We start from the raw sequence: 71,603 nt of genomic DNA, 5'->3' as shown, positions 1-71,603 counted from the left end.
CGAACATAGCATAGGTCGACGGCGGGGAGGGGGTCTATGTTGGTGAAGAGGGTGACACTAGGAAGGAGGCCAATGGTGTGAAAGAGGGTGATGGAGGGAGGAGGATGATGGGAGGAGAGGGAGGCAATGGTGGGGTGACGACACAAATAGAATTGAGGTGGAGGGCTGGTGGCTGGACAGTGGTGAGCTTGTGAGAATGGAACAATGGCGACGCCATCGATAGCGCTTCGTGGCGGACTTGTGAGAAGGAAACAATCCAACGTCATGGATAGTGCTTCGACGGGGTTCATGAAAGTTCATGAAAATGGAGATACACAAGTAAGTGTAAAGCCAGTTGGCGATGGCACTGTCATCGTAAATATATTAAGCTCTGTGATTTCGACTTCACGAAGATAAGCTTCGGCAACTTCACCAAATTGTACTATGAGAGGCCTCTGATTCGTGTAGTTGGTGAAGCATGGCGTTGAAGGAGATCCGAACAACCCCTAAACTAAAATTGTGCTCTTGGACATCAACATATCAAACTGAAAAAAGACTGATTGATGCGCCTAAGCAGTCAATGGTTAAATAAAATTTTGTAGGTCTACCACATGATACTATCCATGCATTCCATCTTTAAGAAGTCATTCAAGTAACTTAATCATTTGTTCGATTCGTTTAGCTGCATTGTCACCCGTAGCAACGCACGGGCATATTTACTAGTTTGCTAGTGTGTGTGTGTGTGTGTATATATATATATATATATATATATATATATTCATCACCCAGGATGCAGGTAATCTTACGATCACTTCCTAAATAAATTACGTTTAGAATATAAATAGTTACATGCACATTAATTCAATATGTAAAATTTGGTCTAAAAAAAGTTATAAGATCAGAAAAATCACATTTTATGTATGTTTTACAATATGTTTTTACATTTGTAATTTTATGTAACATAAAATATTTTTTGCGGCGAGTACATATTTTCTTACGTTCTTTTTTTATGTATGAAATAAGACAAAATTTACAAAACGTAAAAATACGGTGCATTGATGTCAAAATAGAGAGGGGGTGAAGAATAACTATTCCTCACCCATGGTGACGAATAGCGCGATATATATATATATATATATATATATATATATATATATATATATATATTATAATAATCCCTCCCTAATAATAAAGCACGGATTGACTTTGTCGGGTTCACCGTCGTCCTCTTTTTTTTCACGTCTTCCGTACGTGGTCTCTCTGGGCGGTTCCTACGAGGTGGTACTATTGCCACGCTCGATTTCCTTGCGTTCGGTCTGTGTCACCAGCTCACGTGATCTCTTCATTGGGCCTTCACCCGGCCCACTAGTGCGTTAAATTAGTCCTTGCTCCAGTCCAATACGACTCGAAGTCCTGACTCCTGTTTTCTTTTCCTTTTTAAGCCCTCCACGACAGCCGGACACAAAAGAGAGGGGAGGGGCCTGATGCTTCTAAGATCGTCGTCTTCGTGCCCGCGGTTGGAGGCCATTACTCGGCGGCATCATCGATGGCACACATCTCGATCGTCGTCGCGCACGACGCGCTCTGCCCGGAGCTCTGTCCTCCCCTAAGGCGAGCGCGGGGTCGGACCTGCTTGTGCTCACGGTGTGCACAAGGACAGGGGAGATCCTGGCATTGGTCGCCGAAGCTGCTGAAGAACGACGAAGGAGGCGGGAGGCGCACTGGAGGTGGGGGCGGACGACGACGGGAACGTGACGGGGCTACTTCTTCGATCGAAGTTGGAATCGCCGGGGCGCAGCAGCGCTACCCGCGAGCGGAGGCAGAGACGAGCGGGAGGTAGAGCACGCTCCCAACTTGAAACGGAGGCTGTGCGCGCTAGACGACGAGCTTCGATGCGCTCCAGCCCTAGGCACCTACGGCGTCAGGATCATCCAAGGCAGACGCGACTCCTTGAGCGGGTGCCCCTCCTGGCATGGCCCTCCATGGCGCACGGACGGAGGCCTCCGGCCAACAACGATCTCAGGATCGACCATCGGCGCCAGGGGCGCTCAGCACTAACCGACGTTCCACAACGAGTGGCAGAGGAGACGACGAAGCGCGCGAGCACGCCAGTATAACGTTGTCCCTAAGCGGGGTAACAACAGTCACTCAACCCAGGAACTGCACGATGCATACAAATCGAGACAATAGTTTAAGTTTGTCGGGTAGTGTACATGCATGATTTGCCTATTATTTTATTTGTACCATCACACCTCCTGTAAATCCTTATTGTTGTTGTATGTATGCCAGCTGCACCTTCATCATCTCCGTACTGGTGATAGAGCACAGTTTTTTTATTGGCGATGTTGCTCGTGTTGGCAAAGGCCAATTAATCTGAGAAAATTGGCAATATAACCGTATAAGGCAGTGTAAGACTTTTGGCAAAATTCCCATCAAGTCTCTGCTCTGCTGAAATTTTTTAGAATTCTGCCATCATGTCTTATTCTTCACTACTTACCTTTAGCTGATTTGCAATTTCCAGGTGGGTATCGGTTGATTCTGACCAGAAGTATCATGCTCGAAGAGATTTAGATGGTGTTGGTGCAAAAGCGTACAAGGTATGAAAGCTATTAAAATTAAATGATATTTTAACCTCAAGCCAATGCCATCTGTATTACACCAACTGTATGAGACCCTGCGGCTCCACATGATAGCATCTTCAACTGTATGCATGTGGATTTAACAACACGACATTTATCTAGAAATGCTAACCGGGAGTGATCGAGTGTGAATGTTTTTCTTTAGATATAATGTAACAAAGATAAAATATACCGTTTCAATCTAACTCATAATAATAAAAACATGAGAAAACGTAATACTTCCTCCGTTCCTAAATATAAGTCTTTGTAGAGATTCCACTACAAACTACATACGGATGTATATAGACATATTTTAGAATGTATATTCACTCATTTTGCTCTGTATGTGGTCCATACTGGAATCTCTAAAAAGACTTATATTTAGGAATGGAAGGAGTATATTTTAGTATGGGTATGTGGATTGCAAATAGGATACTAATCTTTATTTCGAACATATAAATGATTTTAATTACTGCCAATGTCGATATGGTCACATTATTTATTGCAATGAAATTGGATCTGCTATTGTAGATTCGACTTGAGTCTCGACATATGTTAGTCATGTAATTGATTTGCCTGTTCGTAGGTTTTTTAGGTTTTTGAGTTTCTCCTTCGTTGCCACAAAATACATAATTTTTCAGCAAATCAATGTATAGCAACCGTGTATGCTTGAATCCTGTTTTTTTCTTTGAATTTTTAGAGTATGTTACTTCTTATGTTTTTATCGTTTGGGTAAATCACAACCAACATTCACCTATTTTTTTACGACGGGGAGGAGGACAAGAGCAACACGGGTGAGGTAACATGTTGAAATGGAGGACATGTGCCTATGTGTGTGCTCGACTGTCCGGGCAAAGGTGCTGGTCGGCTGCGACGGGATCAACTCCGTGGTGGCCAGATAGCTGGGGCTCACCAAGCCGTCGCACTCCAGGCGCTCCGCCACGCGGGGCCTCGCGCGTTACCCCCGACGGCCATGGCTTCCCGCCCAAGTTCTTGCTGGCCGGCGTGGCCTAGGCACTTGGGCGGCAGAACGGCTCGTGGTGGCACGGCGGCACGATGGTGCATGCGACGCGGCCTTGGCCCATCGCAGTGGTGCCAAGAACGCGATGCTCGCGGCCAGATAGGCCAAGGCGCGTGGGCTGTTCGGGAACGCGGTTGCCGTTGGTGCATGGTGGTGACGGTCAGGAGCGGTGCAGCGACTCCTGCAGCCAGACGTGTGATGCTCGGGACAGCGCACGGGAGGCGGAGGCATGCGAGTGAGAGTCGGCGACGCGCATTGAGGCTCGGCACACCAGCGGCAGCGAGCGGTTGCATCGGGCCGTGATGCGAAGACCAGCATTCCAGCAGTTGCCTGACAGCCCGAGCATGCACTGCTGCAGAGCCAAAGCACGGCGGCGAGTGCAACCTGTTCGGGAACGGCTGCACGCTGGCTAACACTCGAGGCAGCTCCCAAACATTAATATTTCTACATATATTTCACACGTATTCTATTTGTTTCTCTTCACAATTTTTAAATTTCATCGTACATATAGTAATGTATGTATATGCACAGTGCCAATGCATCTGATAACAATGCAAGTCCCTCCCATTGCATGTTGTATTTTTTATATGGATTACATAGTTCTGCAAGTGCACATATATATGCCAACAAAGCTAGCTTATACTGGATTTAATTACTATTGTGCTCAAGCTACAGTATGAAGCTTTAATTAGCACTTAATTACTCTTCTTGCTATGCTTGCAGAGGTAGAGGGATCATGCCTCATATGCAGAGTTACGCCTCATATGCAGAGTTACGTATACTTAAGAATCAGGTGCATTTTCATCATATTTTTGTTTACTTTCTACCGCTTCTTCTCCGAGTGCAAATTTGGTGTATATATGTAGAACAATGACATCTATGCTGATATGTGTATGCAACTCTCCTTATTTTGTTAGTTTCTGCAAGGGTCTGTCACAATTTTGTTTTATTTGTCTGGGGTGATTTATTTCCCACTGCTTGTAATTTGTGGTAGAGAAATTGAGAGGGAGGCCCCACTGTGAGAGTTTGCAGTTTGTGTGTTGATGTTGCTCGCGGTGGTGAATGGAAAGCCGGCCGTGTAGCCGCCTATTGCGTAGTTGTGTGGTTGCTCGCGGTGGTGAATCGGAAGGCCGGCCGTGTAGCCGCCTGTTGCGTACCATGGTGGCAGTGGTCAGCCCTGTGAGGAGGAAAGAGAAGAATGGCATGTAGATCAGTGGGTATTAAGAGTTTCGTGTTGATCACGTGCCCCTCAAGCACAGGCACGCGAAGAAAGACGACAATAAGATTGATCATACGGTTGCGGCTAAAAGTGTAAGTGGTCAGGGGGGAGGGGGGATTGAGGAGAGATGGCATGGAACTGACCAAAGTAAATGGGAGGGAACCGGTGAGTGGGGGAGGGATGCATCGGTGATGGAAGATGGGACTGGTTGCTGAATTGCTAGCTAGGAGAGCAAATCGGCCAGTTGTGGTTCATGAAAATTTGTGTTCGCTCCGTAGAAAAGCACGAGCATAGAATATGTATACCCGTTGCAACGCACGGGCTCTTTCCCTAGTTCATATTAAGCACGATAGCGGTAGTAGCCCGTTGGTAATCACTTGTTCCCCACCTAGGTGGTAGCAAGTTTGATTCTTAGAAGGTCTTGCTTGTTTACAATAAGACATGTTCACAGTTTTTTATGGCTAGATTATTATGTACATATAATATGCTTCCAGGTAACATGTCCTGAATTTTTTATAGGAAGAATATTTAATATAAATAAGCTCACATGCTAATATTTATGATTTTAAGACAAAAATTTGAAATCTATTCATTACTTTCAATAGATTAAATGAATGAATTTGTGGGTACATACTGGAAGTAATTCCAATTTGAGTCATATATGTATCTCAATTAAGGTTCAAGTAATACAGCAAAAAAGTTCAAGACCTATGTAGAAGCTTATGTCAACAAAGATTATTGAGTAAATTAATTGAACTTATGTCTGTAAGCATTGATCCGGTTGAATCGTTGCATCCATGGAGATGTCCATCCAAGCATCGACCTCCTTTTCCTCGGCCACCTCCTCTTGCTCATTGTCTTGGGGCCCTTCCGAATGATGCCAAATGGAGTCGTAGTTGTGCTGGTCAAGTCCCATCATGGCCGACGACTCAAAAGATGCTAAGAATCCGGCTGTGTTCATCTCCGCACTACGACAACAAAACAAAGAAACTACATCACCACCGGCAACCAACAATCACCGATCGGCCGAAATGTTGAAGATGTTTTTTTACCTTGTAGGCATTTCATCGAGCACTTGGCGGCCTCGACCTTTCTTGCTGGTTGCCGCCACTGGATGCGCCGGAGCAGTGCCCGTGGGTGTCGCCGAATATGTTGCACCTGCCGTCGGCATTGGACGGGGCGCCGGCCTTGACTTTTTCTTCTTCTTTCTCGCGGCCTCCTCGGCTAGGGCAAATGTGGCCGTCGTCGGCTTTCGAGCTCTTTTGGCACCGTCGGGAGCGGTGGTTCGGCACCGGAGAGGCGCTCGTAGCGGCCTTTGTCGCGGCTGGAGGCAGAGCTTGAACTCAGTGGACTTTTTTTATTCCCAATCTCTTCTTTGGCGTGGGTGGGGGCGGAGGTGGTTTCCGGCGTTGACAGAGGAGGCGGGATTTTTCCTTAGCCGAGCGAGGCTCGGGTATATTTAGGAAGATTGGGGGTTTTTTAGGCGATGGAGGATAATTTATTCTTCCGTTCGAGATTTAAGGGGTCAGCAAGGTGCGGCGTAAGGCAGGAAAACCGAATTTATTCTCCCTTAACGCCGGATAAGGGATCGATAGAGTTGTCCTTATAGAGGGAGAAAACAGAACGATCCGTATGTATGGGCATGTGCGTCGCTTGCTCCCGAGATAGCAACATCGTCATCGTCCTACCGTACCGGAGGGCAGGCTATCCACGATGAACTCACCATGGCCACCACACCCCGCACGGCGCGATCCCACTCTCACTCTCAAGGATCCACCACTTCCCCCAGTCGCCGTCGTGTTCCTGCCCATTGTCATTTTCGTGTGCCTTAACTCCAACCACCATGTCCCCCCAAAAACAAATGTGTGTGGCGTGGCGTGCACATCTGCTTCAAATTTTACGTGGGCTTATTGACATGGAGAGAGAGAGAGAGAAAGGAAGTGGGACAACTATTTATTTTGGAGAGCTGAAATATAGCCATCAAGGGGACCATGGGCTTGTTTCCTTTTTTCCGTTCATCAGTGGGTGATGCGCAGCTGCAGTGTTGTTGCCTTTGAATACTACTCCCTCCGTCAGACAATGCAGCTTAAAAACCGTCTTACATTGTAGGACGGAGAGAGTACCATTTAGCTAGCTCACTTGCCGCGAGCGAGCAACCGGGCCACGTGCACATTTGCAACCGGAATCTATTGTATATAAAAAAAGTATTTGACGGGCTAACCGGGCTAACCAGAAAAAGGAAATTGCGCTAGAAAATCCCACAGTAACTAGGAAAATCTAGCCTTTAATTTTAAACATCAGAAAACCACAACCGTTAGATCCACTTTAAAATAAAGGAAATTACCCATCAATGCCATCTTCGCTACATTTTAAATAATGAACTAAAAACTTATCCGCTATTATATATAAAAAAGTATTTGACGGGCTAACCGAGCTAAAAGAAAAAAAATAGAATTACACTAGAAAATTTCACAATAATTAGGAACATCTGACCTTTCATTTTAAACATCAGAAAACCACAACCGTTAGATCCACTTTAAAACAAAAGAAATTACCGACCAATGCCATCTTCGCTAGATTTTATGTAGTGAACTGTGAAAAACATATCCTCTCAGATCTATCCACGGATTCACCACAGTGTCCATACAGTAAATGGTTCGCAAGCCATCTATCTCACTTCATATTTAGAGGTCTACTTTTTATACCTATTTTTTGCAAAACGGTGTACACAAGTCGTTTCTAGAAACAATTTTTTTTTTTTGAGAAGAGGAACAATTTGAATTGAAACATGATAATCTCCCCGTTTATAAGTTCCGCGTTTATAAGGGTACAAAGCCGACACGATGCAAGTGAGAACATCCACATCCTTCCCATCACTATCCAATTCAAATATAAAAAATTAATCATTTTAAGAACATAAACCCCTGGACCGTGTGCATGTAGACTATAAAATGGGAGAAGCGCGCGAGCTGCTGCAAGAGCGCTACACATCCGTCTCTTCACTCGACCTCATCTCAGTCAGCAGGAGAAAAATGGGCGCGGTGCTTTCTACGAAGAAAGCGACGAAAATGGGTGTGGACGAGGTGGAGGTGGTGGAGTCGTGCATGGTGGCACCCTGCCAGGAGACGCCCAGGAGAGGCATGTGGCTCTCCCCGCTCGACCTCATGCTGGTCAACAGAGGCCACACCCCCGCCGTCTACTTCTACCCGTACCGCTCCGAGCCCGGTGACTTCTTCGACGTGGCCAGGCTCAAGGCGGCGATGGCCAAGGCACTCGTGGCTTTCTACCCCATGGCCGGCCGCCTCGGCATGGACGGCAACGGCCGGGCAGAGATCGACTGCACCGGCCAGGGCGCGCTCTTCGTCGTCGCTCGCTCGGACCTCACCATCGACGACTTCCGCAGCTTCTTGCCGTCGCCGGAGCTGAGGACGCTCTTTGTTCCCCGCGTCGAAGACCACTCGCCGTCCATCTTGTGCGCTGTCCAGGTGACCTTCTTGAAGTGCGGCGGGGTGGCATTAGGGACGGCGCTGCACCACGTCGCCGTCGACGCCATCAGCGCGTTCCACTTCTTGCAGACGTGGTCTGCCTTCTCCAGGGGCGGCGGCGGGGCGGCGCTAGAGCTCCCGTTCCACGACCGCACCCTCCTCCGCGCGCGCTCCCCACCCTTGGTCCACCCCGACGCCTTCTCGGCCTTCTGCCCCAAGCTGAACCTATCCGTCGAGCCGTCGGAGACCGTCGTCACCCAGGCTTTCGTCGTCTCCAAGGACCAGGTCACCGCTCTCAAGCGTGCCTGCGTCGGCGGCGACGGCGGCCGCGTGAGCACGTTCTGCGCCCTGAGTGCCCACGTGTGGCGGTGCGTCTGCGTCGCCCGCCGGCTGCCACCGGACGCCACCACCCGTCTCACCTTCCCGGCGAGCGTCCGGCGCAGCATGAGGCCGCCGCTCCCGCCTGGCTACTGCGGCAACGGGATCATCTGGCTTGGCGCGGCTGGCAAGGTGCGAGACGTCACCTCCTCGGAGTCGGAGGACCTGGTGTTCGTGGCCGGCCAGATCAGTAGCGCCGTCCGTCGGATGGACGACGAGCTAGTGCGCTCGGCGATAGACTACTTCGAGCTCACCGAGATCGACAGCAAGCCGGCGCCGGGGCGCATGCCAGAGACGGAGCTGCGGGTGATCAGCTGGCTTGGCATGCCGGTGTACGACGTGGACTTCGGGTGGGGGAAGCCGCTGGCAATGCTGCGCGCAGTGTCGGAGCGCGCCGGGTTCGTCTATCTGATGGACAACGGGAAGGAGGACGGCAGCGTGCGCGTTCTCATGTGTACGGAGGCCGCGATCCTCAACGACTTCCAGCACCTACTGTACGCCCGGTTCTAGCTCCAGGCGCCGCCTGACACCAGAGTACGGATTGGGCCTTTTACCCTGTCAAGTTATCAAACACCTCGACTGCCACCATCATGGTATTTTTGGAACTTCTGTTGGGGAGCCACGTCAGTCTTGTATTTTGTCAGTATCTTTTGTTGGCGTGAGAGACTTTCGATCAAGTAATAAAAATTAGAATCAGGTGCATGAAGCTCTCTCCATCATCGATATTCCGGGACGACGGACCAGAACTGTGAGCCAGGGTTGGCGTCCTCCGGAGGCGGGATGGATCACTATAAACACTGATGGATCAGTGTATGCAGATACGACTAGGGGAGGGGCGGGGGTGGCTCGCTCTCACCTCTCTTTCCTAGGAGCATGGTGTAAGCCTTTGCCAGGCGCTTCGGACCCTTTCATCGCCGAGCTACTGGCCTTTTGGGAGGGGGTCATCTTCGCCCAACTCCGAGGTTTCTCACATGTGATCATGGAGGTGGACTGCTCACAGTTGGTCGACCTCTGGAACTCGCGAGGCAATTCTAGATCGGTTGCTTCGCCCATCTTTAGAGAGTTAGCGAACTACATCGTTACTTTTACTTCTTTTTCGGTTCGACATGTTGGTAGAGAACAAAATGTGCCGGCCCATCTTTGTGCTCAGCGTGCCTGTACACTTGATGGGACGGAATGCTGGCTAGGGAGCAGCCCGGATTTTATCCGACCCAGCCTACGGGCAGATTGTAACCGACTACTGTTATTTTGAATAAAGTCCGAACTTCGATAAAAAAAAGTAATAAAAATTAGAATCAGGTTGGACCACCTAGCGACGACTATAAACACTTGAGTGAGCCGAAATCACGCCGCCGTCATCGCTCCTTCTTTGTTGGAGCCGGGCAAACCTTGTTGTCGTGAACAATCGAAAAGCCATCGTGCTAACACCCCATAGGAAAAGCGCACCAGAGCAGCAACCATCGCCGATGAAGAATGTCGTAAATCGGAAGCATCAAATCTATACACCCAAACGAAAAAGAACGAAGACCGGATCCGAGCATATCCAGCGAAGACTAGCACTGACCGAATCCGCAAGTTCTGATGAAGACACACCTCAACACCCCTGGGGATAGAACGTGGGAGATCTAATTCCTACTGAGGGATATCGCCGCCGCCACACAGTTCCAACCAAGGCATTGAGGGAGTCCTGGATTAAGGGGTCCTCGGGCGTCCGGACTATTTAACATGGGCTGGACTAATGGGCTATGAAGATACAAGACAGAATACTTCTTCCCGTGTCCGGATGGGACTCTCCTTTGCGTGGATGGCAAGCTTGGCGTTCGGATATATAGATTCCTTCCTTTGTAAACCGACTCTGTACAACCCTAGGCCCCTCCGGTGTCTATATAAATCGGAGGGTTTAGTCCGTAGAGGCAATCACAATCATACAGGCTAGACATCTAGGGTTTAGCCATTACGATCTCGTGGTAGATCAACTCTTGTAATTCTCATATTCATCAAGATCAATCGAGCAGAAAGTAGGGTATTACCTCCGTCAAGAGGGCCCGAACCTGGGTAAACATCGTGTCCCCCGTCTCCTGTTACCATCGACCTTAGATGCACAGTTCGGGACCCCCTACCTGAGATCCGCCGGTTTTGACACCGACATTGGTGCTTTCATTGAGAGTTCCGCTGTGTCGTCGCCAGGAGGTTCGATGGCTCCGTCCATCATCTACAACAATGCGGTCCTGAAGGAGGTTTTTCTCCCCGGCCAGATCTTCGTATTCGGCGGCTTCGCACTGCGGGCCAACTCGCTTGGCCATCTAGAGCAGATTGACAGCTACGCCCCAGGTCACCAGATTAGTTTTGAAAATCTGGACTATGTCGCTGATATCCGAGGAGACTTGATCTTCCAAGGGTTCACGACCTCAACCTCTGCTCTGGCCTTAGATCCAGAGCGCATCGCCAGGTCCGAAGACGGGATTACTGAGCCTGCCGGACTATCTGCGGCCATTGAGCCCAGCACGGGAGAGCCGAAGGAAGTAGTGTCACTGGCAACCATCATGAAGCCGGACTCTTCTCCAGACACCGGCTCCGAACCCTCGGAGTCAGCATCGTGTGAGCTCGGCCAAGGAGTTTCCTTCCCGCCGTACTCCACGGATTTTCTTCTCCCTGGCCAAACCTTGCCTTTAAGCGAGGCTCCGGACTTGATGTGATCCCTCATCATTACAGAGGAGAGCAATGTCTGAACTACGCCCAGCCCGGACTAGGGGCTGAGAGCGGGGAATTTTACGTCCCACCCACCACCCACTTCATAGCCACTGTCGAGGACTTAACTGACATGCTCGACTACGGCTCCGAAGACATCGACGGTATGGACGACGATGCCGGAGAGGAGCAGGCCGAAAACCCGCCGTTTACCGGACGCTGGACGGCCACCTCTTCGTATGACGTGTACATGGTGGACACACCCAAAGAAGGTAGCGGCGATGATAAAGAAGATCCAGTCGAGGATAAACCTCCTGAGACACAGCCAAAGTGCCGACGTCAGCGGCGCCGCTCTAATCATGCCGTGGAAAACACAGCAATGTCGGCACAGGAGGCAACAACACTCCGGGCGATGCCAAAGACAAAGAAGACCCCGTCGAGCCAAATTTCGAACAGGACAATCGGGAAGATGGGCAAGTTAGCCCTGACGAACAGGCCGTAAACGAAGACTCGGAGGACAGTAATTATCTCCCACTCTCCGAGGACGAGGTGAGCCTCGGTGACGAAGATTTTATCGTACCTGAGGAACCTCTTGAGCAGGAGCGCTTTAAGTGCCGACTAATTGCCACTGCAAGGAGCCTGAGAAAGAAGCAGCAGAAGCTTCAAGCTGATCAAGATCTGCTCAACGATAGATGGACTAATGTCCTGGCAGCCGAGGAATACGGCCTCCAGCGCCCAACCAAAAGTTACCCGAAACGTAAACTGCTACCCCAATTTGATGACGAGGCCCTCGAGCCCGCACCATCAACACGTAATGTGGCTGACCGACCACCTCGTGGCCGAGACAAAACGACAACTCAAGCCGAACACCAGCCCATACTACCTCGCCGTAAAGGTAGAGATATAACAGCTCGGGGATATACATATGACCTGCGGCAAGACCTGGACAGTAGAGCAGGTCAGACCAGATCGATCTACGGATCGAGGGGGCGCGCCCCAACGCGCGACGACGGCTATCTAGCTGCACGTGACAAGCATAATCACGCCCGGGCCGAAAACCGCAGACGGACTCCATCCGAGCTACTCGCGACTTGGCCCGATATAGAAGCGCCGCACACCCCCTCTGCTTCACTGATGAAGTAATGGAGCACGAATTCCCAGAAGGGTTTAAAACCGTGAATATCAAATCGTATGGTGGAACAACAGATCCCACGGTATGGATTGAGGATTTTTCTTCTCCATATTCACATGGCCCGCGGTGATGATCTTCATGCCATCAAATATCTCCCACTAAAATTAAAGGGACCAGCTCGACACTGGCTAAACAGCCTCCCAGAAAACTCTATTGGCAACTGGGAAGATCTGGAAGACGCCTTTCGCGACAACTTCCAAGGTACATATGTCCGGCCTCCGGACGCCCATGACCTCAGTCACATCATCCAGCAGCCCGGAGAGTCAGCCATGAAGCTCTGGACCAGGTTCTTAATTAAAAAGAATCAAATCCTCGACTGTCCGGACGCCGAAGCCCTAGCGACCTTTAAGCATAGCGTCCGAGATGAGTGGCTGGCCCGTCACCTCGGCCAAGAAAAACCAAAGTCTATGGCAGCTCTTACCGCACTAATGACCCGCTTCTGCGCGGGAGAAGATAGCTGGCTGGCTCGACGAAACAATAGCACCAGCGATCCTGGACCTCTGAGGTCAGGGATGGCAATGGCAAGCCTCGACGCAATAAAAACAAGCGTCCAAATCCGGTCAACGGAATAAGCCATTCAAGGGAAACAAAGATGGCCCATCCAGTTTAGACAGGATACTGGATCGGCCCTGTCAAATTCATGGCAGCTCCGACAAACCCGCCAACCATACCAACAGAAATTGTTGGGTTTTCAAACAAGCAGGCAAGCTCAACGCCGAACACAAAGGGAAAGGGCCGCCTAGTGACAACGAAGACGAGGAGACTCGCCAGCCAAACACCGGGGGACAAAAGCAATTTCCCCCCGAAGTAAAAATAGTAAACATGATATCTGTGACGCATATCCCTATGAGGGAGCGCAAGCGCATACCACGAGACGACTAGGCCATAAAGTCGGTCGTACCAAAATTTAACCCATGGGCAGCATGTCCGATCACTTTTGATCGCAATGACCACCCAACAGGTATCCGTCGCAAAGGTTCGGCAGCTTTGGTCCTCGACCCAATCATTGATGGATTCCATCTCACACGAGTCCTTCTGGACGGCGGCAGTAGCCTTAATTTGCTCTATCAAGACATTGTTCGCAAAATGGGCATTGATCCCTCAAGGATCAAGCCCACCACAACTACCTTCAAAGGTATAATACATGGTGAAGAAGCTCACTGTACGGGCTCAATCACACTGGAAGTCGTCTTCGGTTCACCGGACAACTTCCAAAGCGAAGCCTTGATCTTCGATATTGTTCCGTTCTGCAGTGGATACCATGCACTGCTTGGGCGGACCGCGTTCGCTCGTTTCAATGCGGTCCTACACTACGCCTATCTAAAGCTTATCATGCCCGGTCCACGCGGCATCATAACGATCAATGGAAACACGGAACACCCCCTCCGTTCCGAGGAGTACACCACGGCCATCACAGCCGAAGTACAAAGCGGACTCGTTAAACCGCATACCTCATCGGCCATTAAGCCACCGGCCTCTACTACACAAGACCGGTCAATTTTAGAGCTGGATTAGCAGTTCCGCCTCCGTCGTTCGCCGCATATGCCCGCGAAGTTCACATCGCACACGCATAATTACGCACTTAAAATACCTTGGTCGTCGACGGAGGCACAATGCGGACAGGCCTACAGCACGGTTTGTCCTCCTACAGCTTTTCTCCCTTCTTTTTAAACTATTTTTTATCTTTTGTCACAAATGAATCAAAACCTGTTCATCCTATGGACCTGCAAGGACTCTTTTGGAGCCCAGTTTCGTCCAAGCAACCAAAGATTGCTCCTTTTAAGGAATCCTCTTCGCTAAGGCAAAGGCAGCGCAGAAGTGCGACACGAGGTCCAAAAGATTTTTTGTAGACCAAACACTCTATTTAAAACCTGGATATAGCATTTCTCCTCAGCCTTCGACCCCTGGCATGTAAAATGACCTGGGTAGAGGTGTTATAATCTGTAAGATTGCGCTCAAAGTATCAATCACATTCCAATGGACATAATCCGTCTTCAGTACTTACTTTTCCTCATAGAACTGTATTGTACCTTTTCGGTGGTTTCACATACACACCTCGGCACTAATCGCCAGGGGCTCAATACGGCAACATATTAAATTGCCAACAAGTCCGAACAGCTCTACAGCATACTTCGGCTTCACGAGTTTTGGCATTATATGCATCAGCTCCGAATCATGTCTTTGGTCAATAGTTGGGTTGCCCGGCTCCTGTGCTTACTGCCTTACGTTCCGCTCTATCGGCTAGGGTAGTAAAGGGAGAACTACTGCGATTGTGTTTCCGGTTCACCTGGTTAAACACCTCAGTAGAGAAAGCCGAAAACTGACTGTCATGATGTGGCGAGAGCTGGTCAACCACTCGGCGACTTATTAAAATCTTTTGCGATTTCTTTCGTATAACACGAAGGACCATTTTTCGGTCACCTACGTAGCGCAGCCTTATTCAGATAACCGCGTACATACAAGGGGCTATATCATAGACCCACCGTCAAACTCCTATGGCCAAGTGAAGGTGTTAAAGCCCTATAGTCCGGTTGCCTAGTTCGCCGCACTGACACCTCCTTCACGGACCACGACGTTGGGTCAAGTGTAGTCAGTTGCTATTCCAAACACCCCCGCATTATATGCGAGGGGGGCTGAAGCCGACGACTGGCAAACCTTCAGATTATAAAAAAACGGCCGCACAGGAGGAAATGCCTTTCAGGCAAAAGGCATAAATATAACACAGCCTTAATATATCATAATATTGTTATCACAATTCTGATACATTCACTCGAACATTATATCCTTCGAGCATTGACCCTCTATCAAGCGGGCGCCCTCTAGGACATCTTCAAAATAATGCTCTGGTGTGCGATGGTCCTTACCTTCGGGTGGACTGTTTGCTGCAACATCGGCGGCCTTCATTTTTGCCCAGTACGTCTTGACACGGGCAAAGGCCACCGTGCACCTTCAATGCACGCCGACCGCTTAACGGCGTCGATATGCGGCACCGCATCAACAAGTCGCTGCACCAAACCGAAATAACTGTTCGGAATTGGCCCAGTTGGCCACAGCCATACCACGACTGCCTTCATGGCAGCTCCGGACACCTTGTGGAGCTCGGCCCACTGGGCCATTTTGTTCGTTCAGCAACGATGGGCGCTTTGGCACGTTGAACTGTGACCAGAAAAGCTTCTCCACTGCACGACCGTCTTGCGCTTGGTAAAACTGCACCGCATCGGCGACACTCTTCGGCAGGTCCAAGAATGGGTCTGGAGAACTCCACAATTGATTAAGCAGAGCATACTTCGAGTCGCCGAATTTAGTCTGAAATATAAAGGGCTTACCAGCCGCTATCTCCCCAGCTTGCTGGATCTCCTCCCGAGCCGCTCTAGACTCGGACCGTGCCTCTCGCGCCTCTTGTAAAGCCTTGTTGAGTTCGCCTGCCTTGGCTTTGTTATCCTTCTCGAGTGATTCGCATTGGCTAGTGGCATCCTTCAGCTCTCGCGCCATGGTAGATATTCTCTCCTCGCACTGGCACCGAGCGGCTTGTTCGGTCTTTAACTTAGCAGCTGCCTTCTTGACAGCCGCATTGCTCACTCTGGCTTGCTCCTTGGCCCGGGCAAGTTCAGCCCGAAGGGTCTCAACCGCAGCAGCACCATCTGCAATTATGCATGTCCCAGTATATAATTCCCAGCTTCGTGCTCATATTATTATACATGCATAAGCTGACGGCCCCAAAACATACCTTGTGCCTCGTCGAGCCGCCTGTTAATAAGAGTAATGTCCTCATCCGCTCACTCAAGTTTCTGCTTTAAATCTGCAACTTCCGCGGCGTGGGTAGTCGCCATTGACATAACAACCTGTTTTCAAATTAATCATGTCATTTTCTGAGCATATCTTTTTGATCCTCTGATCGCCTCCCTGTGGAAGCCGACCAGAGTCTCAGGGGCTACTATCTATACGCAGGCACATTCTGCATGTAAAGAATGGTTAAAATACTACATTACATACCTCAAAGCCTCTTAGTAGGCCTGTGAAGGCTTCATTCAATCCGCTTCTTGTGGAAAGAATCCTCTCAACTACCATACCCATTAAGGTACGATGTTCCTCTGAGATGGATGCATTCTGCAACATGCCCATTAATGTATCTGGCGCCTCCGGATACCTGGAAACAGCTCCTGGAGTACGAATTCCCTTCGAAGGGATATGTTTACTCGACCCTAGAGTCGTCTTCGGCTGTAAACCGGATAGTCCGGGTCCTTTATTGTTGGTCCCCGTAGGGGCTGCACACCCCGGACCCTTGACGACCGAAGTATCACCTTCGGGTGCTGTCTTCATTGCCCCCGCACCACTTGATGATCGTGGGAGACCCTCCGAGATGACACCTCGAAGTCGTCCGCCTTAAGGGGCGAGGAAGCCTGTGGAGGCGTCTCGCTTTCCATCATCTCCGGAAGCAGGTCACGCGAGGAGGAGGACTGTTGAGGAAGACTGCGGGCCGGACTGCAAAGATATATTTAAGATGTTACCCTTGTGATATGAAAAGAACGGGATATGTCTAGAATACCCTTGTTCACTTACGATTCAGCGAAAGGCTTGTCCTTACGGAGGAACTGTGTGGCAACGTTGTCTTCCGAACCCGAACCGTCTGACAGGGACATTTTCCCTCTCTTGGGAGCCTCCACCTTCAAATCTTCAGAGGCGGTCCTTTTCTTCCCATGGGGAGAAGGGATATCAGCTTCTTCTTCCCCTTCGTCTTCAGAAGAGGGAGTTCCGGTCTCCCCGGACATAGCGTCCGGTGTACCTTTAGAGTGGAAGCCACCTTTGGCCTTTTTGCTCTCCTCTTTGCCCTCCTTTGCCGGCACTTGATACGGCGCCGGGGCCAGCATCCTTGTCAACACAGGATCAGCTGAGTCTTCGGGAAGTGGAGCCGAACACCTAATTCGCTCCACCTTCTTTATCCATCCCTGGTCAAAGACAGGTTTCTCAGTATATTGATACAGGATAATCAACCAAGCTGTGTTCAGGAGTCGAGTGCTTACCGAGGTATCCGGATGGTTGCATTCGAGGCCGATGTCCTCGGTTGTATCCGGCCACTGCTTCCCCTCTATGCGTTGTGCCGAAGAAGTGCTGAAGGGTCCGTGGTCCTTCCGGGTTGAACTCCCACATACGGAGAGGCCGTCGCTGGCATGGCAGGACCCGGCGGACTAGCATTACCTGGATCACGTTGATGAGGCCGGTGTCCTTTTCAAGGAGGCTCCAGACACGGCTTTGTAGCGTCTGCACTTCATCAATTGATCCCCAGTCCAGCCCCTTATTAATCCATGATGCGAGTCGTAATGGAGGGCCAGATCAGAACGCAGGTGTAGCTGCCCACTTGGTGCCGCGGGGTTCAGTGATGTAAAACCACTCCCGCTGCCATAGGTTGGAAGTTTCCGTGGAGGAGCCCTTTGGCCAAAGAGTATTGGCGAGCTTGCTCACCATAGCACCGCCACACTCCGCTTGCTCCCCATCGACTACCTTCGGCTTCACATTAAAGGTCTTGAGCTATAAGCCGAAGTGTGGGGGAATGCGGAGAAAGGCCTCGCACATGACAATGAACGCCGAGATGTGAAGAAAGGAGTCCGGAGCTAGATCATGAAAATCTAGCACGTAATAGAATATGAGGCCACGAACGAAGGGGTGGAGAGCGAACCCTAGCCCCCGGAGGAAGTGAGAGATGAATATGACCCTCTCGCCGGATCTGGGTGTAGGAATAACCTGCCCCTTAGCAGGGAGCCTGTGGAGGATTTCCACGGTCAGGGACCTTGCCGCCCGGAGCTTCGCGATATCCTCCTCTGTGACGAAGGAGGCCACCCACCGGCCTTGAAGGCTGGGTCCGAACATGACTGGCAGGCTTGGAGCGATTAAGTTGAAACCTGGGTGTTGGAGCTCGAGGTTGAAAAAGTTGAGGAAGAGGTAGGCGTAGAAGAGAAAGACGGGTCTGTGCTCCTTTATAACGGCGATGAATATCGAACGCCTGCTCATGGGCCTTAAAACTTGCCTATTCCCAAGGAATCGTGCCAACGGGGCGGTCGGATTACCCACGCCCATATTGATGAGAATCCCACAATAAGGGGACACATCTCTGCTTCGACAAGACGTGCCAATAAAACCGCATCTTGAAACGTGGGGCGGGAGGCTAAAAAAAGGGTTCGAAATAAGGATCGGACAGGGACGTGGTGTCACATTGCAGAAGTTGTCAGTAGATTGGACTCGTGAAATATTATGCTCTCTACGGTTGTGTGTGTTACTTGTTTTGTAGAGCCGGACACGTTTTCGGTGTTCGAAAGCTGCTTTGGAGTATTCAGAGGAGGTACCCGCCTTGCAATGCCGAAGACAATCTGCGCGCCGGACACATCGTCATTGAAGCCTGGTTCAGGGGCTACGGAGGGAGTCCTGGATTAAGGGGTCCTCGAGCGTCCGGACTATGTAACATGGGCCGGACTAATGGGCTATGAAGATACAAGACAGAAGACTTCTTCCCGTGTCCGGATGGGACTCTCCTTTGCGTGGATGGCAAGCTTGGCGTTCGGATACGTAGATTCCTTCCTTTGTAAACCGACTCTGTACAACCCTAGCCCCTCCGGTGTCTATATAAACCGGAGGGTTTAGTCCGTAGAGGCAATCACAATCATACAGGCTAGACATCTAGGGTTTAGCCATTATGGTCTCGTGGTAGATCAACTCTTGTAATTCTCATATTCATCAAGATCAATCGAGCAGGAAGTAGGGTATTACCTCCGTCAAGAGGGCCCGAACCTGAGTAAACATCGTGTCCCCTGTCTCCTGTTACCATCGACCTTAGACGCACAGTTCGGGACCCCCTACCCGACATCCGCCGGTTTTGACACCGACAGATTTTGCACGTACAAAGAACTAGAATGAGGTCTCTCCCGCCGGTGGGGGCGCGAGGTCCTCATCACCTTTATGGCCCAAAGGCCATCGGAGATGGGGCAAAACGATGCCGGAGCCGACGAGAGGAAGAGAAAAGCTTGGGATCTTTTCTTGTGGAGGAGGATGTATTGTATCAGTATATTAGCAAATGTACCCATGGCCATGGGTCACTCACCAAGTTGCAGTTCCACATATTAGAATTTGTATTTACTTTTTTTGACAACTCTCAAATAACTATGATACTCCCTCCAATCAATATTACTTGTCGGTGGTTTAATATCACTTCAATATAAAACTAGTCATCAACGCGTGCAGCTGCACGGGGTAACGACTTGAGTCCAAAAACTTGGTGTTTTACTTTGTAAAAAGAATAAACGTTGGATAGCATTCATAATTTCTAATTATAAGTGTACTTTTCGAGACCACCTAGCAACGACTACAAGCAGTTGAGTGAGTCAGAGACGTGTCGCCGTCATCGCTCCTCCCTCGTCGGAGCCCGGCAAACCTTGTTGTTGTAAACAGTTGGAAAGTCATCATGCTAAGGCCCCATAAGACCAGCGCATCAGAGCAGCAACCATCACCTATGAAGAAACTAGTAGATCGGAAGCATCAAATCTATAAACACCCAAACGAAGACGAACGTAGACCGGATTCAAGCAGATCCACCGAAGACCAGCACCGACCGAATCCCACAAGTTCCGACGGAGAAACGCCTCCACACGCCCTCTGACGACGCTAGACGCACCATTAGGACGAGGATAGAATGTGGAAAACATTTATTCCTACTGAGGGTCATCGCTGCTGCCACACAGCCCCAATGAAGACATTGAACGTAAAGGGAACTAGAACGGGTCCCTTCCACCGGTGGGGGCCCAAGGTTGTCCACACCTCCATGGCCCAAAGGCCATCTGAGATGGGGCAGACCGCCGGCAGCGCCGACTGAAGGAAGAGGAAGGCTTGGGATCTTTTCTTATGGAGGAGGAGATATTGTCTCAGTATATTAGCAAATGTTCCCATGACCATGGGTCAGTCACCAAGCTGTAGTTGCACATATTAGAATTTGTATTTAAATTATTTTTACAACTATTAAATAAAGTATGATACTCCCTCCGATTCATATTACTTGTCACTGATTTACTTTAGTATTAAATTATACTAAACCGGCGACAAGTAATATAGATCGGAGGGAGTACAACTTACCTTAGATACGCTTAACTTTATCCTTTCATAACCATTATATACGTATATTGCTTTAGATCTAAGATCCAATTTTTTATAAAGTAACTCGGACAGCTAAGAATTATAATAAAAATAAAATAATTGGAGACATCTTTTGTGTGGTATCAATTTTTGCAAGATGAAATACCGGGAGAGGGGCTGCAATTCCGACTAGAGTAGCGCTACTACTACTCGTTCATCTGCATGAATTTGATTACTGGTAAAGGATTTTGAAAGCCCTTGAGCGCCATCCAAAAAGATAGGAAGCCATGAGGGATGAACATGCTTAGGGTGGAGATGATTCCCTAGAAGTACAGCTGTCGAAACACAAAAACTTAGCAACCTGAGCGTAACTCCGATGGTTAGGTTATGTGCGGTGAACCAGCCCACCAGGTTCATCTCCAAAATTTTGCACTGGTGCTTGCTTTTTCTGGATTTATTTTAGGCTTCCGGTGATATTCGTTCAGTGGTAAGAGACCTTCGTGTCGACTATCTCGAAGGTGCTCAAAGGGATAGAGTGTGCCTGCGTGCACTCATAAAAATGGGTGTATGTGAGTGTATGTGAGCATCCACGATTGTACTAGTTATAAAAAAGAAACACAAAACTTCACCATAATGTTATGGAATGATTCCAACACCACAGAAAATCAGACAAACAAAAGTAACATGACACAATCTCTACTTTTAGGGGGACTTCGTAAGTTTCATTCGTTCGTTAACTCCCTCCACCCCTAGCGCGACCCCCTGCACCTCCACGGATTTTCCCCCAAAGAACCCTATCTTTCGTTTTTGCTTTTCTCTCTGGTCTACCCACGCATCAAGACCGAGGAAAACCAGGCCGACTCTCTCGCTTCTCCTCCTCCCGTATCGACGCACGATCTGCACGATCGTTTAGGGCAACAAACACATGCGCTGCCGCCACCAGCCCTGTCCTCCTCTCCTCCGGTCCACCTCTACCAATAATCCCATGTACTACATGCTCCTCATGTCCTTTTCAGCCAAGTCCCCTCGGCGTGGTCTATCTCAGCCATGACGGCGATGCCCATCGAGAAATAGCAGCCGCCAGAATCACTGGCCGGCGCACAGCACGGTGATAGCTCAGCGTGTTTGGCAGAGGGCTGCAAAGCACTAGCGGCTGGCCATTGTGGGCGGGGAGAAACCGGCGCTACCATTAGACTGTTGGGTTTGCCCAAGGAGAAAGAAGAACACACACAAGTCTGGAGGTTGAAGAAGATACGCACAGAGACTCTTGGCACACACACCTTTGCCTTTTCTCTATTTCTTCTCTACTCAAATGAACTCAGTACATGTGTTTAAGTACCAGACCTACACAACACACACGCAGCCACTAACCCCACTACGTTGCATGCAGACGCGACGGCCAAGCCTTCCTGCATGTACAGGCAGCTTACCCACAACGGCACACCTGACGCACGCCTCAACTGATTGCATCCGCCTCTAGCTCCACGTTGATCTGCCACTGGACTCGGCCGCTCTGACTACACGGAGCTGCATGTTGCTAACAACCACATCCATGCAAACTACACGACGTGCATGTTACTGATCAGCTGATGCTAACTCAACTAACTAACTAGACACTATTAGCTTGCATGTGTACTCGTCTCCACACTTCTACGAGCACGCTCACTGCCGCAGCCTCAAGCCTTCAACTTAACTACATGCATGAACGAACTAATGCGACGAAATAAACATGGTGACACCCAGACAACAAGGTTAACTCTAACATAGACCCTCCGCAGCCAGCTGCGCCGGCGGCGCTTCCATCAAGATCATCGATGAGAAAGAAGGGATGATGTCCGGCAGGGAAAATGAAGCTGATGTTCCGTATGCTATATGCGAAGCCGGGTGCACATGGTTTCTTACCTGGTGGACAGGGCGATGACAGTCAACAGCGAGAAGCTCCTCCGGGACATTTTTCTCAAGAGCATCCCTAATCCATTTAAACCTAATCCTTTTCGGGGTAAACGGCCCAAGGACTAAAATTGCGACAAGAGACCCTTGGTTACATACTAAGGCATAGAGGAGACGAGGTACGCCTGCTCCTATCGGCCATGGCGGAGCGCCAGTTGTGGCAGACAGCCCTCGTGTCCATGTAGTAGTTGACGTCAGTTGTGTCCAGCAGGCAGTAGCTGATGCGGCGGATGAGGTCCGGCAGGAGCGACGACAAGTCAGCCATTGCGGTTGCGGTGCGGAATACTCTATTGATCACTATTGTTGCTGTGACCGAGCATTGGACAGGGGAATGAGGGCGTGGGCAGACGATGGATGCAACTCGCAGAGCAGAGCGCGGCCAGTTTCCACGGTGTTATGCACAAATTCGTTTTGAGATGCATCCACCAAGAATCAAGCGGTGTTAGGTCTCCCTAGTGTTGAAAACAACGACATGAGACTAGCCACAACGAGGATTAACTTCGAGTAGTAACATGCATATGTTACTACCTATATAGTGGGAAGTAACATATGTGTGGTGTTATGAAACACTTCATTTATTAGCTTGTAGACTCATCTTGTCTTGCTATGTGTGATGTTACCTATAGAATGAGTAACTAGCTATGTTATTCAAACCATCTCCTCATTAAATCATTGTCACATAAGCAAATTTGCTAAGTTGGACCCATGTTACTACTGAAGTTACTCCCCACCGTGGCTATGATGAAAACTTAGTTAAACAAAATAATGTCATTATGGAAAATTCATTGTGAGTCTTATAGTGTATGGGCCCATTATACCAAGTTCGCACAAGGGCCTACCAAATGCCACGGCCGGCCCTGGCTTAGCCCATACATATGTGCTCATCCGATGGCTTGCATGGACCCTTGGTGATTCATCCACCCGCATGTAATGTCATAGTAAAAATGTGAATCAATTCACTCTCCCAGTGTCGCGTGTTCTGTTGTGCTTCTACTGGACGCGCTAAGAGCAAGTACAATAAGCTTATATAAGCGGGCTATAAGAGTCAAAATATTATATTTCTGCTCACATGAAGGTGAGAGAAGAGGAGAGAGAAGAGGAGCCGGCTATGGAATAAGAGGCAGCTGCAACATGTGCTCCTAGGCACTATGTGAGAGTGGGACGTGGCCCATGCATTAATAAAGTAGCCCATCATTACATCTAATTATTGTATGTGCCGGCTATAACCTTGGCTATAGATGACATGACAACATCATATAGCCATCAGCTGGTTGTACTATTAACCATGCTCTAAATGCTCTTAGCCTCTGACTTCAGCGGTATGTGTCAGCCTCCTCCCAGCATGCATGTGAGAAACGACACTATCACCGCATTGCAAAGGCGGGTGGGCGGCGGAGTTACTTGTAATGGTTTTTCAGTACTAGCGTTGCCTCGACAAGCTCTAGATTTTCTCGTTCCGCTAGAAGCCTCATGCTCGTCCCCCCCTATGCGTGGATCAACACATCGGTGTATCGACAAGCTATACAAAAGAAATTGGTGCAAGTATCTTATCAATCGCATCACACAGTAGTACCGAGAGATTGTTATTTGGGCGCGTGAAAAGCATACCAGAGTACCAGACAACACATACAAAAATTGAAAATGAAAATCACTAGGGTTGTAGTGAGATTTGTTTTTTTTACTTTGATAAAGGCAGTAAAATAAGAACCAAGGATACAGTGATATTTTTAATTTATTGGATATAGGCAGTACAATAAGATATTTCTTACACATCCCTTCCCAATTAAAACATTATATGCTTTTGATATATAGCATGCACAAGCGAAAATGGCCGACAATATTGCAATGTGGCTTGCGGTCATACATTAATGCAGTTGTTTCAAATGCTCGTTTCAGCTCCAACAATTTGCCACACGGGAACATATATGCATCAAAACTAAGTAATATCTAAATGGAAGAAGGTAATGCCATTATGCAATTCACCAACAAATCAATTCCAGTTTGTGAAGAGCCTCCTTTCTTAATGCACTGGGTTGCTTTGTCTTTGAGATTGTTTGCCCTTCGCCTCATCTCTCCACCTTCTTTGTGGCAAAACAACTTTTTAACACTCCTCTGGATATTGTCCCTGTCCATCTTGCCCTCTAACACAAACCCTATCTTCCACACCTCCTGGACATACCTGGCATTTATCATCTGGTCGCCGAAATGTGGTCTACATATCATTGGAACACCCTCACTTATGCTCTCCAATGTTGAGTTCCAGCCATTATGGGTCCAAAATCCACCAACCGCCTGGTGCCCAAGAACTTCTTGTTGTGGGGCCCAGCTCACCACCATTCCCCTACCTCGTGCCTCTTCCTCAAAGCCGTCGGGCAGGGCTATCTTCCCTGAACCCTGAACCGAGTCAGGCCGAATCACCCAAAGAAATGGCATGCGGCTGTTGGCCAAGCCCCATGCAGTCTCCAATAGCTCTTCCTGATCCATGGATGCCAAGCTCCCGAAGCTCACGAACAGGACAGATCCTACTTCTTGCTTGTCCAACCAATCCAAACATGTTCTATCTTGAGCCAACAGGCTGCTCTGGGCACCTAAAGATATCTTGTGAAGCGGACCGATCGCATACACTGGGACGCCCATGCCATCGATGATCTTTTGTAGCTCAGCTTCTTCGAGGTCGCTGAAGGTGTTAATGATGACACCTGAAGAACACATTGATGATTCCACAATGCGTTCTATTAAGGTGGACATCGTTTCATGTGGAATTGTGGCTGAAAAGACCATGTCTTGCTGCCGGAGCGGGTGAAGACCATCCAGTTGCATATTCAGTTGCAAATGATCTGAAATTTTGGTAAGTAAATGATCAACCATCGAGTGGCGTATGTGTGGATGCACGTGTATTATTAAGAAACTAAGCAACTTAAATATGTGAGTCCAGTTTCTAATGAATGTTTGTTCATGTTTTGGTAGGTGAACGTGATTGTGGTTGAGCATGGTTGTGTGCATATGTGGATGTGACTAGTAATGCATGTTTTGTATATTCTTATTTATATATTCACAGGATCCTACAACCATTGTTTTAACTCTATTGGCTACAACCACTGTTTTAACTCTCCTCCCGCGTTGGCCCCTCGCGGGCGACACGAGAGGCGCTAACCTTAGCTGCCAGCCACTTCTTCTTCTCCCCTCCTTCCCCTCTGTCGCGGTCAGGGGATAGCAGCGGGTAAAGATTGTGCATTTGATGGCAGCGGCGGAGGGCTACTCCTCCTTCCGTAGTTGAATGGCGGCGAGGGCGCTCAATCCGCGGGGTGTGGCCTCTGACTCAGTCCATGGCGGCTCCGCGGCTCCCGGTAGCGGTGCTCGTGGTGTTGCAGGTGGAGATCGGCCAGAGGATGGGGTTGGGGCTAGGCATGGTCGGTGGCGGCGACAACGTCCGACCCGGATCCCGGGACAGCGGCCTTGGTTGTTGGCGGCAGGTGAAGCTCAGGAAGCCCACGGCAGATGGGATTGTGGTGCCCCTGTCCAAGGTGAAACTGCACCGAGTCTGGTGGTTTGGCTTCGGATCGGATCGGATCAGTGACGGGGAAGATCAGGAGCAGGATCTTTCCCGGCAGCTCTTGCGGTTTGGCGAGGTGGGGTGGCGGCCCTATTAGAGTTAACCTTGTTATTTAGTTTTTCATCATATTTTGTTTCATGTATGTAGTCGTGTCCAGCTACTAGGTTGCGGCTGTGTACTCACGTGGAGATGAGTTAATGTGTGTACACACAAGTTAGTAGTGGAATTAGGAGATTAGATAGCGTTGCATGCATGAGTTTGTTAGCCGGCCAAGTCATGTGGCCGTTGTGGAGAGATTGCTCCGGTGCTGTACGCGCGCATGCATGTAGCTAGATTAGTTAGTGCAGAGGTCAGTTGATTAGTGGATCAAGTCGTGGGTAGGGATGGCAATGGGTAGGGTATGGGCGGGTACAACCCTTTTCTGCCCAAACCCATACCCACAAAAACTTCCTATACACACCCATTTCAAGACCCATGGGCACAAATTGACACCCATACCCATACCCATCGGGTATCCCATACCCAATGGGTATCCGATGGGTACAGTATATAGCATTTACATGTTGAGAAATTATAGAAATGAGTTTAAAATTCAAGTGATGATTGGCGATCAGTTTAGCATCGACGTTGCCTCCTGCGATGGGCCTATTAGAGGTGGAAAGGGAGTACGATAAGTGGTTGGTAGAAGGCCGACACAAAGAGAGGCGGCCATGGGAACTAGGGTATATTGCTCTGAGTGTTGGGCAAGAGTCTGTTGCTGATTAGTCAAGATTTCATTATTTCGATGAGTCACATAGGCTGGAGGAGGAGTGGTGATCTATAAGTTGCGGTCCTATGACTATGGCTGGTTTATGTAATAAGGGATTGAGGGTTTGGCCATAGAAGTTATTTTTTTCTGGGTATCCACTGGGTTACCCATGGGCACAATTTCTTACCCATGCCCTACCCATATATTTTGCGGGTATGGATACCCATACCCATGGGTATCAAATCTTGCCAAGTCTTACCCATGCCCACTATTTTAGGGTAGGGTACCCGCCGGTACCCATACCCATGGGCAAAACTGCCATCCCTAGTCATGGGGTGCATGGCATGAGAACCGGGCAGGTTGTTGCCTTGGCTACGTGTGAATCTATTGTATTGGGTATTTCAGTTAGACTGATGAATGACAAAAGGTAACCGGTTGGGCACAGAAACAATGTAGCCAGTGTGATACACCATGGAGAAAATGCTTCATGACAAAGCCATGTCTTTTTCTCCCTGGTGCCTGTGTGCGTGTGTGTTTCTTTGAGTTCTTCCATGGTGAGTGTGTCCTTGAGAGAAACCTTGAGCTAAGAGAGTTGTGTGAGGAAGAAGAGTGGCGCTGCAACGAGGCGGCGCCAACAGGCCCACCTCCCAGGCTCCAGTGGTGGTGCACTCCGGTAGTGGCCGATGTGCCAGGACTCACGCGGTGGAGTGCTGCTGTGTGTGGTCGCTGGATCTGGGCAGCTAGATATGGGGCTTTGAAAGTGGTCTGGCCAATGCACAAGATGTCAGATGGATTCTCGTGGGACAAAATTGTGGTGCAAACCTTGTCTTTGGCCGATGGTCGGAGCCGGTGATGGTGACGCCCCAGGTGCTGTTTGCTTCCTGAAGGCATCATCCAGGTGAAGCTCACACCTCCTTTTGCTAACTCTGGAGATGATGGCGGCGCTCACGTGTCGTTCCCCCATTAGGGCCATCACTCTTCGAGGGGTTCAACGGCGGGTCTCGGCGGCATGGGGCAGCGGGGTCTCGGCGATGGTCGCATGTTGATAGACGTGCGCAGGGTGGTGGTGTTGTCTGGCGTCGTGGCAGCATCGACGGCAGTTGGGCTTGGCAAGGCATATGCATTGATCTCTCTAAAGATGGGATGGCGGAAAATGGCGGTGTCGGATTCTTCAGTGTGCGCATGTGGTGTGTGTCGAGGGCCTGCTACACCGGTTGGTGCTCTCCGCTCATGGCAGCCTGGGGTGGCCACCTAATTAGATGGTGTGCGTGGATGTGCCAGCGCACTCCATGAACCTTGTAGGTGTAGCGAGTGAGGTCGCTAGGAAGGCGGCTTTGGGTTGATCCATGTATCTACTTTGTCGGACCCTGTTGAATAATTAATAAAGATGGATGTGTGCATCGCTCGATGCAGAGGCTGAGGGTAATCCTCCTTTTCGAAAAAGAACAAAAAACATGAAGCTGCTTTTACTTGGATTTCCTTGCTTCCATCTTAATGCTAGTGATTCCCAGTATGCTCTTACCTCGAGTCCTCCAAAATATCAGTTGTGATAATGCTTTGGAGGTTGCTTTTAAATACATTTATGGTGGACTCCATGTGCCATCTATTTTTTTGTTTTGTGATCCATTCCCGGGCCTTGCTTCTTATGGATTTGTTATATTCCCTTTTCTATTGGTCGCTGATGTTTTTGTTTAGCGTGCTTCCCTCTAAATTTTTTGCATCGATCCTATGGTATGCTTCTTGCTTGTAGCTATTTGTTTACTATAGTAGGACTTCAGTGGTCTGTGTACTTAAAAACTCCCGCAACTATTTGCACTATCAATTCCTTGCCCTGTTGCTATGTTTCCCTGATAGATTCCTTTCATTTGGCCCCACCCAGTACTGCATTGATCTGTCCATGGCTTTCTGGGCTTAGTGGCCGGAACTGACATTAGTAATTTATGTACATTTTTGTAATGTTTGTCTCACTTGCTTTTTTCTGTTATCATACGAAAATGTATGCTTTTCACCCCAAAATGTATCCTAGCTGAGCAATAACCCCCTCAAGTGATATTTGGTCTAATTTGCGCCTTCCAAATCCTGGTTGAACGTGCCTTTTGATGGTTCTCAAGCTAATGCCGCATAGATTTGGTGCCCACCACGTGTGGGGTCCAGTTTGGGTGGAAGTTGCAATACCTTCATGTGTTATTTATTTTCATGTGCAATTTGGTTGTTCATTTATGTTACCATAATAATTTGATATAATTTATTGTTTATGTATAAGGCTTTAAATGCAATTAGCTTTTTTGTATGAAGAAATATTTTAGGTACTCTAGGGTAAAAGAAATCCTAGAAGTGTTTTCTTTGGTTTGTTATGTATAAGGCTTGTTTGGGTGTGTGTCATGTTGTAGGGGTAGGAAAAATGGTGACGCATATAGGTTGTTATCTGGGCAACTTAATGGGAACAAAAGCCATGTTCTCAACAAGAAACCCCTGCTTTTCTCTTGTCATGGTTCAGATTAAAAGTTCAATGACAATGCCGATGCATCACATTCCCCAAATAGCTACCCCCACCCCGCTTTGGAACAAATAGCTATCACATTCGACGGAGTTCTAAACGAAAGACAGCCATCTGTTCAGCAGATAATCCCTAGATTTTGATGACACTAAAAGTGTACAGTTGTGGCCACTAATATTTTTCATGCAAATATGGTCTTATAAAAATTTAAATGATAGTGTCATGATATAAACCTATGGAAATAACAACACTAATTTTCGCTAATCTACATATTTCTAAACTTAAGCATTTATGTCTTGTACGAAAATTTGTCTGCTCTTTATCCACAGGTCATCACTAGAGATATCATAGTTGGATTTCTCAATTGCAGTAGTGTTTTCTTAGAATGAAAACATAATATTCAAATAAGCATATAAAGAAGTTATGCGCCTATATCATGTCATTTCATTTTTTTTCCTATTCATATTGGTTATTCTCTTTTAATCACCGCTGCTTATCTGCTTGTCAATGGCTAGTTACAAATCAAAGAAAAAAAACACCTCATATGCTTCTTTTATTTTCCAGAGAACCATCAACGAAGAACAAAATATAAATACTGATTGCGTCCATATAATCCTTATATTCTATTCGTCCACCTAAATTAATGTTGGTGGTACTGCAATTACGTTGTTCCATTAGTTCAATGTCATGCATGTAGATGATGATGAGCATGCATACTTATCTTCCTATATATTCATATGTCACCTCTCCATCTAATGGAATGTGTTGTCTTTGTTCACACTCATCTAAATTGCTAGATATTTTATCTCAGCCAGCCAAAGCATATAACTTGTGTTTTCGTTATTCTCCCGTCCATGTTCTTTGCATAGACTTATGTTGTTACATTGAAAATTCCCTCCATCAGTAGGTATTAAATGTTATGAATGGAATCACAATCGACCGATCTCACATCTCCTCACATAAGTAAGATTGAATTGAAAGTGTGAGACTATATCCAACCATCAATCTCTAATCTCTCTAATACTACTATGCATGCTGATTGTGGTCAGCGATGCACATAGTGGTGTCAACTGTTAACTTTTTGTCTATTAGCTAGATTGATACTTTGGGGGGGGGGGGGGACTCCCTTTTCGTAGAGCGCTGGAAAATATGAGCAGTTTGTAAGGAAAATTGAATATCTTTTTGCTTTCATTTTTTGCCAAAATATGAATGTTACCTTGTTTTCCATCACTAGTTGCATACGGTCTCAATCACTAGTTTTACTGTAGTTCATTGTGTGCCTTAGTATATCATAATGTTAGATTGAGTGCCAAACTGGCAATGGGCATCAAGCTGATGCATATATATGGTACTCCCTCCATGGGAATGTATCCGGTGCACCCCCACTTGTGGTGCTACCGGTGCACCGGATGCTATAGAATGTTTGGGGGGACTCCCTTTTCGCAGAGCGCTGGAAAATATGAGCAGTTTGTAAGGAAAATTGAATATCGTCTTGCTTTCATTTTTTGCCAAAATATGAATGTTACCTTGTTTTCCATCACTAGTTTCATACGGTCTCAATCACTAGTTTTACTGTAGTTCATTGTGTGCCTTAGTATATCATAACGTTAGATTGAGTGCCAAACTGGCAATGGGCATCAAGCTGATGCATATATATGGTACTCCCTCCATGGGAATGTATCCAGTGCACCCCCACTTGTGGTGCTACCGGTGCACCGGATACTATAAAATGTTTTATAAAATCTGAAAAAAATTCTAGCACGTTAACGCACCATCAACGTATGATGTCACAAAAATTCGTACAAAAAATTAAAATATTTTTTGAGCTACAAAAATGATAAATTTGGCATCAGTGTGATAATGGGCCAAATCTAAAGCCCAAGTCATGTTATGTACTATTTAGTGTTCAAATTTTCATTTTTGTTTTTTGAGTTATATTTCGAATTTTAACTTGAACTTTTGTGACAACCCATATTGATGTTGTATGAGTATGCTAATTTTTTTTCAGAATTTTTTAAACATTTTAAAAGCATAATGTGAGTCCGGTGCACCGGTAGCACCACAAGCTCCGGTGCACCAGATATTGTCCCCTCCCTCCATCCCCTAATATAAAACGTTATTATATCCAATATGCTCTTATAGGTTCACATATCGGATGTAATTGCATCTTATATTATGGGACAGAGGGAGTACTTGGTAAATTTGGCAGCTGAAACCTAATATTACGAATTTTTTAATTATCATTGGTTCTTCTCAAGTTTTATTAGTTTCTTTCAAGTTCTAGAGTGCATCATTTTCTTTCACCATGTTTCAGAATTCAAAATTTTGAATTTGTCAAAATATATTTATGAGCGATCTTGTTTCAAAGTCCTTGTCATAAGAAACACAAAAGGAAGCCGAATTAGACTTTTAGTTTAAAAGATGTAATACATTAAAAAATGAAAATCGAATTAAAAAGCACGGGAGGGTGAATAGAATAGTGTGGTTGGTGGAGCATGCAATCCTTGGCAAAAATATGCATGCACGGGATAAAGATGATTCAGCGGCTGACAAATGACGAAGCAATATGATCAAGACTAAGCATGCATGCACCGGAATCTCCAAGAGGGATGACCCGTGCATGGTTGAATTGTTTTCTCGTCTGTTAGGTTGATGTAGTTAGGTACCTTGTGGCGGGAGGACCCCCTTATCGCAGAGCGCCGGGAAGGCCATGTAAGCCAAGAGGCAGGCGGCGGCACCCGTGCGCAGCACCAGCGTCGGCACGCCGAGACGGTGGGCGACCACCTGCATCCCCCGGAGGTTGGAGTCTACCACCAGGCATGGCGGCGCTCCCTCCTCCTCGAGGAGCAACTCGCGGAGGCTGTCCTCGAAAGGCGTCTCGAGACGCTCGTTGATGCGAAGCAGCGCCTCGGCGAAGTTGCCGTGGCTGCCGGTGGGGACGAGGTCCGCGATCGGCACAGAGGCGCCGACGGTGACGAAGCGGTAGCCCACGGGGCGGCGCGTGGGGTCTGGGGCGTTGAAGGCGGAGTGCAAGACGGTGACACGGAGGCCCCGGGCGTGCAGCACGGCGGCGAGCTGCAGCATCGGGTTGATGTGGCCCTGGAACGGCAGCGGAAACAACAGCACGCGCCGGGCGCCACCGCTCGCTGGAGCCTTGTTCGCCGCGCTGGCCATGGCCTCCGTTAGCGAGTAGGAGGAGTACGTGCCTGATTACCGATGGAAATATGGGTCCGTGTGCTGTTGGTTTTTATAGAGGAAAGGCAATCATTGGAGATTTATGAGCGCGCTGAATGGGTTAGAGCGTGAGGCGATGGATGGACACCAGGGGTCCGAATGTGGGGTTTGCTTGAGAAAATGCGTTATTATGCTTAGCTTTCGATCGGTTTTCAATTTATACCGATGTACGTCCACATTCCTCGTGTGCGCAACGTGTGGAATGGCAGCCTGCTACTCGTATAATGGAGGATGGTGATTGATGAAGACACTAACCGACAGCTTACCAACGATCCCGCTACTGGAAAAATCCACCCATCCAAGAGGTTACGAAAAAAGACCGTCAACCTTATTTATTAGGGTGTCTGCGCCCAGCGGCAGATCCACGATCAGAGAGAGGTTAGGTCCAGGAGAAGATTACAGCCTCTCCGTTGCCGGTTCTCTGAAGCTACTAGGTCCCCCATCCAACGTTACTCCTCCACCCAACTATTTCTTCGCCCCAGTTCAAATCCTGGGTCCTGCCACTCACAGCCAAAACCGCCATACGCCCTGCTCTGCGCCATCGTTGGGCTCTGCTGATGCTATGGTTAAAGAATCTACAGCCGGGCATTTCAAACCCTCGGGCGGCCAGTCAGGTCACTGGCCAGTCATAATTTGTTGACCCAGACAGACGCCTAAAACAGGCCTTAAATGCTCGGGCCGACCGGCATCCCTCATATCCAGCTCAAATATGAGGTGGATACGAGGGCGCCGGGCACGCCCGTCACGTCGGACCCGGCCCATGCTAGCCCACCCGATCCCACATATATTCCTCTACTTCCACTTGTCGGACCAAACCCTATCCACTTCACTTCACTCCCCTCCACTCCTATCCGCCACCTGAGCTCGTCTCCGGCGGTTTCCGGCCATCTCCGGTATGGCAGGCAGCGGATCTGACTCCGACCAGTCTGGAACCGTCGACTCGGGTGTCATCCCGGGCGGGTTGGAGCAGGCAATGGCGGTCCGCATTGCACTCCGACGCTCCCAGGAGGACATGCCCGGCCGACGGACGGATCTGTCCGCCGTGACTCCACAGCGTTGGCTCAACGGGCGCTTGGGTCTTCTGGGGCTGGATCATCGTGGTCCCGGCAGCCGGAACCCCTCTCCTTCTGCATCACCGGTATGGCAGACTATGAGTCCTACCAGGAATGGGCGGCCCACCATGGGAAGGACAGGATAAGTGCCGCCAAGGGCCATATCATGTGGAAATGGCGGCGGTGGAGGCGGCACGGGCGGCCGCAGAGGAGGAAGCCATCCACGCCCGCATTTTGAAGAAACGGCAGCTGCGGAACATGCGCGCCCTCGTCCGAGAGCAGAATCAGGCGGTCCGTGCCATGGCTGGACTGCCATTGAAGGAGGAGATGGCGGACGGTGACGGTGAGGATAGCTCCCGCGACGAGCAGATCTTGCTCGATCCATACAGCGTCCTCGACCGGTACTTCCGCGAGAAGGACGGCAAGGGCGCCGGGAAGGGCAAGGGCAGCCGTGGGTGAACTCCACCATAGGCAAATAAGCCAAATTTTGGTAGTCCGATGGCATGTTTAGTTAGTAGTGAGATGGAGTGACCGGACGTTGTGTGTGCATCGACGTATTTTCTTGAGTTTGTATGGATTTTAGATATGTTAATTGAGGTGTTCGGATGTGGATTACATTATTTGAGGGGTGACCGTCAGTGCCCGGGCGCGTCCGCGAGCGTTTGTGGGGCTGGATTCGCCGATCACGGCTGTAGATGCTCTTACCTCTGCACGTGACTGGCCATGTAGCTCTGCGACCTACCCGAAGCCTCCTTCCACCTCCTTGCTAGCCACCTCCCCCTCTACCTCATTGACGCATGACTCTGGTCAGGATTCGACAAAAAAAAACTATGTTTTCGTTCCCCTAGTGGCCCCGTGATCGACACTTGGACCCTCGCTATTTACTGTCTGCTCCGCCATGTAGGATTTGCGCATCCCATGCCAGTACTGCCAAACGGCGGACTCTTCTCTTTGACTTTTGCCCTGCTGGCCTGCTTCTCTTGCCGATTGGCCCTTCACAATTGTTGCAAGCTACTGGTGAACGGCGCCCGCCCTTGGGCGTGCATGCAACTCTTCTGCATCCTTCACACGCACCTGCCCTCGTGATCCAGGTCAATCCCGTGCCTCATCCTACGCAGAGGTGACCCTTGTTAGATTATTATTATTTTTAGACAAACTTGCCAAGCTTTATTCAGAACCTTGAATGTTTACAGGTACAAAAGACAGCCCACCCGGTTGGCCCAACCAAACGTGGCGACCGAAACCGAGTGTCAAAACAATCTTGGCAAGGTTGTGAGCCTCGAAATTCGAGCTCCTAAACTCATGAACTATGTTACACGAAGGAAAAAAACTAGAACGATCTATAATTTCCTGTATTATAGCTCCATACTCTGTCGCTGATCTCTTCTTTATGTCATCCACCACTATCTTACAGTCTGAGGCAATATGTATTCGGTTGACATAAACGTCCTCCGCCAAAGCTTGTCCTTCTCGTATAGCCAAAGCCTCAAGCGTGGCAGCGTTCGAGACATGCTTGAACTTGATTGCTGAGGCCCCCAGAAACTTTCCCATCTGGTCCCGGCATATAGCAGCCGAAACTCCACAAGTCTCGTCACATGAGACCGCCGCATCTACATTAATTTTTGCATGGCTCTCTGGCGGCGGCTGCCATGTTGCCGGTCGATTCACCGCCACCCTGCTGCTCCCTGCCGGCTGCTTTTGCACTAACTGAATATCGTTGAGAAATTTCATGACAAAGGCATTGGTTGCATAAGGACTTTCATAAATCTCTTCGTGAATCACCCTTCTTATTGCTCGCCATATCGCCCAAAGCGTCACCACCACACGGGTAAATTCATCATGGGACAGAGTATCATGCAACGTGAAGAGCCAGACCCTTGCGTTCATTGACAGAATATCCACCATGGACTCCACCATTTCTTCCGAGCACAAAGACCAGACACTCCTTGCCATAATGCAATCTATGAGGGCATGTTTCCCGCTATCTTGTGAAGAACATAACGCACATACCTTCGTAGTGGACATGTTTCGGTGGTGGAGAAGATCAGCTGTTGGTGTTGTTTCATGACACAGTCTCCACAAAAACACCTTTATTTTTGAAGGAATTTTCATCTTCCAAAGGGATGTCCACACTCCCTCGTCCCCAGAGTCAGTGGTGTGACCCCCAACCGGTTGCAACAAAGCTTCATTCCTGAGCTTCGTTCCGAGCAAAAATTTGTAAACTGACTTTACTGAAAAGATTCCCCTTTCATCTTCTCCCCAGGCCCAAAAGTCAGCCACTCTCCTTGTGCATAACGGTATCTTGAGAATGCTCTCAGCATCTAGAGGTATGAAAACTTCTCTCACCCTTTCATCCCGCCATGAGGCAGAAGATTGATCAATCAGCTCCGAGACCCAAGTTGGCTTATCTTGTACAAGAGATGCTATTGGCCTCATCCCCGACCTTGGTATCCAATTCTGGTCCCAGATATTGGTCTCTTCTCCAGTCCCAATTCTCCTAATAAGGCCTTGTGCCAGAGCTTCTCTGCCATCAATGATCGCTCTCCATATTTGTGATGGGTTGTCTCCTAACTGCGCTTCAAGAAAAGAGGATACTGGATAATATTTTGCTTGTAATATTCTGGAGCTCAAAGCCAATGGATCTTGTAAAATTCTCCAAGCTTGTCTGGCCAGTAGTGACAAGTTAAAAATCTCAATATCTCTAAAGCCCATCCCTCCCAAGTGCTTTGGTTTTGTACAAACGTCCCACGATATCCAGCAAGGTTTTCTCTTCCCCCTTTTGCTACCCCACCAAAACTGTCGAATCAACGAAGTTATACTTTCACAAATACCCCTTGGTAATCTGAAGCAAGACATGGAATATACCGGTATAGCTTGAGCAACTGCTTTTATTAACACTTCCTTACCTCCATAAGATAACAGTTTCTCCATCCAACCTTTGATTTTCTCCCGAACTCTATCCTTCAAATATTTAAAGGTTCCATTCCTAGCATGCCCTACATCCGTCGGCATGCCTAAATATCTATCACTGAGCTGCTCATCATGAACATGAAGGGTGTCCTTTATGTTGTCCCTAACCGCTTGTGGACACCCCTTACTGGAAAAAATTGATGATTTCTCATTGTTGACTCTTTGCCCCGACGCATTGCAGTAGGTCTCCAGAAGGTTTGAAACAACCCCTGCCCCCTCATCACTAGCCTTGAAAAGCAGCAGGCTATCGTCAGCAAAGAGCAAGTGATTGACAACTGGCGCTGTCGGAGCCACCTGAACTCCCACAAAAGCTGATGATTGAGGAACGGATTTCAAGAGGCACGAAAGGCCCTCCGCTGCTAACAAGAAGAGATAGGGGGAGATCGGATCTCCCTGTCTGATACCCCTCGTGGGCCTAAATTGTTGTAACTGCTCTCCGTTAAATAAGACTGAGAAGGACACCGAGGTGACCATGTTCATGACCACCCTAATCCATTGATGGTCAAAGCCCAGCTTGACCATTATAGCTTTGAGATAGTCCCAATCAAGCCTATCGTAGGCTTTCATCATATCCAGCTTCAAGGCACAATGACTATTGCTCCTTGACTTACTCCTCTTCATAAAATGGAGACATTCATACGTTGTGATGGTATTATCTGTGATTATTCTGCCTGGGACAAAGGCCGACTGTTCTTCTGAAATGATATCTGGTAAAATTTGCTTCAATCTGTTCGCTATCACCTTTGACGCAATCTTTACAACACGTTACACAAACTTATTGGTCTGAATTGAGAGAGCAAAGATGGATTTAGTACCTTAGGAATTAAAACCAAAAAAGTATCGTTGATGCACTCCGGGCTTTCTTCTCCTCTGACAATTCTAAGGACAGCCTTTGTCACCTCTTGCCCACAAACCTCCCAGTGCCGTTGATAAAAATGAGCCGGGAACCCGTCCGGGCCTGGGGATTTAGTAGGAAACATCTGAAACAAAGCTATTTTGATCTCCTCCTCAGTGTAATCAGCACATAAGACAGCGTTCATCTCAGCAGAAACCTTACGGGGCACATGATCCAAAACTGCATCCATGTTGGTAACACCCTCGGACGTATATAGGTTTTTATAGAAGTCAGTCACCATCTCCTTCAGTTCCACCGGATCATCCACAGTGATTCCCAAAGAACTCATCAAAGCTTTTATCATATTCTTCTTACGCCTCATGCTTGCTCTCAAATGAAAAAACTTCGTATTTTTGTCTCCAGCCGTCAACCATTCTATACGTGATCTTTGTCTCCACAGAAGTTCCTCCCTATGATAAAGTTCAACCAAACGCTCGTTAATTTTCCTTTCCGAGTGGTCAGGACCCAATCTGGATGGATCATTACGCAGATCTTCTAATTTCTTTTTCAGGGTCTTCATCTCCCGTCTTATGGACCCGAAGGTCCTTCTGTCCCAGCGTTGCAAGCTATTCGATAGGTGTTGCAATTTTTCTTTTAAACCTTCCACCCTATCGCCCGAATCAGATGCAGACCACGAAGACAAGATAGTCTCTTTTAAATTTTCATGTGTCTCCCAGGCTACTTCATAGCGGAAAATTTTGCTCCCCCCTTGCATCAACTCAATCTCTCTGTTCAGCTCCAGATGGATCGGCCCGTGATCCGATGTAGCTGCCGTAATATGTGTTAGTCCCACAGAAGGGAAAAGGGAACACCATTCCGTGGAACCGAGAGCTCGATCAAGTCTAACTCTAGTGAAAGTGCCCCCAGCCACCTTCTTTTCGAAAGTCCAGAAGCGACCCTTGAAGCCAAGATCCACCAGCCCGCAGGTGTCAACCGCATCTCGAAAGCCCTGTATTTGGGCATTGCTACGTTGGCCAACGCCCTCTTGTTCATCTGGCCGTAAAACCTCATTGAAGTCCCCAATGCATAACCATGGGAGAGAGCTTGAGCCTGCTATGTTTTTCAAAGTAGTCCAAGTGTGATGCCTTAGGTGAGTTTGTGCTTCCCCGTAAACCACTGTAAGTCTCCACGGATCAAAACCCGTCTCCCTAATACCACAATCCAAATGATAAACTGAATACCCCAAGATTTCAATATCCAGATTGTTATTCCAAAACAAACCGATACCTCCACTTCTACCTACGCTGCTGACAGCAAATGCTTTATCATAACCAACAGAACTAGCTAAATTCTCCACTCTTGCTTTGTCAATCTGTGTCTCTATTATACAAAGCAAAGTGGGGGCAAACTTCTTCGCGATCTCACGAAGCTCGTGAATTGTCGAGGCATTGCCCACTCCCCGACAATTCCAGCTTATGATACTCATTGCTCCCGGCGGCACTCCCCGGAGGAGCCCGCCGATATACCATTTTTTGCCTTTTCTCCCTCGCCTGCTGCCTTCTCCGCCAAATGATCCCCCTGCTTGGACCTTTTGTTAACTTTCCTTGGTGACACATATACCGGGGGCATTGGAGGAACGCCTAAAGGTGTTTTTCCAGCAACGGCTAAAGTACCCTCACCAACAAAAGTAGGAGGATCCTGGACCCTGGTAACTAGTGGCAGAGCACTATCCACTGAATTTCTTTTGTTGTTGGTTCTGAACGCCATAGCAGCAAGACCTTCAGGATCTGCAGTCCCATCCTGAGTCTCCCAAGCGGGCTCGCGTTCTTCTTGTTCGCTGGATGTGTTTCTTGCTGGGTCCCCTCCTCTTTGGGTTGTATCACGACCCCTGCCTCTCGTTCCACCTCTGCTCCGACCTCCCCTGAAGAAGGGTCTCCCTTCCCTGGGTTGTGAGTACTGAACCTCTCTACGCTTGGCAATCATCCAGCTCCCCCACTTCTTGTCAGTTTCGTTCCACACCCCATTGCCACACTCCTCAAATCCATGTCCCATGAGGCCACAGGCCTTGCAGAAAAAAGGAATTTTTCATATTTCACCACTAGCATACGTCTCCCTTCTCCCTCCACAGACAGAGGAACGAATCTTGTCAAAGGTTTAGCAGTGAGAACACGAACCCTAACCCTGACATAATCGCCCTCGAAGTACAGAGAAGGGCGGAGCTGCACCTCCCTTACCTTGCCAGTTCTTCGAGCCAACTCATCCACAACCTCTGGTTGGCGGTACAGGTCGGGGACTTTATGAATCTGCGCCCATACATACAGGCCGTCCAACACATATTCTTCTGGGTCTGTGACCCCGTCGTAGTCCTCAATGACCACCGCGTAGTTACGGAAAAGCCACGGACCACCATGAACCACTTTCTTCCAATCTCCCAAACAAAACATCTGAAATATGAATCTATTCTCACCCGCTTCTCTGAATTTGGGCGTTTGTGCTAAGCCCCAGACAAACTTCATGGTATCGAAAAAGGACGACGAACTAAACGGCCGATCAGTGTTGACCCTTGCGATCGCCAACCATCTAGATTCCTCTTTGAACCACTGGGCTTTTTTCCTTCCCGATGATTACGTCGTCTAGCTCTTCATCCATAAGCTCCATATTCTTGAGCATCTCCTCTAGATCTTCCTCCTCCGTCCGTCCCGATCGCGACGGTGAGCCAGTCGCCGCCGCCATCGGATGAGGTACCCGCAGAAACCCAAGGTCCCTAGCCGTGCTTGGGTACAGAGGTGAAAATATCCCTGTCGGAAATTGCAAAAACCTCCCGCCGGCAGATGAGATTGCCTGCGGAGGTAACGAAACCCTAAACGAGAGGGTAACTTGGTGGTGGTTGCATCAGGTTGGGCCAGGAATACAAAAAAAACTATGTTTTCGTTCCCCTAGTGGCCCCCGTGATCGACACTTGGACCCTCGCTATTTACTGTCTGCTCCGCCATGTAGGATTTGCGCATCCCATGCCAGTACTGCCAAACGGCGGACTCTTCTCTTTGATTTTTGCCCTGCTGGCCTGCTTCTCTTGCTGATTGGCCCTTCACAGTTGTTGCAAGCTACTGGTGAACGGCGCCCGCCCTTGGGCGTGCATGCAACTCTTCTGCATCCTTCGCACGCGCCTGCCCTCGTGATCCAGGTCAATCCCGTGCCTCATCCTACGCAGAGGTGACCCTTGTTAGATGCCCACGCCCCTGGGATTCTGCTAACGCCCGAGGCCCCGTTGGTCAACTCACCCCTCCATGTCCAGTCAATCTGCCACTGCCCAGCTCTTGTTCACGGAATGTGACAAACGGAGGCCCCGAGGGATCTGCTTCGCTTCCACATCGGCTGTCGCATGGCCAGGACGTCGAGGATAGTTGCATGGGAATCTTATGCACATGCCCTGATTTCTTCCTCATATAGCATGCACAGCCCACCCCATCCCCCTACCCGCTCCTCGAGACCTCCAAAAAACCTGAACCTAATGGCGCGCTGCTACCATTGCTTGGCTCGCGACCATGTGGTGCGCGATTGCCGCGACCCCGTGCGGTACTGGAGGTTCTGCCGATTGGGCTATCTCTCGTGGTCGTGCACTGCTATATTAGACCCCCCCCCCTCCCCACATTCTATGCACACCTCTCCATCCACCTCCATCTCTAACGTTTCAAACTCCCAGTCGTCCCCACCCTCCAACAGACAACCCCTCCTCCAAGGTCCACAGCGTGCACAGAAATGTGTCCAAAGGAGCACAGAGAAAGCAGTTACAGCAGCCAGCCAGCCGTCATCTCCGAAGAAAGGTGGCGGGGCAGGGACGGAGGCCAGGGGCCAGGAGGGGGACGCCATCGTCGATGCACTCGCTGCTCTGGCCGGCGGAAATGCAATCGTCCTACTAGTACGCCGCATCCCAGCTCGACCATCCACGCCAGTTCTCGGCCACTTTCCGGCATGTCTGTGCCATGGACCGGCGACCTGAACGCGTCCCTCCATTTTGCTGACTCGCCATGCATCCCCGCAGCTTGCCGGGTTGTGAACGCTGGACGTGAATTAAGTGAGTGCTCGCCCACTGTTCGCCAGTATGACGCAACCGAGTGCGAAGCTAACTGATGGCGGGGAAATGTTGGACACCATCCATGATGGATTGGGTGATTTTAGTTTTTGGAGGAACACACATGGGCCGGAAGCGCACGAGCTGGTGGTGGTATACACGGGCCGAAGCAGACACAAGAAAACAAAAGCCCTAGTTTGTGAGCAGATAGGAGAAGTAGCCCAAAAAGAGAGAGATAGGCGAGGCGTCGGCCTGAAAAACGGGGAAACCGGCGTAATTTTCGCTTCAGGTGGGTCGAATAGACAAAATCTAGAAAAACACAAGTTCTAACTGGCGCTGAAGGCGCTCTTAACTAGGCCGGCCCATATGATATACGATTTGAATTGTAAACTCTCAAAAATAATGTCCAGAACAAGGGCATCAAACCCGCGATCTCAGGGTACGTATGAAAGAGCGATAACCACTACGCTATCGCACCTGATGTCAACCAATTGATTTTTGTCCTTTTATTTTTTTTCTTCCATTCCTGAGCTCTTTTATACGTTTTTATTCAGTTTTTCTTTTTTCTTTCTTTCTCCTTGTTCTTTTTCCTTCAATGCCTGGATTCTTTTCAAATTCATTAACTTTTTCTTCAAAATCAACGAACCCTTTTCCAAAATACATGAAGTTTTATTCAAATTCATGAACTTTTTCCAAATTTGTGAACATCTATTCAAAACCTATGAACTTTTCAAGAAAAATCAATGAAATTTTTTCAAATCCGATGAACTTTTTGCGTATTCAATGAACTTTCTTTCAAATTAATTTAACCTTTTTTCAAATATGATGATTTTTTTAGAGATTTGATGAAACTTTTTTAAAAATAATTCAACATTTTTCAAGTTGTGAACTTTGTCAAAATTGATGATTTTTTTCTAAATTTGTGAACTCTTTTTTAAATTGATGAACTTGTTTTCAAATTCAGTGAACTTTTTCTAAAGTCGATAAACTTTTTTGAAGTTTTGTGAACATTTTCTTAAATCCATGAACAAATTTGATTTTCACGTATTTTTTTATGGAAATCGTTGAACATTTTTCAGAACCATGAACTTTTTTTCAAAATCGATGAGCTCTTTTTCAAATTCGTGACCTTCTTTTTATCAAAATCACTGAACTGTTTTCAAATCTGTGAACTTTTTTACAAAGTCCGGAGATTTTTTTTTCGAATTCATAAGTTTTTTAATATAAAATCGATGAAATGTTTTCTAATCTATGAACGTCATGTACCTCAATTCGTTCGTTCGCTGTGCGAGCGAGCGTACGTGTAGTTCGTGATATCGATGCCGGAAGACCGACGTATACGAAAACGGATGGAGAGATATAAGATTGACGCGAAAGCGAAATAGGTCACGTTCCGAGCAACCATGTTACCTTCTGCAGCCCTGCCGCCGTCCTAGCTTATTCTTTTTCTTTTTCTAGATTATAGCATGGGACTAGATATAGACAATATAAAAGCATCACGGAACAATCTTGAGAACCTTCATCTTGTCAATCCATGCGTTGAAGGAGTTGGCCGTGTTACGGAAGCCGAGGAATCCATGCTCCTTGCTCTTGTTCATGCTATCCAGATGCTCGATCTCAACATTGAACATGGCATCGACGAACCACCAATTGGCGATCTCCTGGAGCTCAGTCGTGATAAGCTCATTCTCCCGGAGAATCTCCGCCCACACGGGCTCCTTCCCCGCCATGGCGTCGGCGAGCACGAACCGGTTGTCCTCTCCCTCATACCCTGCCCATTCCACCCCGAAACGATCGGCCAGCATCGGCCAGAGCTGCTTCCACTTGAACACATCCCCATTGCTGCAATTGAAAGCTTCGTTCTTTGCCAACGGATGGACGGCAGCCCAGATCTCATGCTCGGCGATGAGGTCCGCGTCCGAGGCGTCGCTGAAACCCTCCCAGGCGACCCTGCAGCCAGGCCATCGCAGCACAGCGCCCTCCTTGCGGCAGATGGCAGCATAGACGCATAGGCTGGCGACGATATTCATGGCGCTCCGGGCAGAGAACCCAAAGACCACGGAGGGACGGTGAACGGACCAGCTGACGGCGCCGTCGCGGCAGGAGACCTCGTCCAAGAGGGTATCCTCCAGGTCGTAGTAGAAGTTGGGGTAATCCAGGCGGGGCATGTCCTCGGTGTAGGGCGGGTCTGGGACACCTAGCTTGCCGACGGCCTCGAAGGGGCCGACGTAGTGCTTGCGGCCGGTCTGGAGGCAGACGTGGGCGAGCGCGGGGCAGCCCGGGACGACGACAGACAGCACGTTGCGGAGCATGGCGGAGTTGGCCTCCCGATTCTGGGCCTCCGTCGGGTGGCTGGACCACGCGGCGTAGAAGACATGGGTGATGTCGGCGAGCGGCGTGAGAGCCTCTGCTACGGCGGCCGGGTCGGCCAGGTCGATCTGCAGATGCGTGACGGCGGGGGAGGGCGGCGGGCACCAGGGAGGAAGCGGGCGACGGGAGACGGCGTACACCTTCCAGGGCCCGCCGGGGGTGTCCTGTCGCGGGAGTATGTCCACGAGCGAGGTGCCGACGATGCCGGTGGACCCGACGACGAGGGCGACGCTCTGGAAGGAGGACGCGGCGCTCTCGTCCTGGCTCTTCTTGACGGCGCCCACCGCGCCCGCCCACCACCAGCTCATCGCGGATGTCATGGCAGCTAGGCTGACTCCGTCACTCGGCTGTGAAGCAGCAAGGAGAAGCTCAGGTATAGGTACAGCACAGGCTTTGTTTGCCTTACAACGGAGGACTCTGATCGTTTTATACAAGGCTATGATGAGCTGGTACGTGTGCAATGACGCACGCGTACGTCGTAGACCAGCAATTTACTTGAAACAAGATAGACTAGCTAGCAACAGAACCAGATATTTTCGGTGGCAAGATTAATCAACAACAGTAATATTACTCAACTCGAGAAGTGCTGCGTGTGTTAGCTTCTTTCGTGGCCATTTGGCTCGATGTATATGCGCTGTTGTTGTTTTTCTGGTTCAGATCCACGTGTTTCTCGTGTGGTGGCGGCTTGGGTGTTGGGCGGGCCGGCATTGTTGGAAGAGTCAACTCACTCTCGTTTGCATTCTTTTCACTCCCATTCGACGCTCTCTCTTTCCCACCCTCATTCCATTTTCCATCCAGTAGAGTGTGTGGTGAGTATAAAGGGAGTCGACACGGTTCGCTCTTGTTCACGCGATGAAGAGATGGTAGGACAAACGGATGCAGTGAGTGATCTAGGATCGATCTGATCCCTCCCTATTATTTTTAATGTGACACGTGTTGTATATGTCACATGTATAGGTGATCATTGAAGGTATTCTTCCACTGAAGGTATTCGCCCCACGTGGTGTATGCGCCCTCGAGCTCACTGAAGGTATTCTTCCATCTTTAACACGTATAGTTCATCCGACCTATTTGCACATCCACTCTCGACATGTAATTTGCTCCGTCCCAACCTAATTGCATGTCCATCCACAACATGCAACTTGCCTCACGATTGATCTCGTCATATGTCCATCCTAGCCATGCAATTTTTCTAAAATGGATGAAGTATGTTGCAACTCTACAAACATAAATGACATTACGTGCCAAATGGAAGTATGCAAATGTTGGCAGAAATGTATTAAGCAATATGCAAGTTCAGTCATATTCCAAACAAGTCCACGTATGATGAAAACATTCTAAGTTTTAGGAATGAATTCATATGAAAATAGGAAACACGTCTCATCTAAATGGAAGAAGATAATGACATTATGAAATTCACCAACAAATCAATTCTAGTTTTTGAAGAGCCTCCTTTGTTGATACACTGGGTTGCCTTGTACTTGAGATCACTTGCCTTATGCCTCATCACTTTGCCTTCTTCCTGGAAAAACAAGTTTCTAACACTCGTATCAATGGTCCCCCTCTCCAACTTGCCCTCTATCTCAAACCCTATCTTCCAGACCTCCTAGACATACCTGGCTTATCATCTGATCAGTAAAATGGGGTCTACATATCATCGGAACACCCCCACATATGCTTTCAAATGTAGAGTTCCAGCCGTTATGGGTCCAAAAGCCACCAACCGCTTGGTGCCGAAGAACTTCTTGTTGCGGGGCCCAGTTCACTACCATTCCCCTACCACGTGTTGCGTTCTTAAAGCCATTAGGTAGGCCTACCTTCCCCAAACCTTGAACCGAGTCAGGCCTGATCACCCAAAGAAACGGTACTTGGCTGTTGGCCAAGCCCCATGCAGCCTCCACTAGCTCTTCCTGATCCATAGACGCCAAGCTCCCAAAGCTCACAAATATAGCAGACTCCGCATCTTGCTTGTCCAACCGATAGTTTGCCGTAATGTGCGGCATATAGGGTTTTCTTCTCCGCCTTCGAAGGAGTGCTTCGGGAGCATCCTATACGACGCAATCTGTGTCATATAGGAAACTGACGTAGGGGCGCCGCGCAAACTGGGCCGGCCCACAGAAGTGAGGTGGAAAATAACGAACACGAGAAAAAGGGAGTTGGCATGATTCAAACATGCGACCGCCCACTCATGTGCACGAGCTGCTTGGCCAAGTGCCTGTCGAGTTCTACTGCATAAGTAACAAATCACGGACATATTTGCAAAAAATGGACCCAAAAATTGAACTTGCGAACAATTTTGACAAACACAACAAAATTTTGAAAAATTCCGAACATTTTTAAATTTTGGACAACAATGTGATTTTTTTTTAAATTCCATAATATTAGAAAAATCTGAACTTCTTTTAAATTTGGAGAACAAAATTTTGAAATCAAGAAAAAAATTTGAGCATGGGTACAAATATTTGAAAATCATGAACATTTTTTGAATTGAGAGAACAAATTTTTTAATTCAAGAGCAAAATTTGAACATGGGAAGAAAATGAAAAATCCAGCACATTTTTTGGAAGCATGAACAATTTTAATTTAGAGATGTAAAAAATTGAAATAGAGAACAAAATTTTTACATGGGAATAAAAAAAATTTAAATCCCAATTTTTTAAAAAAAAACACAAACACTTTTTAGAACAAAAAATTGAAATCAAGAACAATTTGAAAATCTGAACAAAATTTGGAAACATGAACAATTTTTTAATACATAAACAAAATTTAAAAATGAATAATTTATCGAAAATTGGAAATACTAAATGTTTTTTGAATTATTGATTTTTTTTAAAAGAAGCAAACAAAAAGTCGAACTTCTAACATTTTCTAAAAAAATTAACAAAATTTGAAAAACAGGAATAGTTTTTGAAATTTCGAAGAAATTGTGCAAACATTTTTAAATTGCTAAACATTTCTTGAAAAATAAAAATAATTTTGAAAAAGAAAAATGAAAATGAAAGAATATGAAAAGGAAAGAGAAGTAAAGTAAAAAAGAAACAACAAAATGAAAAATGTAAAGAAAATAAACAGGAAAAAAGGAGAAAAAAGAAATAGTTGGTCAGATTTCGAGCAATTCGTTCCAGGGTACCTCAGAAATTTAAAGTTCGGTCAAACATTGCCTTAATTTACGGATTTAGGCCTTTCCGAAAATAAGAAATAACTCCCGACCGCTGCCAGCACCCATGCCGGCACCTTGTCGAAAAAAAAACACCCATGCCTGCACACAAGAAAGAAACACGTGGATCTGAACCAGAAAAACAACAACAGCCGAAGACCACAAAAGCAGTCCAACACGTAGCACTGGTCGTTGAATAATGCTGCCACCTAAAACTATCCGGTTGTTGTAAGTCAATTGCCTTTTTCCAGATGCTACGACGCGTGCGTCACTGCACACGTACTAGCTCAGAGTCCTCTATAAAATGACCAGAGTCCTCCGTTGTAATGCAAGCAACCAAGGCTTCGAGCCTGTGCATGAAAATGTTTGTCAGTTTAGAAAATCATATGTTCACCTTAAGGTAAAAAAATATGTCAATAGTTCAAAACAATTATCCATACATTAAATGAAGTTTTTTCTTCATACAACACCATAAAAATGTGCTCCGAAATGTTGTAACTATTCAAATCAGATCCAAACGTACCATTGGAAGTTTCAGGCACGTCACACATAAAAAAAAGTTATTTGACGACTCAACATTGGCAAAACACATGAAGGAATGTAGTAAAGGAGAGTAATAACCAAGAATGTCATGCATCTAGATGATTGCGTTGTAGTACCATCGGTGCAATTTCATGCATCTCCATGGTTCCTTGATGATAGAGATATTGATCCGTATAGTGTTTGGACACAAACAGCTGACAAGTACTGCTTAATAACTAAGCAATTACCGGCTAGATTAACACTAACTTATTTCTAACAGTTTAGGGAAAACGTTTGCAAATGTCCAGTCTGGACGCTATTAAGCCAATTCTAACGGGGCAGCCTGAACGGATGCGGATATTGTCCATTTTTTGTCCGTTCAAGTTGGCAAAACGGACAACGAACACGGACGGACAGGCGAATACGGCTTCTGCACCCAACGGTGCTGCCCCATTTGGTAAGATGCCCGCCTGCATCATTCGTCGAACACTTAGAAGCGCGGACAACGCTCTCGTCAACGACGAGCATGCTCTTCGACGTGGCGACCCTGACGTTGCTGCTGTCTAGCGCGAGGGAGAGCGAGCTGTCATGGTCGGGTGTGGCCCGTCGCGGCGCAGTAGCTGTGGGTCCCTCCACCCCCAGCACACGCAGCCCGCGGCTAGGAGCGAGGCTAGCGGCAGATGCGGCAGCCGAGACTCCTTTGCCGCACAGCGCATGCGCAAGTGCACGCTTGATCTAGTGTCCGACACGTAGATGGCCGTCATGTGAGGAGGTCGGATGTCGCGGTGACGAGGTTGGGTTGCATCGCGCCTTGGCCCGGAGGTGCTCCACCTGGAGCACGACGCAGGCGGACGCCATCTCGCAGCAGTCCGTGGCGGTGATCAATTGCGCGGCGAATCCTCCCGGCAGCCACTGCTTGCCCAAATCCTCTAGGCAGCGGTCCTCGCTGGAGACGAGGCCTGAAGGCATCTCACCGGAACGGCGCGAGGTGGCAGGTTGAGGAGGTGTCGGCGGTGCATTGAGGTGCCTGCCGGAGTTGCCCGAGTGGCCTCGGAGGTGCGCGCTGAAGTGGAGCGAGTGCCGTGGAGCTGCGCGATGGAGTGGCGCTGAGCGCCAGTGCCGCCGCCCAACAACGTACTCCCGTGGATCCAACAACCTACTCCCGTGGATCCAGTCGCCACACAGGTAGTCCCGTGGATCCAGTCGCCACACGAACAACGTACTCCCATGGATCCAGTCGCCACAAAGGTACCCTCCGCCTCTGTAGACGTCGTCCATGGTGGACACCGCACCCGACAATTGTTCGGTTAAAGGCCATCGGCCATATTTTGATGTACTCGTTGTTCGCTTTGAAACAAACATGACGGGTTCACACAATGAGTACTGCTACGCTGAGTTCCTAGATTCATCTTCATTAAACGATAACAAAGATGAGGATGAAATAGCGGCGATAATATCTATTCTTGAAAAAGCCATAGTGAGCATATTTTTCATTTCAAGGGTTCAACAAAGGTCATATGACTATGATGACTAGTTTCCCCCGATGCACCATTCAAAATAATTTTTTCCACGTTATTATTATTCAGGCGCCTCTACACAGGTGCCAGTGTCTATATATGATGATTACTTCAAACTGAAGAAAGATGGTGTTGGTCACATTGGGTTCTCAGGTCTACAGAAGTGTACGACTGGTATGAGGATGCTTGCCTAGAACCGTAGATTTGTTGGACAAGTACCTCTGAATGTATAAGAGCACATGGTTGGAGGTCATGGTTAGATTTGCCATCGTAATGGTGAAGGAATTTGGATCGGAGTATATGCGAGAACCAAATGCCGAAGACAAAGCAATACTCATGGCACTTGAGAATCATGAGGGTTTAAATATATGCTCAGATCTCTGGATTGAATGAACTGGAAAGGGAAGAACTGCCCATATGCTCAGCAAGGACAGTAGTAGTACTAGGGCCATCATAAAAAGCCCAATATTAATCTTGAAGCGGTTACATCACAAAACCTCTGGATTTGACACTCTTTCATTGACATATCCGGGTCTCATAATGACATCGACATGTTGTAACAGTTTTCATTGCTTGCAAGGTTGTGTGAGGGAAAAGCTCCTGCGTGTAACTATATCATCAATGGACATGAATGCAATATGGGGTATTCCCTCCATTTTTATATACAAGGCCACAAACTCAAATTACATGTACCAAGATAAAAATTAATGTGTGCTTTACAAGCCAATTTATTTTCTTGTTTACCGGGCTAATTAATAGGGTGCATGCACATTAGAGGAAATTGAGTGGCCATGAGGCTAGTCATAGTGGGAGTAACTTAGCTAGTAACATAGCGCACTCCAAGAAATTTTTGCTTATGTGGCAAGTATTTAATGTGAGGTGGTAACATAATATGTTACTGTAACATAGCGTTTCCCAAGACAAAATGAGTCTACAAGCTAATAAATGAAGCCATCTATGATACTACTATCATGTTACTTTGCATTATGAAGGTAGTAACTTAGACTAGTATCATGCATATGACACTAGTCTAAGTTACTCCCCACTATGACCAGCCTGAGGGAGGAAGTAGATGAGTGTGTCATTATCATCCACTGCATGCATGCTAGTAATTAAGTCATGCTATTAATATTCGTCTCGATTACTGTTGGTGGCCTTGTATTGATGCAAAATGTATTTTTCATTGTGGCCTTGTATACAAATAGGGGCGGAGCCAGAAAATTTGGCCAATGGGTTCACTCATTACCTCACTGTGAGAATTAATTTGGTATGAATTAATTTCTTACAACAAGAGTGTAACAAACAGAATATATATATATATATATATATATATATATATATATATATATATATATATATATATATATATATATATATATATAGACACACACACACACACATACATATTGATTAAATTTAAAGCTAAAGAGTGCAAGACATACCAGTTGGATGAAATTATAAAATCACTTATTTTCATTTTATAAACATGGTAGTACCCAAATAACTTCATAGCTTCATGGTCAGCTTCTCATGTTGCTGAAAATATTGGAAAAATGACAAGTTAGTTTGACAAATTCAAAGTAAGTACCATCAAGCGAAAGAAGCATGTAAAGCCACTCGCATTTTAGTGTGTAGCCTTTCGATCTTTCATTATCATGAAAAGATCAAACGCATCATATGGCAGTAATTTATCTGTCAATTGAAAACTTTGGGAGATTATTTGCAGCAGCGGCATTCGATGTACTGCTTAATTACATCTAAAGGATGGTCTAGAAGTGCCAGCATCGTTATCTGAATCGGGTGATCAATTTCTTTTTGAGAAATATTATTGCATAACATAGTATAGACCAATCAAAGTTCAGGGGAAAATAATCAGAAAACTAGGGTAAAAGGTAATACCACACAGCAGGGACGGAGTGGTCTGATTACGTTCAGTTTTGACTTCAATTGCCAGCCACCGACAGCCGATTTACTGTTCTTGGCTTGCCGCCAGAGGCTGCCGATCTGGCGCCGTGATGGAGAACATAGATATGAAACACCGAGGGGCCAGGTTGGGAAACGAACTGGGGGAAACAATAAGCGGATGGTATGGAATCGTCCGGTCAACTGTCGAGCCTGCTGCGTGGATTGTATCGTATGGTATTGGGCTCTTCTGTTTTGAGAAATAGCTGTAGGCTTTTTGTTGGGCTATTCATCATGTTATAATAAATTTACAATGGGCTAAGAGGCTTCTTGCTCGTGCGTACTAGCTAGCTTTGATGGGTTCAAGCATGCATTTGTATTGGGTTCATGCAAGTGAATACGTGTATACATGGATGTGACGTGCAAAGATCGTTGGGTTCAAGTGAACCCAATGCCTACACGCTGGCTTCGCCACTGTATACAAAAATAGAGGGAGTACTATATTTGTGATGGTATCTATCCCTCATTGGCGACCTTTGTCAAGACCATCTCGATGCCATGAGGTAAAAAAATGTCACTTTGCTACAAGATAAGAAGGTGCCAGTAAGGATGTGAAGAGGAAATTTGGAGTGCTCCAAGCTTGTTTTGCAGTTCTTTCAAAACTTGCTAAATAATGGGATCCAGAGACATTGGAGGAAGTGATGACAGCTTGTGTGATCATGTATAATACGATTGTGGAGGATGAGGATGAGGGCGTATGCCTTGGCCTTGAAGTTCAAAACATGGGTGATCCTATATAGCCTCTAGATCAAAATCCAATGAACGTTTGAGGAATTTGTTGAACTGCATCATCAGATTCGCAATCAGCAAACTCATACATAACTTCAAAATGATCTCGGTGAGCATTTGCGGCCATTTGTGGGTGTTTCTTATGGATAATTACAACATGTGTCTGAGTAAACTGTATTCAAATTCGAACTATTTTATTTCAAAAATTATGTTTGGATTGTAATATTTTTCTTTTAAAATTATAGTTTCGTCGGAATATTTATATTTGAGTTATTGATGCGTCGTGGTATTTACTTTGATTACCTCCAATATTTGAGTACACAAGAAAAACGGATAAGCCTAGAAATATGGTGACACATTTATTTACTTTGAGTACAACGCTTGGGAATGCACGACAGAAGCGGAAATGGCTGCATGCACTTTTTCTCTTGTGGTTTCACGAGTCGTCCTCGAGTAAACAGCCAGAGGTTGGCATTGGTGCAAGCGGCGGTCATGCATGCAAAAGGTCAACTTCCTCCGACTTCCGAGCCCATTAAACTGCATGCTGTGCTTCCTCTCTTCTCGTCTTCCGAGTCCATTAAACCAACGGCGGCGCCCGGTGGTGAACCAAGCGCCGGCCATCGATCCATCCGTCTATAAACAGGGTGTTCCTCCCACACCTTCGTTCCCCCGTCCAGTATACTGCTCGGCCAGTCTCGCTGCCACACTACCTACCATCGACCGATAGTCTCCGATACGCCATCCCTACCGATCCGCCATGGCGGGTGACTGGTCGTTGCTTCCCCGGGACCTCCTCCGGCGCTTCGGCGCCGACCTCTTGGACGCCGGCGACATCGACTACTACATGGGCATGCGCGCCGTGTGCTACGGCTGGCGCTCCGCGCTCGCCAAGCCACGTCCGCTCGGCGATGGTGCCGACCCTCGGTTCCGCCCCCGGAACTTGGTCATGCTCCACGAGAAGCAGTTCCAGGAAGCCGCCGACGGTCGCCGCCTCTTCGTCAACGTCTCCACGGGACGCTTCCTCCGCCGCCGCGTCCCCATGCTCGACGACCACCGGCTGCTTGAAGCCTCCGACGGCCTCCTCATCCTCAAGGAGAAAAAATCCCCGCGCACCATCTGCGTCCTTGAGCCCTTCACAGGCTCGGTGCTCCGCACACCGTACCAGGACGAAGAGGAGCACGACGGTGATAATTGGGACGGCGGCCACGAGGACGAAGATGAGCACGACGGTGACAATGAGGAGGACGACGAAGACTGCCACTACGTGCCCCACACCGTCTACTTCGTCCCCGATCCGGCAAACGAACTTCGGGCGGTGCAGTTCCCCCAATATTCTGAGGGCCGCGAGGGATTCTACGTCCGTAGCATGCTCGCCCACGCCGGCCATGTCTACGTGGCTGACACCGAGGGGTGCGTGTTCAGGATTGTTGAAGGGGAGCGTCCATCCTTCGGTTACGGCCATCCTCGTTGAGTCGGACGGGGACCTGTTGGTGGTCAGCCTACCGTCATATTCACATGGCCGCCGCGCCGCTCAAGTTTACAGGGTCGACGTTGATCGCATGGTGCTGGACCCGCTGGACTGCATCGGCAGGCGTGCGCTATTCCTGGGCCTCAGCAGGTGCCTCTCCGTGGACGCAGACAAGTTTCCATCAATCGATCGCAACTGCATCTATATTGAAGACATGCATCTTGGAGGTGAAGTGCTTATGTACCATGCAATATACATGTATGACCTCAGTACAGATGGCATGCGAGAGCACGTCTCTGACGACCTGATTAGCCCTCTCACTCTGATCGCTCCTCTCAGTCTTGCTAAGGTTTTCCTCGACTACTGTAACCGCCTTGATGATAAGTAAATCGGCAGTTTGGCACAATTGTGTTTTATTTAGTACTAGTGCTTGGGTGAATGTACTATGAAAAGATTGAAGGGTGATATGTGAGAGTTTCTAATCGAAGAAGTTGCCGCTTGATCGATAGAACAGTTGAAGATTGTTCTTGTTTGTTTTTTATAGCAAAAAACACATTTATGTCTAACTCCTACATCATTTGATTTTTTGATTTGCTATTTCTCATTTAGAGTCCATAGCAAGAAACAAGCCCTGCGTTGCCTTGGCCCTGGGCGACTCAGGCGCCGCCACCAACCCTAGTCCCGTCGGGCCTTCCTTCTCCCTTGCACGGCCGACGGTGGCGGCGGGGGCTTCTCTCGTGACAATCTCTTGGCTCTGTTGGGCAGCGGATCTGAAGGAGTGTCGGCGCGCGTTGGGGCCACGGTTTCTAGTGTCCGCCATCTAAGCATGGCATCCGCTCGAGGGGCGTGAGCGGCGGCTACCGGCGGCGTGGCATCCGCTGTGTCGGAGGTGTGCGGTTGGGGCTACGGCGTTGGCTGGATTTGGGCATGACCCAGATCGGATGGCGTTGTGGTTCTCCACCTTGGCCGGATGCATGGCAGGCTATGTCATGGTCTCAGCCCTCATGGCCTTGATCTGCGATGCTACTTGGGATGTTGCGGCTACAATTGTGGCTCTGGTGGTTTGGCCCTAGCAATCTTCCTCCGCCATGCGGTCTTTCTGTCAAACGTCGGCCTCTTCTATCTGGCCGCTGACACGTTCCGGTCTTTCCTGTCAGTGATCTATACGGATTGGTGAATGTAGCCCCTGGATATTTTAAAAAAATCATCTATTTTTCATAAAAGTTCATCGATATTGAAAAAGTTCACGGAATTTTAAACAAAGGTTCTTCAATTTAAATAAAATTTCATCAATTTTAAAAAAAGCTCTTTGAAGTTTTGGAAAAAGATCATCAAATAGGAAAAAACATGAAATTTGATAAAAGTTCATGGACTTTTTAAAAATATATGGATTTGCCAAAAAAATCACAAATTTGGAAAAGTTTATCAAGTTTAAAAAATCATCGAATTGAAGAAAAAGTTCATGTATTTACGAACAATTCATCGAGCCAGTAAGAACAAAAAGAAAGAAACAGAAGATGAAACGGAGAAAAGAAAAAAAGAATAAGGAAAAGGACGAATAAAAGAAGAAATAAGTGAAAGCTAACAGATCCTGGTGGGGGGCGTGGTGGTTAACTATGCTACCTCGACGACAATAGTAATGGTGCCTGGAGCGTCAAATAGGGTCTGCCTTCCGTTCCTCCACTGGAAGGCATGATTCGTTCCATCTGGGGTACCCACAAGTGTGACGTTCGGTAAAAAAAAATGAAACCGACCCGGGCTAGACTAGCCTGTTGGCATTTTTTTATTAAAAAAACTCCATAAGCACCAAACGCTCAAGCCCATACTTGAATTCTGGTGGACTTGAAGGAACTCCCCCACCTTATTTTATCGCTTAAGGCTTTTTCAAAAGAAAAGAAAATTCCCGACCGCCCTCGACACCCATGCCGCTACACAAGAAAGAAACACATGGAACTGAACCAGAAAAACAACAAGAGCGCATACACATCGAGCCACCTGACCACGAAAGCAGTCCAACACGTAGCATTGGTCGTTGAATAATGCTGCCACCTAGAACTATCTTGTGTTGTTGCTAGTCTATCTTCTTGTTGTAGGGCAATTGCCTTCTTCCAGATGCCACGCCGCGTGCGTCACTGCGTACGTACTAGCTCATACTATTAGTCTATAAAATGACCAGAGTCCTCCGTTGTAATGCAACCAAGGCTTCGAGCCTGTGCTGTACCTATACGTGAGCTTCAGTGCCGAGTGAGCCATAGTAGCCTAGCTAGCTGACTCCCGCGATGAGCTGGTGGTGGGCGGGCGCGGTGGGCGCCGTCAAGAAGAGCCAGGAGGAGCGCACCGAGCCCTCCTTCCAGAGCGTCGCCCTCGTCGTCGGATCCACCGGCATCGTCGGCACCTCGCTGGTGGACATACTGCCGCGCCACGACACCCCCGGCGGGCCCTGGAAGGTGTACGCCGTCTCCCGTCGCCCGCTCCCTCCCTGGTCCCCGCCGCCCTCCCCCGCCGTCACGCACCTGCACCTCGACCTGGCCGACCCTGTCGCCGTGGCGGAGGCCCTCACGCCGCTCACCGACATCACCCATGTCTTCTACGCCGCGTGGTCCAGCCACCCGACGGAGGCTCAGAACCGGGAGGCCAACTCCGCCATGCTCCGCAACGTGCTCTCCGTCGTCGTCCCGGGCTGCCCCGCGCTCGCTCATGTCTGCCTCCAGACCGGCCGCAAGCACTACATCGGCCCGTACGAGGCCATCGGCAAGATCCCCGTCCCAGACCCGCCCTACACCGAGGATATGCCCCGCCTCGATTACCCCAACTTCTACTACGACCAGGAGGACGTCCTCTTTGAGGAGGTCTCCCGCCGCGACGGCGCCGTCAGCTGGTCTGTGCACCGTCCCTCCGTGGTCTTTGGGTTCTCTCCCCGGAGCGCCATGAATGTCGTGGCCAGCCTATGCGTCTATGCCGCCATCTGCCGCAAGGAGGGCGCCATGCTGAGGTGGCCTGGGAGCAGGGTTGCCTGGGAGGGCTTCAGCGACGCCTCCGACGCGGATCTTGTCGCCGAGCAGGAGATCTGGGCAGCCGTCGATCCGTTGGCAAAGAACGAGGCTTTCAATTGCAGCAATGGAGATTTGTACAAGTGGAAGCAGCTCTGGCCGATGGTGGCTGACCGATTCGGGGTGGAGTGGGCGGGATATGAGGGAGAGGAGAGCCGGTTCATGCTCGCCGACGCCATGGCCGGGAAGGAGGCGGTGTGGGCAGAGATCCTCCAGGAGAATGAGCTTGTCACGACGGAGCTCCAAGAGATCGCCAATTGGTGGTTCCTCGATGCCGTGTTCAATGTCAAGTGTGAGCATTTGGATAGCATGAACAAGAGCAAGGAGCATGGATTCCTTGGATTCCGTAACACGGCCAAGTCCTTCAACGCATGGATTGATAAGATGAAGGTTTTGAAGATTGTTCCATGATGCTGCCACATCCCATTTCCTTTCTTTGAAGTTAGTTTCATTACATCATTTCTGTGTTTGGGTTTGGGAAGGTGGCATGATGTAAAATGTTATAATCCAGAATAACATATGACGACCAAATATATCTCCGTGTGAATGAATTATCCATGCTCATCATGTGTTCACAACGATTGTGAGCGTCAAAATCATTTTTCCATTCAATTGTTCATTCTTGTAAGGCACTAATACTCGTGTTTGTTATTGCTGGTCTGTTGCTTTTGACTTCAGAACTGAGATAGCTCCCAAAAGCCGGCACATCTAGTTGATTGTTCTAATTGATTGCTGATGTTGGCATATTTGACAAATATCACTAGTTGGGTACTGCGTTTTGATTTTCGGTTTGCGTTTTTTTCCGCCACCAAACGAGATGGCCGAAATTCGGCTATTTTAAAAATCTTGGTAAAATCTCGGACGAAATTACAAAACCAAAATTTGAATTTTAAATAAAAATTGACAAAAAATTGGCCGAAATTCAGCCGGAAAATTTGAAAACAAGCAGAGGAAAAGTATAGCAGTTGAACAACACCGAGGAGTACGTAAATAAATGTTTACCGAACTAGCGTTGGGGATTAAAAGATCTGCATCAGTCTCTCTTTCAGGTCCAAAAGAAAAGATTGAAACAAGGACAACGAGAGGTGTTGCAGAGTTGAGGAAGAATCGCCGATGGATTCAGCTGCAACCCGCAGCCAGCAGAGGTCAACAAAAAGGAGTCTTGCCATCAGGAAGGCGCGAACGGGGCAGGAGCGAGGCTCGAGCGGGGAGGCAGTCGGCGACGAGTGGAAGATCTGGGCGGAGCGCCGCCGCCGCACACACGGGAGGAGCAGGGGGGTCGTTAGTTGTTTAGGGTTCGGGTGTTCGGTTCGCTACTGTTAAACTTAGGCAGACAAGGGGAGGCCCCAGAAGTTGGATTGGGCCAAAAAACTGTTCAAAATGGGCCGAAAAATTTGGCCGGCACAGACATTTACCAGGCCCAGGCGAGATGGACGAAATTCGGCCGAAAATTGTTTTTTTCGGCCGAAAATCAAAACACTAGTTGGGTATCAAAATCTGATTTGAAATCGTGTTTTCTGTCTCCAACAATAGCCCCTAAAAGCTCATCTACTACTTTTTCACCACAAAAAGATTCCAACCGCGGCAACAGAGCCTAGCTCTTAATCTGTAGTCTCTTTTCTCATGACATCACATGTAGTCTCTTTCTCATGGCACAAAAAGTAAGCCCTATGAAGAGGAATAGAGGTTGGGGCCGTCACTGCGGGCCGCTTGAGAGAAAGATGTGCGTGTGTTTCTCCATCTTAAAGGGAAAAAGGAAACAAAACCTCACCTTCATCTCAAAACTGGGAAATTATCACATCACATGGACATCACATCCATATTAAAAAGAAAAAAATAGAAAAACTTTCCTCAAAAAGAATAAGGAAAAAAATCTCACTTACATGCTCCAAAAAAATCAAAAAAATTCTCACCGCGGCCAACCAACATGCACCATGTGGCATAGCTGGCCGGCAGCGTTTCACTCTGCCTTAATGTGTTTGATGATGGGCACCATCATTACCATTGTGTAATGTTAATCGTATAGTAGCGGCAGCATCAACTAATGCAATTGTAATATTAGGTTGCCCTTCATGTATAGTATTTCTAGGAGAATGGCGTTTTGGCTCCTAGGTGTAAATACACCTATTATGAAATATGTATAAAAACACATTTCAAAATGTTAAAAGTTCGAGAAAAAAAACTCGCGTGTACATCCAGACATCCTATATTCGCACACAAAATTTCGGTGAAAAGGGACATTTTTTATGGCATGTAAAAAATAGATGAAAAAAATGCCTCGTGAATAGCTGTAATCAAGCATTGAAAATTGCTTTTTTTTACACAAGCTACAAAAAATGTCCTTTTTCATCGAAACTTGGTGCACACACATATAATGTCCGAATTTACACGCATGGTGCATATACACCTATGAGACAATGTGTATTTAGATGTTATTGTCAAAATGTACATAATTATATTGTGAACCATGAAGATGAAAGCAATTCTCACCTGTTGATGGGGCATAGTTTCGACTGCCACCTAATGCATGCCTCTTTTATAAAACTAGCAAAATGGCCCGCTCTACCCTTGGGCTACATCCTTTTATCCCTCTCTCATAAGTTGTGCAAATGACCCTATATAAACCACAGGGTCAGAGGAATTTTCTAGAATAAGTCACATGAACATAAGGAATTTCTTGACTCAACATTGATAAGGCAATGCACGTAATTGGCTTGTAAAATACATCTTAACACATGTGTTGGAAATAAACTTGCGATATATTACTATGTGGGGCGTGCTATGTGTCCCCGGGTTGATCTTTTGAATAGATCGCCCGGGTTGCAAGCTGTAAGATCTGATACTATTGAGTCGTTGACCGGCGCCCTCCACCATTGCAAAAAGAGCTAATGTTGCAAAAACCTTTGCAACATAAGTCGTGTTGCAGAAACCTCTGCAACAAATGTTACATTACAATTTTAGTTTATTTTATTTTGCAAAAGAGACCATATTGTAGGAATTGTTGCTGCGGCGGCACCATGCGCGCTGGTGCTCCTCTAGGATGGCGATGCACATGAACATAATAGACTTTGCCTCCTAGTTGTCTAAACAATATAAATGACTTCTATCTTGAGCCAATAGGCTGCTTTAGGCACCTGAAGATATCTTGGGTTCAAAGCCAATCGCGTACAATCGGACACCTACGCCATCGATGGTCCTTCGGAGCTCAGCATCTTTGAGGTCACAGAATGTGTTGAGGATGACACCGTACGAACACCTTGATTCTTCCACAATGCATTCTAGGCAGGTGGACATCGTTTCATATGGAGTTGTGGTTGAGAAGACTTTGTCTCGCAACCAGAGTGGTGGGGATCATCCAGTGGCATATTTAGTTGCAAACGATCTGAAATTTAGTTAACAAAATAATCAACTACCGGGTGACGTATGTGAGGATGCATCTGCATTATTAGGAAACTAAGAAATATAAATATGTGAGTCTAGTTTACAATTAATGTTATTGTGATTGTCGTTGTGTGTGGCAATGTGCATGCATATGTGAATATGAGTAGTAGTGCAAGTTTACAAAATGTATATGAGGATGCATGTTCATTATTAGAAAGCTATTTTTACTCTGATTTGTCTACTCCATCTCAATGGTGGTCACTCTATATATAAGTATGGTCTTACATGCAGTTGCACTCGACTCCATGTGCCATCTATATTTATTTTACGACTCATCCTTGGGGCTTGCATTTGGTGGAAATGTTATATATTCCCTTTCAACCGATTCTTGCTCTAGTGTATTTTTGATTTCTTTATTGTTTTCTTATCCTTTCTTTCCAAATTTCATTGCACCATAGGATATGCTTCTAGGTTGCCGCTACTTGTTACCACAAAGCAATCGACTATTTTTTTTATAGTTTTGCTCGGTTTGTGAGTTGTTCGATCCTGCCAAAAATATATACTTTGATCATCAATTCACTGCTTTCTGACTGGCCCATTATTCCAGTGATAAGTTATGACTTTTAGCACAGGGCCTCAGTTGAGGGACTACAATGCACAGGTCAGCCCACTCGTGTGCATCTCTATGCCTTACATTGATGTGAGCTAAACTAGTATATACCTTAATTTCTCTATTTCCATAAAAAACATAAATTATGTTGGTGGACTAAGAATTTTGCAAAGGAAATGCTAACAAAGCATTGCTATAAGTTGATCATTTAACTATACAAATTGTTCCAACAGGCCATACAAAATTGTCATGCAAGCGAACTTTTTTGTTTGACAAATGTTGCATCATTTATAAAAAGATTTTTAATCATCTCAACAGAAGTGTTCATATGGCTTTTGGAAATGTGCCACTAGTTAAAGAAAAAAGTCCTGTTACTGACTTAAAACGTCTATCTCGCATCAGGAAATGTAATGCTAGTTCAAGAAGAATGTTCGCCAATCTCAACAAAATTGAAAACATGTCATTAAAAATGTGTTGCGGGTTCAAGAAAAATGTCCCAACTATCCATCCAGCATCACGAAAATATCCAGGAAAAATGTTATAACTATTCAAAACACATTCAAAAGCATTCTAAAAAATATATGGAACGTGAGACTTTTTTTTATTTGCTCTAGGGCTCCATGGAGCAAAAACAATTCGAAAATTAACTTTCAAAATTTCAAAAAAATCTGAAAATAAACACACAAGTTCTTGTAGATGTATACATGATACGTTTGAAATTTTATCATGAAATGTGTTTCGATGTGATCTATACAGAAAGAACAAAAAACATGTACTTATATAGTGAATAGTACATGTGCTAGTAATACATGATTTTGTCTTTTTGTGGTTCGCATAAAAAAATTATTTCGCCATGAAACTTTGCAACAAGTAGTATACATCCATATGTATGCTTGAATTTTTTTCATATTTTTAAAACCTATTTTTTTAACTTTTGTAACAAAGGGCTCCATGGAGCTCGAGTTCATTTAGTAATTTCCGCGGGAACATCACATATAAGAGAAAAGGACATGACTCAACATAGGCAAAATAACAAAAAATAAAAATGGCACACATCTAAATGATTATGTTGTTCCATTAGTGCAATGTCATGAATCTACATGATTCCCCTAATTTTATATGTCACCTCTCCATCTAATATGACAGCTTCCTAGTGTATACTCAACTAACTCGATAAACATTTTATTTCACTCGCTGGAAGAATAGTTGTGTTTTAATATTGTGTCATCCATGTTCTTCGCATCACCTTACATTTAATTCTTTAACTTAATATTGTTATGCTGAAATTTATTCCGGTTGCCAGATATTAAATGCTAATGAATGGAATATCAATTTGCTAGTTTCTAAAAATTTGCAAAGTTTTAGCAAGTTTATAGAAAAACTTATGAACAACTACAAACTAAAAATATACAATATGATTTTTTTACTATGTATTTAATGGTACTAATTTGGTACGTAGTTATTGATAATTTTTCAACTTCGCGCAGTTTGACTTGAGATAAAAAAAATTATAGATCTTCTTTTTAAGCACAGATGAAGTATGTTATAACTCTAATAATATAACATAAATAATATTGGGTGCGAAATGAAATTATGAGGAATTTGGCAGAAATGTATTAGGCAATATATAAGAGTTCACACATATGCCAAACAAGTCCATGTACGGTAACAACATTCTAAGTTTCAGGGACGAATTCATATGAAAATACAAAACAAGACTCATCTAAATGGAACAAGGTAATGACATCATAAAATCCACCAACAAATTGATTCTAGTTTCTGAAGAGCCTCCTTTCTTCATACACTCGGTTGCTTTGTCCTCGAGATCTTTCGCCCTCCGCCTCATCTCTCCACCTTCTTCCTGGCAAAACAACTTTCTAACACTCCTCTCAATCTTCCCCCTCTCCAACTTTCCCTCTAACTCAAATCCTACCTTCCAGACCTCCTGGACATACCTGGCATTTATCATCTGATCGGCAAAATGGGGTCTACATATCATCGGAACACCCTCACATATGCTTTCCAACGTCGAGTTCCAGCCGTTATGGGTCCAAAAGCCACCAACCGCTTGGTGCCCAAGAACTTCTTGTTGAGGGGCCCAACTCACCACCATTCCCCTACCACGTGTCACCTCCTCAAAGCCTTCAGGTAGGCCTACCTTCCCTGAACATTGAACCAAGTTTGGCCTAATCACCCAAAGAAATGGCAAGCAACTATTGGCCAAGCCCCATGCGGTCTCCACTAACTCTTCCTGGGTCATGGATGCCAAGCTCCCAATGCTCACAAATAGAACGGACTTCACCTCCTGCTTGTCCAGCCAATTCAAACAAGTTTTGTCTGTATCCAACATGCTGCTCTGGGCACTTGGAGATATCTTGTGAAGCGGACCAACTGCGTACACTGGGACACCTAGACCATGGATGATCTTTTGGAGGTCGGCACCTTCAAGCTCACTAAAGGTGTTAATGATGACACCAGAAGAATACCTCGCAGATTCCATAATGCGTTCAAGGCAATTGGACATCGTTTCATGCGGAGTTGTGGTTGAGAAGACCATGTCTCCTAGCTGGAGTGGTTGGAGATCATCCAGTGGCATGTTCAATTGCGCATGATCTGAAAATTTGGTAAAAATTTTTGCCAATCATTGGTTGACTATTTGAGAATGCACCATTAGGAAATTAGGAACCTTAAACATGTGAGTCGGGTTTTCAACAAATGTTGATACTTGTAGGTGATTGTGGTTGTGTGTGGTAGTGTACATATGTAAATGTGAGTAATAATTTGTGCTTATAAAATGTTCTATATCCATAGGTAGCTACTTTCACTTTGATTTTTCTTCGTCCATCTTAACGCAAGTCACCCCATCTCTATACTCTTACCATGAGTCTTACTAAATACCAGTTGTGTTATTTTTTTGTTTTGAGGAAGAAAGTAGGTTTCCTACTGCGTATTATGTTAATTTTTGAGCATGAACGGACGGGTTAGGGTACTACAAGGCTTATGCCTCTAAGAAAAACAAGAATATACAGAAGCAAATCATATCATGTCAAACAAAGGAATCAATACAACGAGTTGTGTTAAATTGAGGCGACTCTTTTGCATGCAGTTGCACTTCACTCCATGTGCCATCTATTTTTCTGTATGACTCGTTCTTGGAGCTTGCAATATCTCCCTTTCAATTGGTGCTTGGTTCAGTGGACTTTTTGGTTTTAGCATATCTTTTCTAAATTTTATTGAAGCATAGGATATGTTGCCACTAATTTCTTGGAGCCGCACCTCGGTACACGGTACTTTTCGAGTATTCAAGCGACTGTCTGTATCAACCACAGTCAAATTTATGACAAAAAAGAAGTCCCATTTATCGTTTTCCTTATGAAAACATTCAATTATAGTTGTCCTTACTTTGTGTGATTACTTTTTATGGTCATTTTCTGTAATTAGCTATCATGGGTACTTCCGGTTAGACGCACATTGCGTCAAATTGCTACATTCTGCAAAGAGCTCACGTAGTCCCTTTTATGGCGAGCCCATTTAGTCAGCATGGATATCGGTTTTTGGAACCTTCTCAAAGATTCATAGCCTTTTTTCATGTTGTTTCTTTTACCGGTTTTCTATGGTTTCTTTTTTCACAAAAACCTTTTAAAAAGTTCAGAAATTTTAAAATGATAATATTTTCGAACTTTATTCATAAATTTTGAAAAATGTTGAGGAATTTTACTAAAAATAGTTCTAAAATACGTCCATATTATCAAAATTCATTCACAAATGTAAAAAATATTCATGTTTTAAAAAATGTTGGAGAATTTTAAAAATGTACTTGTTGTCAAAATTTTGAAATTATAAAAAATGTACCGAGTTTCAAAATTTTGGACTTACAAAAAATTGCATTTTCCAAAAAATCTTAGAAATTTCAAAAAAATAATTGTGTTTTCAAAATATTATAGCTTCTGTAAGAAATATTCGTATTTTCAATAAAACAGAAAATAAGAGGAACATAAAGAATTGATATCTATAGTTACTGGGTCGCTACAGTGACCGGTTCACTATGGTGGTAGTTGTTGCAATGAACCTGCTTGATACGGTGCACCAGTCAGTACATCGGTCGCTACAATACGCGTTAAGTGGGCCAGACCAGTTGTGGCCTCGCATGTGCATTGGATTCTTATTTGAGGCAAAAAGCGTTATATAGGTGCTTCCGCTACCTTTGATTAGAAAAAAGGAGCTTCCGCTACCATGATTGATCATGTCTGAAAAAAATAGGCTTGATATATTCCTTACTTTGGCCCGGGCCTGTTACTAGATTGATAGGCCATGGCTTTGTTGGCACGAGAGCCATGAAATCACTAATTAAGGAGTTATCCTTGTAAATGGCACTCCCACCTTCTCTGTTGCTAACAAATGATGCACTATATTTGCCCCACTTGTCGCAAACTAGGAGCTTTCCTTTTTTTAATAGATTCATTTTTTTAAATGGTTTATCTCTTGAACCATGTGTCCAAAGCCCTAATAATTTTCATTGTTGGATTTCTCGTGTTGAGATCTTTGAAACTAGATCACAAGTTAATAGGTTTATGTGAACTTTTTAAAAATGAAATACGTGGAATAAAAAATCAAACAAAAAAGAAATAAAAAACAGGAAGAGAACAGAAAAACAAAATATGAAAAACTAAAACCAAAAAAGACAAAAAAAATAGAAAAAGGAAACTAAATAAAACCAGAACCTTGAAACACAGTCGTGCTCCTCTAATAGCATAGGTCGTATTTTCCTGAATAATCAATTATGAGCCGGGGCTCATCTGCTCCTGGTGAACAGTAAATTCAAAAAAATACTAAAAATCCAAAAAAATCTGGAATTTTTTACGTGGAAGATGTTCGAGCATGTGATGTCCGTGTCAAATTTCAGCTCGTGGCAAAAAAAATTGGTCAAACGGTGCGCAAATTGTAAGCTTTCTCACAGGCACCAAATTTGTCTTTTTATCAAGAGCTATTGAAATGTCCAAAATCCACGAAATTCAGCGTGGATTTGACGCAAATGAGTCACAAACAAAAAACTGATTTTTTTTTAAAGAAATACTATTTTAAACGATTTTACCTTGCATCCTAATGTGCAAATGCACTCCGCTTCTGTATTTTCCCCATTTTTGGGGAAGCACAACTATGCTTCTCGTGGAAGCACAGGCTATGGTTCTCACGAAAAAGTGCTGCTTCGCAAAAAAGAAAATCCTCCAAAACTAGGGAAAACAAAGAAAAAATTAAGAAGCCAAAAAAGGCAAAAAAACCCAAATAAAACCCAAAAACGCGTGGAAAAATACTGAAAACGCGAGGGTGAGCCCAAAGTGTGACATGCGACGGGGGTTGGGCGCATCAGTTGACACGCTCCTAACCCAAGAAAGAGACCTTTGCGGGAGCCCTCCAAGGCATAACCCTTAATTAGTTACTCCGCAAGAATCGTAGGTTTTTTTAGTGGAAGGAGAGACGTAGTTGAGGAATCCCCCTAGCGCTGCTCACTTGGGCCGGCCCATGATATGTTTCTATGCAGCATCTCTAACGCTTTACATCGATGTGAGCTGAACTAGTTAGCCAGTGTGCAGTTTGCTAAAAAAAAGGTAGCTAGTCTGTTCTAGAGGTGTATCTTAACTTCTGGATTCCATAAAGAAAACATAAATTCTATTAATGCACTAAGAAACTCGAATAAAAAACACAAACAAAGCATTAGTACAGGTTGTTCTGATGGGTCATAAAAAGTTGCTCCATGCTAAGGAACATTTTGTTTTGACAAATGTTGCATCATTTCTTTAAAAAAATCAAGCGTCGCAACAAAAGCGTTCAGCTGGTTTTCGAAAATGTTCATCTGGTTGAAGAAAAAAATTCCAATGATTAACTTCATCTCACATCAGGAAATGTAATACTAGTTCAAGAAAAATGTTCGACAATGTCAATATAATTATAAACACACCTTAAAAACTGGGCCACTAGTTCAAGAAAAAACTTTCCAACTGTTACATCAAAATGTGGCGGTTTTTTAAATGATGTGTTCACCTTAAGTTAGAAAATATGTCAATAGTTCAGAACAATGCTCCATACATTAAATGATGTTTTTCATCCAGCTCCATAAAAATGTCCAGCGAAAATGTTGTAACTATTCAAAACACATCGAAAAGCGTCGTAGGAAATTTCAGGCACACCATATATAAAAGGAAATTACTTGATGACTCAACATTGGTAAAACACATAAAGGAATATTAATGTAGTAAAGGAGAAAAATAACCAAAAATGGCATGCATCTAGATAACTACGTTGTACTTGTACCATCGGTTACAATGTCATGCATCTCAATGATGCATCTAAATTGCTATGTCACCTCTCCGTCTAATGCAATGTTTGCTATTGCATACTCATCTAAATTGCTAAACATTTTATCTCACTCACTGAAAGCATAGCTTATTTCTTTTCCTTATTAACGCATGGATATAAATGGGTGTATTATCTTTACTTTATATATTAGACAAAAGTATTTCGTATTAAGGATTTATATGGTGTTTGTATACAAAATTTATAATTTTCTGAATGTTCTACTTTTCTGTATTAAAAGTCTAATTGAAGTAGGCATTCTCAAGGCTAAAGTTTTACTCGCATCGGCTAAGAAAAAGTTGCAGTACTACTTGCGTGTCAACTGTCCCGATGCAGAAAGTGCTGCGAACTGTTTGTTTGTTAGGTAGGTGTGGTGGTAGTACCTTGTAGCGGGAGGAGGCCCTTGTCGCAGAGCGCCGGGAAGGCCATGTAGGCGACGAGGCAGGCGGCGCCACCCGTGCGAAGCACCAGCGTCGGCACGCCGAGCCGGTCGGCGACCACCTGCATGCCCCGGAGGTTGGAGTCCAGCACCAGGCACGCCGGCCGCGCTCCCTCCTCCTCCTCCAGCACCTCGCGGAGGCTGTCCTGGAAAGCTCCTTGCAGGCGCTCGTTGAAGCGCAGCAGCGCCCCGACGAAGTCAGCATCGCTGCCCGTAGGGACGAGGTCGGCGGCCGGCACGCCGGCTCCGACGGGCACGAAGCGGTACCCCGCCACGGGGTCCGGCGCGTTGAAGGCGGCGTGGAAGAGGGTGACTCGGAGGCCCCGGGCGTGCAGCACGTCCGCCAGCTGCAGCATCGGGCTCAGGTGGCCCTGGAACGGCAGCGGGAACATGAGCACGCGCCGGCCGGGGATCGCCGGAGCCTTCCCCGCCTCGCTGGCCATGGCTTTTGTTAGGATTCTGATTGGTGATGGGGATATCGATCCGTACAGTGTTTGGTTCCTATAATATACAGGAAACGTGATCATTAGTAGTAGTTGGATGGATCTGGATTGGGTCGAAATAAAAGAGCATTGAGCGCAATGAAGAGAATGGATGGATGGATGGATACGGGATGCCAGCACGAGGATTCGGGTGCGTGCTTTGTTTAGGGAGAAAACTATTGCAAATGTCCGGACCAGACCGACCGTCCTGACGGTGACCCAAATGGACGTGAATATTGTCCATTTTTTATCCGTTTGATGAGTAGGGAACACGGACAACGGACACGGGCGGACAGACGGATACAGGCTCATCACCCAACGGTGCTATCCCATTTGGTGAGATGTCCACCCACGTCATTCGTCAAACACCTAGAAGGCGCAGCCAACGACAACGTCACCGACGAGCATGCTCTCCGACGTGGCGGACCACGATGCCGGTGATCCGCTACGCGGCGAATCCTCCGCTGCTTGCCCAAATCCTCCAGGCAGTAGTCCTCGCCGAAGACGAGGCCCGGAGGCATCTCGTCGGAACAGCGCGAGGCGATGGGTTGAGGAGGTGTCGATGGTGGGTTGAGGTGCCCGCCGGAGTTGCCCGAGTGGCCTCGGAGCTGCACGCCAGAGTGGCCGCGGAACTGCGCGCCAGGAGTGCCGTGGAGCTTCCCGACGGAGTGGCCCCGAGCGCCCGCGCCATCGCCCAAACTTGCCTTGTCACGCCGTCGCATTGTTGCCCCGCCTTGCCGCATGCCGACCCGTCGCCGTTGGAGTTGTCGCGCCCATTGGGTCATGGCAGGAGACAGAGAGAGAGAAGGGGAGATCTGTGGGCTGCGCCCCCCTTGTATCAATGACAGACGGGCTCGGGCTCGAATGCAGCGGACACAGCCGACGCGAAGGACATAGAGAACGTCCGGTTTGTGTCTGCTACGGATCCAAATCGCGAGCAAATTTGGGACTAAAATGAGTCAAAACAGACACAAAATGAACAAAAAATGAGAATAGGTCGCTGCGTTGGGCCATAGTTTTTTGTCAGTTTAGACCCAAAAGAATGCGCGTGAACCAAATGGGGTCATGCGTTGGAGTTGGCCGTAGCCATTCAATGTGGATCATCAAATTGATCCGGACTGATATGGACATCTAAAATCCCGCAGCCCAGCCCCAAATTAAGCGCAGTTGTGAGGACACCGGACATCCTTCACATCGGACTTCGACACCTCGGACTATCCCAAAATCCCACCTGGAGCCCGCATATTTTCATAATAATAACCTCCTCCTTCGTTATCTATCTCCCGGTCCCAGAGATGCCGTTGTAGCCTCCCGAACGCCGCCCAAACCCTCTTCCACCACCCCATCCAGAGGCCGCATATTTCCACAATACTTCCATCCTCCTCCGCTCTCTATAGCATGTTCCCGACGACCGCCGCCACAGCCCCCTGGATGTCGCCCAGGCCTTTGCCAGAGCCATGCTGGAGCCCTGCCGATGCCGCCCATGCCTTGCCGAACACAAACAACACACCCCCTGGATCCAATTGCCACACAGGCACCATCCGCCACTGTAGACGCCATCCATGGTGGACACCGCACCCGACAATTGTTCGGTTAAAGGCCATAGTGCAATATTTTGATGTACTCATTGTTCACTTTGAAACAAACACGAGGGACTCAAACAATGGGTACTGCTACGCCGAGTTCATAGATTTGTCTTCATCGAATGATGACAAAGATGAGGATGAAATAGTAATGATGACATTTATTCTTGAAATAACATAGCGAGCATTTTTTCACTTCAAGGGTTCTCCTACCTCTTGAGCTTGCATTGATTTTTCCCTTGAAGAGCAAAGGGTGATGCAGCAAAGGAGCGTAAGTATTTCCCTCAGTTTTGAGAACCAATGTATCAATCCAGTAGGAGACTACACAGCAAGCCACCGAATACCTGCACAAAGAAACACCAACTTGCAACCAACGCGACAAAGGGGTTGTAAATCCCTTCACGGTTATTCGCAAAGTAAGGTCTGATAGAGATGATAAATGGTAAAGTAATACTTTTGGTATTTTTGGTTTATGGAATGGGAAGTAAAGATTGCAAAGAAAGTAAATAGGAAACTCGAGATTGTAGATCGGAAACTTATATGATGGAAAATAGACCCGGGGGCCATAGGTTTCACTAGAGGCTTCTCTCAAGATAGAAATTATTACGGTGGGTGAACAAATTACTGCCGAGCAATTGATAGAAAAGCGCAAAGTTATGACGATATCTAAGGCAATGATCATGAATATAGGCATCATGTCCGTGTCAAGTAGACCGAAATGATTCTGCATCTACTATTATTACTCCACACATCAACCGACTCCTGCCTACATCTAGAGTATTAAGTTCATAAGAACAGAGTAACGCATTAAGCAAGATGACATGATGTAGCGGGATTAACTCAAGCAATATGATGAAAACCCCATTTTGTTATGCTGGATGGCAACAATACAATACGTGCCTTGCTGCCCCTAGTGTCACTAGGAAAGGACACCACAAGATTGAACCCAAAGTTAAGCACTTCTCCCATTGCAAGAAAAGCCAATCTAGTTGGCCAAACCAAATCGATAGTTCAAAGAGACTTGCAAAAATATCAAATCATGCATATAAGAATTCAGAGGAGATTCAAATAATATTCATAGATAAACTTGATCATAAATCCACAATTCATCGGATCTCGGCAAACACACCGCAAAAGAGTATTACATCGAATAGATCTCCAAGAACATCGAGGAGAACTTTGTATTGAGAATCAAAGAGAGAGAAGAAGCCATCTAGCTACTAGCTATCTGATAACCCACAAGTTTAGGGGATCAATTGTAGCCACTTTCGATAAGTAAGAGTGTCGAACCCAACGATGAGCTAAAGGTAGAACTAATATTCCCTCAAGTTCTATCGACCACCGATACAACTCTACGCACGCTTAATGTTCGCTTTACCTAGAACAAGTATGAAACTAGAAGTACTTTGTAGGTGTAACGGGATAGGTTTGCAAGAATATAAAGAGCGCGTAAATAAAAAGTATGGGCTGTTTAGATAAAGATACAACTAAATTAGTTTTAGTAGAGAGCTTTTTGTCACGTGAAAGTTATTTGTCCCTAGGCAATCGATAACTAGACCGGTAATCATTATTGCAATTTTATTTGAGGGAGGGGCATAGGCTAACATACTTTCTCTTCTTGGATCATATGCACTTATGATTGGAACTCTAGCAAGCATCCACAACTACTAAAGATCATTAAGGTAAAACCCAACCATAGCATTAAAGTATCAAGTCCTCTTTATTCCCATACGCCATGACCCACTTATCCGTGTTTGTGTTTCAGTCACTCACGCAACGCAGACAATAAGCAAACCATGAACATATTGCAAACCCTACAGCGGGGATCCCTCATGCTTGCGCGACACGGAGAGCACCATAGGATAGCACCAATAATAAAACATGCAACTCAAACCAATCACGATCATCAATTAACCCATCGGACAAAACGGATCTACTCAAACATCATAGGATAGCCATACATCATTGGGAAATAATATATAGCATTGAGCACCATGTTTAAGTAGAGATTACAGCGGGTAAAAGAGGGGTTACACCGCTGGATAGAGGGGGGAAGAGTTGGTGATGACGGCCGTGAAGTTGTTGGTGTAGATTGCGGTGACGATGATGGCCCCGGCGGCGTTCCGGCGCCACCGGGAGAGAGGGGGAGAGAGCCCCCTTCTTCTTCTTCCTCCTTGACCTTCCCCCTAGGTGGGAGAAGGATTTCCCCTCTGGTCCATGGTCTCCATGGCGGCGGAGGGGCGAGAGCCCCTCCGAGATTGGATATGTCTCTCTGTCTCTCTCTGTTTCTGCGCTCCCTGATTCTGGCCTTTCACCATTTCTTATATTCCCGGAGATCCGTAACTCCGATTGGATTGAAATTTGAACACGATTTTA

At 46.8% G+C, this 71,603-nt stretch overlaps 5 protein-coding genes and 1 pseudogene across 5 annotated transcripts; 2 read left to right on the top strand and 4 right to left on the bottom strand.

Moving 5' to 3' along the window:
* The first annotated feature begins 7,905 nt into the window (after positions 1–7,905).
* Positions 7,906–9,210, top strand: LOC123075816 (putrescine hydroxycinnamoyltransferase 1-like). Its single transcript, XM_044498332.1, has one exon. It carries the CDS (start codon positions 7,906–7,908, stop codon positions 9,208–9,210), a length of 1,305 nt encoding a protein of 434 aa, XP_044354267.1.
* A 15,189-nt stretch (positions 9,211–24,399) lies between these two features.
* Positions 24,400–32,647, bottom strand: LOC123075814 (DIMBOA UDP-glucosyltransferase BX8-like). The gene is made up of 2 exons (XM_044498331.1): positions 32,110–32,647; positions 24,400–25,482 (listed from the first exon to the last, which is right to left on the bottom strand). The coding sequence occupies exons 1-2, from the start codon at positions 32,615–32,617 to the stop codon at positions 24,593–24,595; spliced, it is 1,398 nt and encodes a 465-aa protein (XP_044354266.1). The 5' UTR covers positions 32,618–32,647; the 3' UTR covers positions 24,400–24,592.
* A 10,358-nt stretch (positions 32,648–43,005) lies between these two features.
* LOC123080862 (3-oxo-Delta(4,5)-steroid 5-beta-reductase-like) lies at positions 43,006–44,358 on the bottom strand. Its single transcript, XM_044503806.1, has one exon. The coding sequence runs from the start codon at positions 44,294–44,296 to the stop codon at positions 43,103–43,105; it is 1,194 nt and encodes a 397-aa protein (XP_044359741.1). The 5' UTR covers positions 44,297–44,358; the 3' UTR covers positions 43,006–43,102.
* A 1,002-nt stretch (positions 44,359–45,360) lies between these two features.
* LOC123080861 (UDP-glycosyltransferase 76B1-like) lies at positions 45,361–59,675 on the bottom strand (annotated as a pseudogene).
* Positions 55,532–56,914, top strand: LOC123080859 ((S)-8-oxocitronellyl enol synthase ISY1). The gene has a single exon (XM_044503805.1). The coding sequence runs from the start codon at positions 55,611–55,613 to the stop codon at positions 56,790–56,792; it is 1,182 nt and encodes a 393-aa protein (XP_044359740.1). The 5' UTR covers positions 55,532–55,610; the 3' UTR covers positions 56,793–56,914.
* Positions 59,676–61,963: 2,288 nt separating the features above from the next.
* On the bottom strand, positions 61,964–67,698 carry LOC123080858 (DIMBOA UDP-glucosyltransferase BX9-like). The gene is made up of 2 exons (XM_044503804.1): positions 67,107–67,698; positions 61,964–62,985 (listed from the first exon to the last, which is right to left on the bottom strand). Exons 1-2 carry the CDS (start codon positions 67,687–67,689, stop codon positions 62,096–62,098), a joined length of 1,473 nt encoding a protein of 490 aa, XP_044359739.1. The 5' UTR covers positions 67,690–67,698; the 3' UTR covers positions 61,964–62,095.
* Positions 67,699–71,603: the final 3,905 nt, after the last annotated feature.

The sequence above is a fragment of the Triticum aestivum genome, chromosome 3D, assembly GCF_018294505.1.
Source record: "Triticum aestivum cultivar Chinese Spring chromosome 3D, IWGSC CS RefSeq v2.1, whole genome shotgun sequence".
NCBI lineage: Eukaryota > Viridiplantae > Streptophyta > Magnoliopsida > Poales > Poaceae > Triticum > Triticum aestivum.
This window is presented reverse-complemented; position numbering and strand designations above follow the sequence as displayed.

What these genes read in the sequence shown, in the direction of transcription:
- LOC123075816 (XM_044498332.1), top strand. Translation starts at nt 7,906, where the DNA reads ATGGGTGTGGACGAGGTGGAGGTGGTGGAGTCGTGCATGGTGGCACCC.
- LOC123075814 (XM_044498331.1), bottom strand. Translation starts at nt 32,617, where the DNA reads ATGGCCAGCGCGGCGAACAAGGCTCCAGCGAGCGGTGGCGCCCGGCGC. An exon ending in GGGGGTCCTCCCGCCACAAG is followed by an intron (nt 25,483 to 32,109) that starts GTACCTAACTAC and finishes CCAAAATTTCAG; the next exon opens with ATCATTTGCAACTGAATATG.
- LOC123080862 (XM_044503806.1), bottom strand. Translation starts at nt 44,296, where the DNA reads ATGACATCCGCGATGAGCTGGTGGTGGGCGGGCGCGGTGGGCGCCGTC.
- LOC123080859 (XM_044503805.1), top strand. Translation starts at nt 55,611, where the DNA reads ATGAGCTGGTGGTGGGCGGGCGCGGTGGGCGCCGTCAAGAAGAGCCAG.
- LOC123080858 (XM_044503804.1), bottom strand. Translation starts at nt 67,689, where the DNA reads ATGATCACGTTTCCTGTATATTATAGGAACCAAACACTGTACGGATCG. An exon ending in GGGCCTCCTCCCGCTACAAG is followed by an intron (nt 62,986 to 67,106) that starts GTACTACCACCA and finishes CCAAATTTTCAG; the next exon opens with ATCATGCGCAATTGAACATG.